A 72,089-nucleotide genomic window follows, 5' to 3' on the forward strand; every position below is an offset into this window, starting at 1 on the left:
CATCCTTCCTCATAGCTTTATTGCTATGGATAATGCTTCTGTCAAAAATTTCCTCCAAGTCTTAGTCTAGGGGGGAGGAATCCGAACTGCTAGAGTATGTTCTACCCTTCTGAAAGAGTTGGAGAGAACTCCTCTGAACGCTACTCAGTGTTCTTTGGAGGATCTTCAGGCCGAGGTGGCCACTCTTCAAGAGGCCGAGAAGGGGTTGGAAGAGGAAAAGATAAGCTTGGAAGTTGAGCTCTTCAAAGCTCGTGATCGGGAGAGGGAGTCTACGGCTTCCTGTGCTCTGGCTGAGGGTTTGTTGAAGAAGGCTAAGGAGAACTATGTTAGAGTTTTTAGGGAAAACTTGGATTTGAGGAGGCAAATGGATCGTCTTAGGGAGGATTACATCAATTTGGAGGAGTCAGTTGCTGAGGGGACGGAGGAAGTGTTTGGAGTTTTGAAGAACCAAGTTTGGGTTCTTGCCCCTGACTTGGACTTGTCTCCCCTCCATCCCGAAAAGATTGTAGTCGATGGGGAAATTGTTTTTCCACCTCACCCTCCTACTAACTCCAAGCTCAAGACTGCTTGGCATTGTTTGGTTGAGTCTCCTCCCCAAGAAGTCGTCGCTTCCAAGGAGGCGTTTCTGAGTTCTTCCTCTCAACTAGAAGCAGCTCCGACCGAGGAGAATCCTTTGACTTCCACTGCTGAACCTGGCTCCTCTCCAACTCCTGACCAGAACCCTTTAATTGGCCCTGTATGATATTTTTGCTAAGGCCCAGCCTGTGGGACCTTTATATAAACACTTTTATGTATGTTATGAACTTTTTTTGTTATGTTTGTTGCTGATTTTGATCCTTCAGGAAAGATCTTAACAACTTTTATTATTTTCTGGATATTAGTCCTTTCGTATAGGACTCCAATGACTTCTCTTTTTGCTATAAGTCCTAATTGCTTCTTTAGAGAAATGTCTCTTGAGTTATTTTTTACCATAAAATTTTTAACACGCTTGATTGCATGTCATATTATTCATCTGTTTGTTAGGCTTTTTGAGAAATCCCTGAACGAGCGTCCTTTTACTTTAGGCTTTTCTAAAGAAAGCTTATGTTTTCCATTACTTTAGTGCGAATGACCAACTTGCTTTATTATTGAATCATTTTTTAGGTTGTTCTTGCGATGCATTTTAGTCTGTTCGGAGGCTTTCCGACTTATAAATCGTTAGCCATCTTATTTTTGAGTTATTATAATCGTTATTTATAATCTTTTTACACCGACTTGCACCTCGTCGCTTTATCTTGCCGACCATATAGGTCGAACAATGGATTTTCACGATTTTTCGAGCTTAAGCCGGCACGTATCATAGAAATAATAATGGAATTTTAAAAAGGAAATATTTTCATTAACAAAACATATATTACAATGATGCTTTTGCTACTAAGGGAATAAAATTATTGCCCCTATCCCCTGCTTTGATGCCTCGTTAAAACCCCTTTCCAAAAAATTCTTCTCGGGAGAAAACCATAAAGTCAGGAAAAAGAGTACACCAGGGAACGAAGTATGATTCTAGCTGTAATATCTCTTCAAATTGCAAGCATGCCACGACCTTGAGAGCTCGGCTCCATTCATGTCGGACACTTTGTAGTAACCTTTTCCCAAGACTCCAGTTATCTTGAAAGGTCCCTTCCAATTTGCAGCAAGTTTCCCTTCGCCCGACTTGTTTACTCCGATGTCATTTCGTATCAAGACTAAGTAGTTTGTGGCGAAGCTTCTTCGAATGACTTTTTTATTGTATCTGGATGTCATCCTTTGTTTTAATGCTGCTTCTCTTATCTGGACTTGTTCTCGGACTTCTGAGAGCAGTTCGAGTTCTTCTTTTTGGGCTAGCACATTTCCAACCTCATTATAAAATCTTACTCTTAGACTTTGTTCATTGATCTCTACTGGGATCATGGCTTCTATTCCGTATGCAAGTCAGATGGGTGTTTCTCCTGTCGTGGAGTGGGGTGTTATTCTATAAGCCCATAGCACTTGTGAGAGTTCTTCTACCCAAGCTCCCTTCGCTTCTTGCAACCTTTTCTTTAGTCTTGCTAGTATAATTTTAGTGGCTGCTTCTGCTTTTCCGTTAGCTTGGGGATGTTCTACCAATGTGAATTGATGTTTTATCCTCATGCAAGATACCAAGTTCCTGAATGTAGAGTCAGTAAACTGAGTACCATTATTTGTAGTGATGGAATGTGGAACCCCAAATCGGGTAATTATATTCCTGTACAGGAATTTCTGACTACTTTGCACTGTGATAGTAGCTAGCAGTTCTGCCTCTATCCACTTAGTGAAATAATCTACTCCCACGGTGAGGTATTTGACCTGTCCAGGTGCTTGGGAAAAAGGTCTGAGTAGGGCCAATCCCCATTTCGTAAAAGGCCATGGAGAGGTTATACTAATGAGTTCATGGCTGACATTTTTTAACGAAGTTGGTGGCGTCCTTTTGTAAGGTCGGCTAGAAGAATCCAGCTCAGATCACCTTCCTAGCCAAAGACCGTGCTCCGAGGTGATTTCTGCAGATACCATTATGTACTTCCTCCAAGACTTCTTCCGTCCTAGAAGTCAGAACACACTTTAACAAAGGTGTGGATACTCCTCTTCTATAAAGGACGTTTTGTACCAGAGTGTAATTCTATGCTTTCCTCCAAATTCTTTTGGTTTCTTTTTGTTCCTTGGGAAGGAAGTCAAATTTCAAATATTCGATTAAGGGAGTCATCCATCCGAGGTTTTGGCCAGAAATGGGTAGAACATCTAATTTATGGTCCACCTTTATGATTGAGGGCTCCTTAAGAGTTTCTTGTATTAGACTTCTATTATTTTCTCCAGGCTTGGTACTTACCAATTTAGAGAGGGCATCCGCTCTGCTGTTGAGTTTTCGAGTTATGTGTCAAACCTCGGTATCAAGAAATTGTTGAAGGTGCTCAAGTGTTTTCGCCAGGTATCTCTTCATATTAGGATCCTTTGCCTGGTACTCCCTGTTGATTTGGGAAGTTATTATCTAAGAATCACTGAAGACTATCACTTTGGTTGCGCCGACCTCTTTGGCAAGTTTCAGGCCTGCAATCAGAGCTTCGTATTTGGCCTGATTGTCGGAAGCAGGAAATTCAAATTTCAGAGAGACCTCTATTTGAGTTCCCTCTTCACTTACTAGGATATGCCAGCACCGCTTCTGACTTTATTGGAAGACCCATCTACATAAAGGTTCCACGTAGAAGTTTCGCTCTTGTCGCCTGTGTACTATGCTAAGAAGTCAGTAAGGCATTGAGCTTTGATTGTTGTCCGAGTTTTGTATCTCAAATCGAACTCGGATAGCTCTATATCCCACTAAACCATTCGACCTACAATATCCATTTTCTAAAGAATTTTCTTCATAGGCTAGTTCGTTCATACTTTTATGGTGGGAGCCTGAAAGTAAGGTCGGAGCCTTCTAGATACTACAATTAAGGAATATGCAAACTTCTCAACTTTTTGATACCTTAGTTCAAGTCCTTGTAATACTTTGCTAGTGAAGTAGATGGGGGTGCTGTCTAACTTCATCTTCTCGTACTAAAGCAGACGCTAATGCTTTCTCGGCAACAGCTAGATACAGTGCGAGCTCATCTCTTATTTCTGGCCGAGTTAGGATGGGAGGTTGGATAAAAAATTTCTTGAACTCTTGAAAAGCTTCTTCACATTCAGAAGACCATTCAAATTGGCATTTTTTCTAAGTAGTGAAAAAGTGGCAAGGATCTCAAGGCTGATACTGCTAGAAATCTGGACAATACTGCAAGTCGACCATTCAACTGTTGGACTTCTTTCAAACAAGTCGGACTCTTCATTTCTAGGATTGCTCTACACATGTCGGGGTTAGCCTCAATTCCCCTTTGTGTGAGCATAAATCCCAACATTTTTCCTGCTTCTACTGCAAAGGTGCATTTGGTGGGATTTAGTCTCATCCCATGTCTTCTTATGGTATCAAAATCTTGTGAAAGATTGGTCAGGAGATTATCCTCATCCTTAGTTTTTACTAACATGTCATCCACGTATACCTCCGTTAGGTTTCCAAGGTGACGTGCAAACATCTTGTTCATCAACCTTTGATATGTGGCCCCTACATTTTTTAATCCAAATGGCATGAACACGTAGCAATAGTTCGCTCTAGACGTGATGAACGATGTTTTTTCCTGGTCCGACTTGTACATCGGGATTTGGTTGTATCCTGAGTAAGCATCCATGAATCATAGACACTGGTATCCTGAACTGGAATCTACCAAAGTATCAATGTTTGGTAGGGGATATGGGTCTTTTGGGCAAGCTTTATTGAGGTCGGTATAGTCGACGCACATCCTCCATTTCCCGTTTTTTTTTTAACTAACACTACATTTGCCAACCATGTCAGATACTTGATTTCCCTAATAAATCCAGCTTCTAGCAAGGCTTGTACTTGCTCTTCGACCACTTGAGCTCGTTCCGGTCCGAGCTTTCGTCTTCTTTGTTGAACAGGTTGGGACCCAGGGTAGACTGCCAGCTTATGTGTCATAAGCTCGGGATCTATTCCGGGCATGTCGGCGGCCTTCCAAGCGAAGAGGTCGGAGTTCTCCTGTAGGAGCTTTACGAGCTCTTTTTTCAAATCCGCCCTTATGTTAACTCCTATGTTAGTGCTCTTTCCGACTTCTTTTCCTATTTGGACTTCCTCCGTCCTTCCTTCGGACTGTGGTCGGAGTTCTTCTCTTCCTCAGACTCCTCCGAGTTCAATTGAATTAACCTCTTTGCCTTTACCTCGTAGGTTTAGGCTCTCATTGTAACATTTTCTTGCTAGCTTTTGATCTCCTCTAATGGTGGTAATTCCGTCTTCTGTAGGAAATTCATGCAAAGATGGGGAGTAGAGATGAATGCTCCTAATCGGTTTAGGGTTGTCCTACCAATCAGGGAATTATAAGCCGAAGTTACATCGACAACAATGAAATCGATCCTTAAGGTTTTGGACTTCAATCCCTTTTCAAACGTAGTGTATAGGGGGATAAAGCCCAGTGGCTTGATAGGAGCATCTCCTAACCCGAAGAGAGTATTCGGATAGGCTTTTAACTCATTTTCTTTCAATCCCAGCTTATTGAATGCCGGCTTAAATAATATGTCGGTTGAGCTTCCCTAATCTATCAGGGTTCTATGCAAGTGAGCATTGGCAAGGATCATGGTGATTACTACCGGGTCATCGGGTCCGGGCACAATGCCCTTTCCGTCTTCTTTGGTAAAATAAACCGGGTCCATCATTCCCGACTTGGTAGACTTCTTTTAAATATCTTTTCCGAGATGACTTAGTTAGCCCCCTCTAGCGAATCTTCCCGATATCATGTGAACATATCGTTTTGGAGTTTGCGGGGGCGGACCTCTTCGGTCGATATCTTTGTCGTCTCTTTTTCTTTTTCCACGATTATCCGACCTTTCCATGAGATATCTATCCAACCGACCTTCCCTAACCAGCTTTTCTATCACATTTTTTAGGTCATAACAATAATTTAACGTAACAATCATTCGTTATGTAAGAACCGCAACTAATCAACCGGTTATTAAGTGATTATATTGCCCAAAATATATTTCGAAAAGTTAGAGTGAGAATTTGAGGATTTAAAGGTGATTTTTGGACTCAGTAGATTTTTCTGAGTCAGAAAATGTGCTTTCTGCGAAAAATCGCGAACCAGTAGTTGAACCGATTCAAGTCTGCCCGGTACCACACGAGAAAAAGTGAAAACCGTCAAAAACCCTAGAAAAACATTAGAAGTTAAAAATCGGGCGTTAATTTTAAAAGTTTTGGCCCGAAGTTGGGCCAAACGGGCTAAAAATGCTAACGGGTTGGACCGGGCCCAAGTTGGCCCTAAGCCCAACATATATAAGGTTCATTTAATGAACCCAAATAGCCAAACCACACTAACAAACACACACACCCAGCTGAAAGAGAAGGGGAAGAAGAGAAACCCTTGAACACTATTCACTTCAATCTTCCCAAGCTCATATCTTGAGCTATAGAGCTCCGATCGCCGCACCGTTTGCAGCTACGTGTTCCTTGTGAAGGGCTCTACAAAACCCATACAAGAAACTGGAGAGATAACCACGAAATCTTTTCTATTTTTCTCTCCAAAATTTCGAGTTTTAGGGTTTGTGATTAAGTAAGATTTGTGATTTTTGGGTGTTTAAATTCGCTCTAATCCTTGCTTAGCATTGGGTTTTGGCTACCAAAACTATTGAACAAGGTAAGAGACTTGAACTCTTATGAGATTTTGATTTATGTTGAGCCCTAGGTTGATTTGTGGTGATTTATATGTATATTTCTTGATTATCGTGAGTTTGGAGCTTGTTGGGGCTTGTTGGAGTTGCATTGGTGGTTTGGATTTTAGTTGAAAGCTTAGTTGCCTTATATGATACTGGAACTTTGCATTCGTTTATTTTGTTTGCTAAAGTTGAAGAATTAAGCTTGAAAGTTTCAGAGTTACCATTTGATCTGCATGTACATACTCTGTATCAGACAGTTATGACTAGGTCAGGGTGTAGGCAAGTAGGTTTCAAGCTTGAGGGTAGAGACTTTGTGCATGGTTTGATCTGTTTGCCAATGATTGGATTGGAGATAATTTTGGGGTTTGATTAGTTGTCAAAAAATTGGGTTTTATTGGATTGCTTTGAGCGGTCAATTTGGTTTATGCCGGAAGGAGAAAATGAAGCAGTGGTAGCTACGGGATATTATCTGAACTCTGTAATGCTGTACTGTAGTGGGGAAGAGTGTCAGGGTTACATCTTGTTAATTGCTAATACTTCGGGCAATACCCCGAACTTAGATCAGATTCCGGTAGTTAGAGATTTTCCGGAGGTGTTCCCAGAAGATATTCCTGAATTTCCACCTCAAAGGAAAATTGAATTTGCGATTGAATTGATGCCGAGAGCCAGACCAGTGCGATTGCGCCGTATAGAATGGCTCCGATAGAGCTAGCAGAATTAAAGACTCAGTTGGAAGAGCTTCTGAATAAGAGGTTCATTCGACCGAGTGTATCACCGTGGGGAGCGCCAGTTTTATTGGTAAAGAAGAAGGATGGAGAAATGCGTTTGTGCGTGGATTATCGACAGTTGAACAAAGTAACTGTGAAGAACAAGTACCCGCTGCCAAGGATGGATGACTTGATGGATTAATTGCAAGGAGCTGGAGTATTTTCCAAGATTGATTTGAGATCTGGTTACCATCAAATAAGGGTGAAAGAGGATGATATCCCTAAGACTGCGTTTAAAACACGCTATGGACACTACGAATTTGCGGTAATGTCCTTTGGATTAATGAATGCACCTGCTGTTTTCATGGATTACATGAACAGAGTGTTTTGTCCCTTTTTGGACAAATTCGTGGTGTTTTTCATAGATGACATCTTGGTTTACTCTAAGACGACAAAGGAGCATGAAGAACACTTGAGGATTGTGTTGCAAATCTTAAAAGAACGGAAGTTGTATGCTAAGTTGTCAAAGTGCGAGTTTTGGAAGGAGGAAGTAAAGTTCCTAGGTCACATGGTAAGCAAAGGAGGGATAGATGTGGTCCTTCTAAGGTAGAAGTGGTGATGGAATGGGAAAGACCGACAACGGTGACGGAAGTCAGAAGCTTCTTGGGTTTAGCCGGATATTACCGAAGATTTATCGAAGGATTCTACCGGATTGCACTACCGATGATGAAATTGATAAGGAAGGAAGTGCCATTTGTGTGGACGTCGGAGTGTGAAGAGAGTTTTCAAACCTTGAAGCAGAAGTTAACTTTAGTGCCAATTTTGATTTTACCTAAACCGCATGAACCGTTCGAAGTGTACTGTGATGCTTCCTTGAAGGGTTTGGGTTGTGTGTTGATGCAACATCGGAATGTGGTGGCTTATGCATCGCGTCAGCTGAACTGCATGAGGTGAATTACCCCACTCATAATTTTGAATTAGCGGCGATTATGTTTGCATTGAAGATTTGGAGGCACCACTTGTACGGAGTGAGGTTTAGCGTCTTTTCTGATCATAAGAGTCTCAAGTACATCTTTGATCAGAAAGAGCTTAATATACGCCAGAGAAGGTGGATGGAGTTACTTAAAGATTATGATTTTGAGTTGAGTTATCACCCTGGAAAGGTGCATGTGGTAGCAGACGCTTTGAGTCGGAAGTCCTTGACAATATCTTGGATGAGGATTAAGGAAGAGGAGCTAGTAGATAAGTTTGTGGATCTTAAGCTGGATATTGGTGAAGTTGCCAGAAGAGCTTGTTTGAACCAGCTACAAATCTCAATCACGTTTAAATCAGAGAAACAAAGGGCTCAGCAAGATGAGCAGAAGCTTCAGCAATTATTTCAACCAGTTGGTGAGAAAAGGCGTGAAGAATTCACTAAGGATGGTGAAGGATTATGGAGATACAAGGGAAGGATTTATATACCTGATGTCGGGAGTTTGAGACAAGACTTATTGTCGGAAGCTCACAACAGTGGGTTTTCTATTTATCCCGGAAGCACGAAGATGTATTATGACCTAAAGAAGATGTTCTAGTGGCCTGGGATGAAAGGTGATGTAGCAACAGTGGTATCCAAGTGCCTAACGTGTCAGAAAGTGAAGATAGAGTATCAGAAGCCGTCGGGAATGCTACAGTCTCTCGAGATTCCTCAGTGGAAGTGGGAAGGAATCGCAATGGACTTTGTGACCGGTTTACCGAGGACTAGGTCGGGATTTGATGCGGTTTGGGTGATCCTAGATCGCTTAACCAAATCCGCTCATTTTTTTCCTATCCGAGTGAACTCTTCTATGGAGGAGTTAGCAAGGTTGTATATAAAGGAGATAGTAAGGTTGCATGGTGTGTCATCGAGCATAGTAGCGGACCGTGATCCCCGATTCACTTCAAGGTTTTGGGGTGCTTTTCAAAAAGCTTTCTGTACGAAGCTATGTCTCAGTACCGCATATCATCCACAAACTGATGGACAGTCGAAAAGGACTATTTAGACATTAGAAGATATGCTGAGAGCATATGTGTTGGATCAACGTGGAAGTTGGGATCGCTACATGCCATTGGTGGAGTTTGCGTACAACAATAGTTTTCATTCGAGCATTGGGATAGCTCCGTATGAAGCTTTGTATGGACGGAAGTGCCAGTCTCCACTTTGTTGGTATGAATCTGGTGAAGCAAGTGTTTTGGGTCCTGATTTAATAGTAGAGACTACTGAGAACATTAAGAAGATTCGTGCAAGGATTCTAATTGCTCAGAGTCAGCAGAAGAGCTATGCGGATCAGAGGAGGAAGCCGTTGGAATTTGAAGTGGGAGAACATGTATTCCTGAGGGTTACACCGACAACTGGGATTAGAAGAGCAATCAAGACCAAGAAGTTGAATCCGAGGTATATAGGATCGTTTAAGGTTTTAAGGCGATTCGGGCCGGTGGCGTATCAAGTAGCTTTGCCACCTCATCTGTCTAACTTGCATGACGTATTCAACGTGTCACAAGTCCGTAAGAACACGTCGGATACAGCTCATGTCTTGGAGCCTGAGTCGGTTGAGTTGAGAGAAAACTTAACCTTCCAAGTAACGCCAATGAGGATCGATGACACTAGTGTGAAGAAGCTGCGAGGAAAGAAAGTCTCATTGGTTAAGGTTGCTTGGGAGCGAGCAGGAGTTGAAGAGCATACTTGGGAGTTGGAGTCCGAGATGCGAAAGGATTATCCCGAGCTATTCTCAGGTAATTCAAATTTTGAGGGCAAAATTTCTTATTTGGTAGGGAGAATGTAAGAACCGCAACTAATCAACTGGTTAATTAAGTGATTATATTGCCCAAAATATATTTTGAAAAGTTAGAGTGAGAATTTGAGGATTTAAAGGTGATTTTTGGACTCAGTAGGTTTTTCTGATTCAGAAAATGTGCTTTCTGCGAAAAACCGCAAAAAACCGGGAGGCGGCAGTTGAACCGGTTCAAGTCTGCCCGGTACCGCACGAGAAAAAGTGAAAACCGTCAAAAACCTTAGAAAAACATTAGAAGTTGTAAACCGGGCATTAATTTTAAAAGGTTTGGCCCGAAGTTGGGCCAAACGAGCTAAAAATGCTAACGGGTTGGACCGGGCCCAAGTTGGCCCTAAGCCCAACATATATAAGGTTCATTTAATGAACCCAAACAGCCAAACGACACTAACAAACACACACACCCAGCTGAAAGAGAAGGGGAAGAAGAGAAACCGTTGAACACTATTCACTTCAATCTTCCCAAGCTCATATCTTGAGGTATAGAGCTCCGATCGCTGCACCGTTTGCGGCTACGCATTCCTTGTGAAGGGCTCTACAAAACCCATACAAGAAACTGGAGAGGTAACCACGAAATATTTTCTATTCTTCTCTCCAAAATTTCAAGTTTTAGGGTTTGTGATTAAGTAAGATTTGTGATTTTTGGGTGTTTAAATTCGCTCTAATCCTTGCTTAGCGTTGGGTTTTGGCTACCAAAATTGTTGAACAAGGTAAGAGACTTTGAAGTCTTATGATATTTTGATTTATGTTGAGCCCTAGGTTGATTTGTGGTTATTTATATGTATATTGCTTGATTATCGTGAGTTTGGAGCTTGTTAGTGCTTGTTGGAGTTGCATTGGTGGTTGGATTTTGGTTGAAAGCTCTTTTGGTGCTAAATTTTGAGTTTTGAACATATAGGAGATCGGCCAAGGTATAGTTTCGGTGTCGGTTTCCTCTATGTAGTATATAATATTCATTGACACTTAGGCTAGTGACCAATAGGATAGGTTTGAAATAAAATAATTGTTGGTGTGTTGAATGTTGATGAATGATGGTTCATGATGAGTTGATGAATGTTGGGTTCAATTATGATGATTTATAGTGATATTATGATGTTGAATGAGTGTATGGATTAGAAAGTTGGTTCATTGTGATATATGTGAGATTGAGGTTGGTGGAATGGTAAATTTGAATGTAGTTTGATGATAAGTGTTATACAGTTGATGTCGAGATTGAGAATAGTGAAATGTGAAGGGAAATGTGGTAATATTGGTGTATTAGGGCACAACAGGTTAATTTTAATGAAAAATGTAGTTTTGAATGGTTTGGTATAGTTTGGAATGTGTATGGTAAGAAATTGTGGAAATTGTGAAGTTTGGTAAAATTGAGTTTTTGGTAAACTTTGTTCGATCATAACTTATGCCTCAGTTTTCAAAATTTGATGAGATTTGTTTAGAATTAATGATCTTTGAAATCCCTTTATATTGATATAAAGTTTGTAAAATTTAGAATTTTGTAGAGGAAGTTATGATCATTCAAACTTGGTGTTGAAAATCTGAAATTCAGCTAAGTTGCAGAATTTTATGATTTCTGATATGTGCGCACGCACACTCCTGTGCAGACGCACAACCCTGCGAAAATTTTGATCTGTGCGGACGCACACACCTGTGCGCATGCACAGGCAGGGAAATGCGTTTTGTTTACAGCGCTAGCACAGCTTGTGCGCGCACATATCTAAGGATGAATTGCAACCTGTGCGTCCGCACACATCTGTGCGCACGCACATGTTGGGAAGGCCAGTCTGTTGGGGGCGCTGGCACAGATTGTGCGAGTGAACAGATCTTGTAAATTTTGACACCTGTGCGTACGCATACCCCTATGCGTACGCACACATTTTAAAACTCTCCGGAGCGTGCGCGCGCACACACCTCTGCGGAGGCACACGCCCTGTTTCTCAAATTTTTATTTATTTTCAACTATTCTACCTTCCCAACAAGGTTGTAAGCTTCTTTAACACCATTTTTAGACTCTTGGGCCTAGTTTTGGAAAGTTAAAACATGGGAAAGAATTTAATGGATTTAGGTGATCTTATTTGGAAAACTTAGAAAACGGAGGCCTAGGTTTCTGGTGTGCTGAGGATGGTTTGATGTCATGTGAGGGGTGATTGATATATGAGATGAGAAATTAGGAACTGTTGATGTTCGAAAACTGAAATGTGAATGGACAGTGGTTGAGGTGAGTCAAGGACTCTGAATGAGATGGTGGATTCATGGATACTGAAAATGTTTTCTGAAAACCACTGAAATATTGTTTATACTGAGATTATGAGACGCTATGCGCCCAGCAGGGATGGTGGTTAATCCCACCTATCGAGGTAGCGGCGGCGGCGTAAGGACGGTGGTTAATCCTGCTTACGTTGAGATGTGAGGTCTAAGACAAGAGTATCTCGCTCGCATCCCTTTGGATCAATAGAGCGTGCAGGCGCAAAACCCTAGACAGTGATCCGAGCACTATATCTCGGGGGTTCCCATTGATGATTCCGAAGAGCGATATCTCCATGGAGATGTGTCGGGTTGGCAGTTGAACCGACAATGTGATATCACAGCTAGTAGGACAGGCATTCATCATATGCATTTCTTATCTGTTTGTATGCTTTGACTACTTGAGATGGCTTGCCTATTTGTATAACATGCCTAATTGCTATTTGAATTATTTGCCTTATATGTTTCTACTTGTGATTTACTTGCATTGTATATTATCTGTGTTTTCTACTGGGATTGAGGAGGTTCGGAAGGTGGTGGCGATGGGATCGCATGGAGGATCGGTTTGTGAAGGCTGTGGGATAGCGGTGTTTGGTTAGAGTAGAAATCCCTTAAGATAGATTACCCGGTTTATTTATTATCATGCTTTACTATTTTAGAATGTTTTAAGTTTGAGTCTTGTGATGGATATGGAGCTTAGGATTGCCTTTGGCGTCCCGGGGTCTTATATCCTACATCCCTGGGCACTATTACCATACTGAGAACCTCCGGTTCTCATACCATATTTCTGTTGTGTTTTTCAGATGCAGGTCACAATCCACCTCGGTGAGTTATTTGGTTGGTGACAGAAGCGGAGGATCCGGACTTCTTTTGAGTCTTTCTGGTCTATTTTGTATATGTCTCTCACTTTTGTATTTTTGTTTTGCCTAGAGGCTTGTAATTGAGAGAACCAAATATGTATAAGTTGTTTTACTGTCAAGTTGTTGTATGTCTGTATATATGGCTAGCCGGCTTAAACTCCGCGAGCCGTGGCTAGTTTCTTATGATATTATATACTTATCTTTTGTTGTATCCCATCTATTTCTTATGCTTTAAGTTAGAAGCTTCGTTAGTACGTTTGCGCTTTTTCAAATTTGGTTTTTGAGCTATATCCTTCATCAGGCTTCTAGATTATACTATTCTTTCTATATATATTATACGTATGAGCTTAGAACTGTCATAATATCTGATTAACCTTTGCTTTACGATTCGAGGTAGAGTTTAGGCTAATTAGGGTGTTACAGGTTACGGCTCCCACCCTTTTTGTTTTTTATCGGGCACGCGCCGGTGGGGCTTTTCAGTGTGACATATTTTCCTGTAGATGTCCACGAGAGAAACTCGTAACAAAGTATAGTTGTAGTACCTTCTAGGCTTATCGGACCCGACTTCTTCTTTCTTCTTGGGCTCCCTCTCCTTTTCCTTTGACTGATGAGGGTACCCAAGTCGCCAATTCGGCTCTCGTAACCTGACATTTTCTTCCATGTTGATGTACTTTTCAGCTCGCTCTTGTACAACATTTAAGGAAGTTGGGTGTCTTTTTGAGATAGATTGGGAGAAAGGTCCTTCTCGGAGACCATTGACTAGTCTCATTATTACCGCCTCAGTAGGTAGCTCTTGGATTTCCAAACATGCCTTGTTGAATCTCTCCATGTAGTCTCTTAGGGGTTCTCCGATCTCTTGTTTGACTCCGAGTAGGCTGGGTGCATGCTTAACCTTATCTTTTTGAAATGAAAATCGTGTAAGGAATTTGTGCGTGAGGTCGTCGAAATTGGTAACCAACCTAGGAGGCAGGCTGTTGAACCACTCATGGCCGCTTTTGTCAAAGTTGTCGAGAAGGCTTTGCAGCGAGTAACATCCGAGGCGTCGACCAAGTACATCCGACTTTTGAAATTACTGAGGTGGTGCTTTGGGTCGGTTGTCTCGTCGTATAGATTCATGTCCCGGATTTTAAAGTTTCTAGGAACTCTATCCCTCATGATATCTTCAGTGAAAGGATCTTCTCCTCCCAACGGGGCTTCTTCCCGAGCTATGTGGGAATCCTTGTTTCGAAGGTTGGATTCTAGCTTTGAGAGCTTCTCCTCTAGCTCTCTTCGCCGTTTGATTTCCTTCCTCGGGCTTCTCTTTGCTTCGCGTTGTTGCTCTAGTTCCTGCTCCAATTGCTCAAGTCGACCATGATGCCCGTGCAGTAATCCCATGAGGTCGGCGCTATGAGGTTGTTCTTCCCCTTTTGGGAGACGAACTTTCAGATGGGATTCTCCTTTGGTGCTGGTCACCAGAAAGGCCTTCACCATATTGTTCCTCCGTTCTTGGAGGAGGTATCACTAGAGCTTGGTCGTTGTTGACCATGTCTTGGTATTCTTGATCTGATTCAGACGCTGTACGTCCGTCTTCATACTGGTCGTTCGCCGTGGAGCATTGATTCCCAAGTTCCCAGCAACGGTGCCAATATTCCGAGGGTTACCTAAAACTGGGTTGCCTTTGGGCTTGTGAGTGAGGCCCAAATCCTCAATGAAGCGGATTCCGATTTATCCCACGTCCAATGGCCGTCGTCCTAGTTGTTTGTGAGAAGGTGGGGGTGGTACCTGCAAAATACTATTATGCCTAAGTAAGCAAGGGTCTTAGCAGGTTTTAGTATATTGGAACTTAAGTATACCTGAGAGAGGTCAGTGTATTTATAGAAGATTTTCCAATAACCGCCGTTGAAGTAGTTCCACTTCTGATGGTGGATAATCATCTCTTTATCTTAGGGTTATTGAAATCTCTCTTCTAAAAGTGGGTGAGAAATATTAGGGGTCAGTTATAACTCCTCTAGGAGGGAGTCATCAAGTAGCCTTCTTATCCGACCTCTCAGGAGGTCGGTCATGCGGTAGGTGTCTTTTGGACTTTGGTAGATATTTTTTAGGCTTGACTTATGTTTTTGGACTAGGCATGAATACAAACTTTAATTTTCTATTATAAGGGTGTAGGAGAGACAAAATATTGAGAAAATTAAAATTAAAATCAAACAATCACAATTCTCTTATATACCGGTATAAATGTCCAATATGTTTCTATAATATTATGTGAATCTGCCTGTAAAAAAAAAAATATTATATACTAATAGTTTCATCTATTTTTGAAAAGCTAAGTTTGATTTTAGATAATTAACTAAGTAGTTAATGTCAAATTATTATTATTATTATTATTATTATTATTATTATTATTATTATTATTATTATTATTATTTAATTCGTTTCTTTTAATCTCAATAAATTAAATTTATATGATACAATACTTTTTATCATGGTATTATCTCATAACATAAATTTTTCTAACACATAAATAATTTTTTTTAAGTATTAGACAAACATTATTACAATGAAGACATTATATCAATACGTACACATTTTTTTATTTTTTTTTCTAAAGTTCAATGGGGCAAATATCCCCAACTCCAACATGAATGCCCCGTCCTTGCATATTATATATAATTATGTCATACAATTTTATTTTGATTATTTCTACATTTTTTTCTATAACTAATTTGATATATAAAAAGTATTGCTTAAAAAATTTAGATGAACTATTTACAAAGTTAAATTTTAAATAATAATTTATCTTAATAATTAATATAAATACATATCTTTATAAATAATTTTAGATATATTCATAATTCATATATCATGTTTATATACATAAATACTTTCATCCTAATTGTGAGCTTCATACAACATTCACAAGCCATGTGTGCATTAAGTGGATTCCCCGTATCATCCAAGGCAAAGGTGTTCCGTATTTCAATATCGGTGACATGGTATGGAACAGACAAATGATCAAAGGCATTCCGACCTCACTCCAACTTTACCCGCTTAGAATTGACTTCTCTTAACCAGTCAATGCATTCCTCAGTAGTTCTAGAAGGATCGACAAGTTGCCATGCCATTGATTTTTCTTTCTGCAAGTGAAAATGATACATTAAAACCTCAAATTTAGTCAATGTGCAGTGTGCATGACTGTGGGAACAAAAATGCAGTAAACAAAATGACTTACCCACTCCTTAACGAGTGGTCCTTCTTTAAGCTGCAAGACATTCATAATATCTTCGCCATTGATCAATGGCTTCACCTCCCAAACTTTGTCGAGGCCTGTTATCCACCAAAATATGTTAACATTTTACGTACCGTGAGCTCCCAATCACTTCATCTTACTCAAGCCATCCATGCTCCTATTTTGGTTAACTTCTTTACATAACTTCACTTAAAGTGGTGAAAATTATAACTAAAACAAAGCCAAGCATAGATGGAACAAAGAAAAGAGATATAACTTCAAATGCTCCGCTAACTAGGATTATGAATATGAAGTAGAACAGGTAGATGCTGCAGTAAATTTCCAGTAAAAGCTATACACATCTTACACATTCATTCTTCAAAGGATGCAAGCAAGAGACACAAGCATCAATGCTACAAGTTAAACACGTATCAAAGACTAATATAGCTCACCTAGTTTTATTATAGAACTCTCCACTCTATTAAACAGATCTCTTCGTTTGTGCAATTGTGAGGATTCATCCTCAGTGTCGTTAATGCCAATGGGATGTAATAATATGGATACCAATAGTGCAACTCTCCATAAATCTTTAATCTCCCTCAAGACAAAACCTAAATAAATCAAATATAAAATCTTGGTCATCTCAGATGCAATTCATAATGTAAAATAACTTAGCAGTCACACCCCAGAGAAACGGATGCAGAAGAGCTGGGTGGGCATCACATTACAAAAATACTTCCACTATCCCTTTCTTATGTTTCCTTTCATTTAATTGAGGTAATCAAGCTAAGTCGCTTAAAATAGACTTACTTAACAAGCAGAGTGTAGATTGTGGCTTGAGTGAAGTGCAAATACTATGTAGGAAACAACAATTATAAAGTGAAATGAGTGGAGTGTCCATGGCTAAGTTCCACTAGAAAACTCAATAATTTAGATGAAAATCACAACATAGTAAAGCATAATAAAATTAGCATACAGCACAACTTACAAAACTAGCAAAATGAATTGACTGAAGATTGAGGACAACATGAGCTAAGAAATAAAAAGGCATAATGCCAATACTAAGGTAGCAGACCAAGAACAATGTACCTGTTAGAACCCGGACTCTAGAGGCAATAGAGACATCATCAATCAATCCTCTCATCCAATCAACATCATCAGGTTGCAAATCCTCATTAGATGCAAGACAAGGAATCAACGACAAGAATTTGTGTGATGCTCGGTGTAAATCAAGCACCTGGATTTTGAAACACAAATACAATTATAAAAACATTAACCAATAGAAACATCAACCAGATTCTGAAAAACTGAAATGATTTATATTACAAACATTAGAACTCTGTTATTCTGGTTGTACTAAGGGTAAATGGAACTGACCATTTTTGCATCCTCGCCTTTTTGCTTGAGTGAGTCAACAATAATATAATTGACAACAGGAACCTATAATTCAAAATAACATAATTCAAAATAACATGTTATCCTCATAAACCAGCATGTCATTTGGAATACAATAAAACTGACTAAAGAAACTGCATTATATAACAACAATATTAAAATGTTCCTCATAAATAAGATTTCACGGATAAAATCAACTTGGGTTTTCAATTGAGTATCAGATAAAACTTGAGCTCAATATAAACAATCCTTGAAATGAGACAAACAGTCCCTCTCAAGATTGTCTAATAGTGTGGTTGTCATCTCTACTTGTGTTGCATGACACTAACTAAATATAGATTGTAGTTTCTACAGGTCTACTATGAAATACTCCAAAACACCAACTAAAGGGGAAAAAAAAAGAACAAAGCAACACACTAGAGTTCTAATTTAGACACTTTGCTAGATGTATCAAGTCAAAGCACAAAAAGAACATTACAAATTCAAAAATAGTATCACATAGAATGGACGAGACACATACCATCTTCGCTTTCTTAACTTGGTAAGTGGTATTTTTAAGTGGGAGGAACAATGCAGCAAAAAGTAAAAATCTCCTTTCTTTGTCCTAAGTAACACAAAGGAATCACTTATCATGACCAAATATAATCAAGCAATCCAAAAATGATAATCGAATGACAACAACTTCCTATTTTGACAACAATAAATGTGAAAATGGATTATGGTAAAAATGAAAAACACATTACTCACTTTAAAGGTTGACTCTTTGAGTAAATGGATAAGGTTCCATGCAGTGTCCAAGTAAGCAACGCAAAGCCTGGATAAAGTGAAAGAATTAACTGATCAACATTGCCAAGAAAAATAACCTTTGTATCTTGTGCAAGTGAATAATAATAAACAAAATAGAGAACCAAAAAGGAAAAAATAAGGTTTAGCCATTTAGGTAGTGAAGGCATAAAGGTGAGAAAAGTGGCTCTTCATAATTTGCTCAACTACTACTGTATTATTGCTAGTAAACCAAACAATTTCTTCTTATCCACAGGTTTCGTGGGTCTTCCCTTGGGCACTTCATGCCATCTGTCAAGTTCAACCAATGTCTGATCTTATATCAAAAGTTAATTGAATATTAGAGCCAAGAAGAGCCATATGCATTTATGTAAAAATTGATGCATCTCACATCCAACTTATGGTTTTCACCTCTATTCCTTTTCATAAGATTTGGTTTTGCAAACATCTCCATATATTTCACAAGGCTTTCATAACATGTAATGTGATGAGGGAAAAGAACAAAAAAAAAAAAAGAGAAAATGATTAGAATTGTGTTTGAGTACAATAACAACACGTCTCAAAATATTATAATGATACTTCTTTCAAATTTGAAGTTCACAACAAATATCTAAGGTTGCTAGTGGTGCACTAACTACTATTGTTTTTCCTTTTTTTTTTCCGGGTAAAAGTGGCAATAATATTCAGCTAACTCTATCTCCGTGTGCAAGATGTGGTTGAAACTAATTAAAGGATTTGCAAACTTACCTTTCACATCCATCTGAAATAGCAGGTTTAAACACAGGAGGAAGACTGAACACATTCCAAAATAATGTCAGATCACAAATATGAGTCATTGCTTTGACAGCTTGATTTCCAGATATCATAAGATCAACCTACAAAATAAAACACAAGAGCCCATAGATGACTAAATTTTCAATTTTATACATAAGCTATTTCCTTTTAAATATGCAATAGCATTCCGTAACTGAAAACCACTTCCTAAGTATCCATATTGAAGGGAATGGGAGGGTTAGCACATACCTCTTTTCCAATGCGCTCTTTGCTAACTTTAGCAGCTAGAGCATCTTTCACATCATCACATGCAGCAGCTACTTTCAGATCTTCATCTAGAGTGAATTCAAATCTAACACCTAAATATAATAAAACATCTCTCTTAAACAGAGCTGGAAACCTAGTTTAATCTTCAAATAAAAGCATACCGGGAGGGGGAAAAAAAACGTTTACAGGGTATACAAAAATGCAAATATCTTCCAAATTAAAGTATACCAAATCTAATGGCTCGAAGAACTCGTAAAGGATCATCAAGAAAGGTGGCCTTTGGAGGTAAAGGAGTCACTATCCTTCCGGACTTAAGGTCTGAGATCCCTGCAAAATGCCAAAGAGATTGTTACATGTGGAGATATAAAAAAGAAATGTGTGGAGGGAAGGGGAAGAGGGAGGGTCAAGTAATTCTTATACTTGTTTTGGCAATAGATCAATTCTAACCTCTTTTGGTATAATCTTCAACCGAGTCAGTGTGGATATTGTAGAATAAGCTGCCATGCACAACCAAACAGCTTTAGGAAACTATCATCTAAAATGTCTAAATGGGGAATCAAACCAACATTCACAGAAAAAAAGAAAAGAAAAATAGGCCATAGCCTAGGTATAAAAACACAAAGATACCTGTTAATTGTCAAATCCCTCCTACATGCATCCTCTTCAGGTGTGCCAAAGCTTTGCTGTTAGACATGAAGAAAAACTTTATTCGGTTGAACTTGACTTGGTCATGCGGAGAATACACACAAGCAGACATTGCAATGATAGATAATCAACATGTTCATGTTGCCATAAAATTAGCTTAATAAACAAGGAGAGTGCAAAACACAGGAAATTCACCTTCATCGATAACAAGACAAGACATTCACGTGAGTCCAACTAGGAGGAAATTAGCAGAACATCTTATCTTACATGACAATAAATCAAAAGAAAAGAAGTGGAATATGCATATAGCAAGAATACCATTAAGTGTGTACGGTAACATACCTTAGAAGGAATGCGGCTATTCTTAATATACTCTTCACTCCTTAAGTTAACAAAATCAATCTGCATATCCAACCAACGCATCGTTGCTGTCTCCAAATGTTTAGACCGGTCAGGGTTGCTGCCAAAAAATAAAAATGTCATTTATGTTCTACATTGCTTCAAAGAATTCAATTTTCATGACTAAACAGAGTAACACATGAGAAACATACAATAAAATTGTAAAAGAAAGCAATAAAGAAGAGAAATTGGAAGGAACATACGACTTAATCTTGCCATCACCCCGAACATCTTTACCTTCACCGATGGACACCAAGTACTCCTTCACCTTATGGGCAAACTCGGTGCCCATCATATTGTCAAGAGCGATATCGATGTCATAGCAATCCTTTGCCAGGAGCTGCAAAACCAACCAAATTCAAACCCTAAACAGAAAAATTAGGGCTACAGAGCTATCTACAGATAGAAAAAGAGGGGGGGGGGGGGGGGGGGACCTTGTCACGGACCCAGCCGCCGGCGACGCGGACCTGAGTTTGGAGGTTGAAGTGGCGGAGACTGGCGAGAAGCCTATCGAAGATCCTGCGCTCAATGTCGGAAAGTTCGATTTTGTCCCTCACCTGAAGAACGTGCTGAGTGGCAACCGACATTGATCGCAGGCGTAGCAGATTAGAAACGACGGCGTAGAGATGGTTGTTGTTATCTTGTTGGAAGGGGAGAGTTTAAGAGAAAGCCAGGTTGCAAGAACCGGACCGGTCAATAAATCAGTGAAGTCACTGGTTCAATGGTTCATTGGTTCGACCGAGATTCAACCGGGGTTCAACCGGTTTACTTAAACATAAAATAAAATTATTAAAAAACCTATATATAATTTTAAATATATAAATTCAATAATTTCCAATCAAATAAAATTCAAAATTTCACAACTTCACATAATAAATCATCCATAATTTAATATTAGAAGTTCACAAACAACTTCAAACGTCAAAGTTCGTAGCTAAAAATAACCAAAACACACAGAGTGACAAACACATAATGTTCTACTTTCAAAAGAAACATTAACAAACAAGTTTTCAACTAATCAAAAGACACAACTCATCAGATTTTTCTTATCACAGTAAAATATTACCAAGCTGGATCAGATTTTCCTAGGTTTTCTTCTAGAAGAACCAGTTTAGGATTTTTGGACAGCATTGAGAGTATTGTCTTGGTTGATCACTTTGTGATGGTTCCATCTTTAACATACAACAAAAAAAATCATGAACAAAATTAATTCTGCAAACAAATTTGACAGAATGATGAACAAAATTAACTCAACCAAACAAAATTAACTCAGCAAACAAAATTCAAAATCCAGCTAACAAAAATCAGGAAGAAAATTAAATAATTAACCAAATTAAATGATTCCTAGTCACAGAAGATAAGATATTCAAAACCAAAAATCATGAGCCAAAGTTCTGAAAACCGGACCGGTCATCAAACCGCTCGTCAATGGTTCACTGATTTACTGGTCCAACCGATTTAACCGTGGTTCAACCGGAAAAACCGTTCCATAATAAAATAATAAAAATTATAAATAAACATCATAAAATATCTTTCAAATTTAAAACCTACACAAACTATCAGTCTATCACCAACTAAATGTAATTAATTAATCATCAAAATATGCAAAATTAACATCATTATACTTCCATTAAAAATAACTGGATTGAATCGCAGTGCACAAGTTAAAGATAGACAATATTGCCTTAAAGTAATTGAGTCAAAAAGTAAAACAAAACAGGCCCTTTTAATTCTTTTATGCTTGTAGGCTTCAATACAATCATTACCATACAGAAGAACTTTCTTGAAGGAATTTATGACAACCAAAATAGGCCCTGCTTTTGTCTGAATTGTACAAGATATGATTAACAAGGTTAAATATTGTAGTTAATCAGACCAAAAAAGAACATTTCCCAGTTGTCTCACTGAGTCCAGCCAAATGGAACAAACATCACTGTGTACTAGCATAATTCTAGATCAGACTCGGTTCCAGAAGATGTTATTATCTTCACCAGCTCCCAATTCCCATTTGAAAGTTGAAGCCAACACTGAACCTTTTGAAATAAGGAACTTCAGAAGTAAGGGAAAGAAATAGAAAATTCTAAACTATCCATGTCTTACTAATAATGAGAACAGAAAAACTCAATCTCTTGAACTCAATAATTACATCAGTTATCCAACTAAATAATTGCATCACAGTTATCATAACCTGATTTCAAAGCTAGAAGCAAAGTGAAATTAAAAACTTGAAGCATATAATAAATCAAAAGATCACCAATTGCAATTTTTTAATAAGAACAGAAGTTAAGAACAATGAAAAATGAAGAAAGATTAACATTTTTCAACCCAATTTTAACAAAGCTCATCACAATGATTAACAACAACAAAAAACACTGAAGGAACAGTGAATCAGTAACATGGGCAGTGCAAATTTAAAATTTAAAAGTTATCAATTTAAAATCTATCATCAAATACAATCAGTGAGTAAAGCCAATCAACCAAGCACTGACTGAGCATTCTGTTATGATTCTGTTACTGGGAAGCAACAAATTCAAGTTACAAATTCAAGTTACAGCAACATATTAACAAATCTTAGTAAAGTCCCGATTTACAGCAACATTTAGATCAGCAACAAGGCAAATTTATTGATTGGCAATTCAGCAACATGCAAAAATACAGGGAGAAGGAAAATTTGGAAAAGAGAGAACAGGGAAGCGATGGTTCAGGGACTCACCAACGGTTGACGGCGAGTCGGCAACCACCCCACAGAAGGCGACGAAGCAAGAGACAACCCCACGAGTTGCTTCTGCCGCCGCCGGCGAGACAGACGAACCACGAGATGCCAGTGACCGATACGAGACTCGAGTGACACTGGAGCAGCAACCAACGGGCACAGCTCGAGCACTCACTGGCGGAGGGAGGCGCGAGCAGCCGAGCACAGAGGAGAGAGGGGAGATGCGAGCACACGAAGCGGAGGATCCGGCGAGAGGCCCGAGACCACGAAACGGTAGTTCTTGAGTGCGACGGACGGCGGCAGCAGTCTCTCACTCCGACAGACGGCGACAACGATTGGTGGAGGCTGCTAGGGTTTGCATTCTTTGGTGGAGGCTAGGGCATTTGCTGAAGGAAGGAGTTGGAGAAGGGGGGATAAGTGGATAACGCGTGCAATCCTCCTTTCAAGAAAGGAAACGACGTCGTTTTTGTAAACCGGCCGGTTCAGCGGTTCTCTAACGGTTTTAGATTGTGCGGTTTTACACACTGGACCGCTTTTTAGAACATTGTCATGAACAAATCAAAAATTTCAGAACCAGTAATCACAAGAATGAACAGCGCAAAACTCAGGCTAGAATACACAAATAAATACTACAAAATAATTTCAAGTAACAACAAACAAAATTCAAAATCCAGCTAACAAAAATCATGAACAAAATTAAGTAATTAACCAAAATAAATGATTCATATTTCCTAGTCACAAAAGATAAGATATTGAGAACCAAAAATCATGAACAAATTAGAAATTTCAGAACCAGTCACAAGAATGAACAGCGCAAAACTCAGGCTAGAATACACAATTAAATAAATACTACAAAATGGAGAAAAGGAGAAGACCTACCTGAAGCACGAACAGAATGAACAGAGATGTCAGTGGCGAGGGAAGTTTCCAGCTAACGGATGAAGACAGAATGAATAGAGATGTCAGGCGGTGAGGGAAGCACGAAGAAGTTCTTGACAATGACGGTTACGGTAACGGTGACGGAGGTACGGTGAACACAGAGAGAGCACTCTCGAACAGAGGAGACGACGTCAAGCTCCTGCGTGGTTGAGGTGGTTACGGGCTGCAGGCGGTGGTTGAGGTGGGTCAATGGGTGGCTAGGGCTTGAGTTGATTCTTTCTTTCATTTACAAAGAGGAATGGGGCTGCCGCTGCGATGCATTGGGGTAATGGGTAGTTTGATTTAGGGTTTTCTTTTTTTTTTTTAAATGTAAAACGCTGTCGTTTTGAAGTTTGTTGTCAAATTGGAAATTTTCTTAATAAACCGATCGGTTCAATCAGCTTATCGGTTCGACCGGTTCTCTGACCAGTTTTTCAAACAGATTTATGTGATTAACCAAACCAATTTAATAACCGATTTTCAATTAACCCGATTGAATCGGCTGATCCGGTTCGGTTTTTAGAACAATGAGAAAGAGAAATAGTCGTAACAGTTGGCGTGCGTAGGAGTGAGAATCTTTTTTTGGTTACCCAGTATCCCCGTCAGGTCGCCAACTAAGGGTGTGTTTGAGATTCATGTTGGAGAACATAGAAGTTTATTTGAGTATTTTGAACGTCTTATTTTTATGTTTGGCAATTTTGTGAAGCTCTAGACTTAAAATTGTTTTCACTTCTGAACGTTTATGTAAAGCAAAAAATTTTAGCTTTTATGTTTAAGTTGGGGAAGATTGATTATAGATGAGAAATTTATTCCTTTTCTGCTAACTCTATCCTTCATTTTCTTCTATAAAAAAGATGCAAGTAACCATATAATTTTTACAGTAATTCTTTGTGTATGTTCTTCGTTCTAAATTTTTTTTTATCAAAATCTTTTAAATTTGTTTCAATCACGCTAAGATAAATATTTTAATTTTTTTATTATATTTTTTATTTATATGATAAATATTTTTATATTATTTTTTTAGTGTTCTAATGTTATATTTTTATTGTATTTTTTATTCATATGACAACTATTGTTGATATAAATTCTTGTTTTTATTAATTTTTATGATATTTTTATTATTTTTTGTTTATATAAATTTTTTCTATCCTTTATTGTATTATATTTATGTTGTATATACATTTTTTATTTTTTTATTTGGTTTTATTCATATAAATTTTATTTACTTCTTATTATAATTTTTTTGTTCATATGATATATGTTGTTGGTTGTAATTTTTTTTGTTTTTATTATACTTCTCACTGTACTTTATTTTTATTTTTATTATATACTAATTATAAGTAACAAAAGAGCCATAAATAATAAAAATTTATAATCCAAAATGATACTAAATTAAAGAGTACTAATAGTACTAAATAAATTATAGAATATTTTCTTTTTCTTTGATATTATAAAATGTATAGTACTCTTTTTCATATTTTTATTTTTTATTGTATTTATTTTATTTATATAATAAATATTTTTTATATTTCTTTTAGTGTTTTGCTGTTTCATGTATATTATTATTTCTTATTGTTTTTTGGTTCATCTGAATTTTTTTATTATATGAAATTTTTTTATGATATTTTTTATTATTTTTTATGTATTTTATTAGTATTTTATCTTTTAATTTAATATTTATTAGTATTTTTATGTATTAAAATATATTTTATCAATTTTTATATATTATTTTAATTTAGTAAGTAAATATTAATTTATTATAAAATATTATTTAAAATAATGTCTCTTAATAATAAGATCTATTCAAATATAAAGTAAAATGATAGGATAATATAAAATATTATTTAAATTGATGTCTTTTTTAGTAACTTTTTTTTATCTAAAAGTAATTTTTAGTAGTATAATCCAAATAACATTTATTTACTATAATCAATTTTGATATAAAGATTGCAAATTATATAAGAGTCTAAGTTTATTGCTACTGCTGACTAATAAAATTGCTATGTGTATATATAGTAAAATTTAAATTTCTGATATTTATCTACTTATATACTAAACTGGGTTTTCCCTTAGCTAATGGAAGTGAGGTGTCGATTCCTCATGAATTCATTTTTCTCTTAAAAAGAATACACTATTCTCTCTTCTAAGTTTATTTATAAAAATATTTTTATTATAATTATACTATAATTAGCATTAAGTAATAATACAGAATTATATACTAATTTAGGAAAATATCTTTATTATAGTTATATAAAATCAATATTTAATGCATTATTAAACTACTTATCAATTATCAATCGGAAATATTTTTAATCATTTCAATTATATTGATAATAATAATAATATAATATGATAATTATATGATAATGACACCGGTTATTAATAACCAATTTATATTTCTCTAAATAAATTTATTTTAGAAAAATATATTTATTATAATTATATTACAATATTACAATAATATTTAATGAATAATATATAATTATACTAATTTAAGAAAATATCTTTATTATCTATTTATTCTATTCTATTGTATAAAAATCGGAGTTTTGCACTTAATGATGGAACTGATGTAGCATGCTCTTGAGGTGTTTCCTGATCTATCTATTTCATCTAATTCGTTAAAGCAAATCAATTATAATTAATTAATTATATCAATTAATTAATTTGATTAGACATTCAAATCTCACCATTTATTATAATTTATATGAATTGATTAATTATAATTAATTATATTAATTAATTAATTTAGTTAATTATATTAATTATTTGATTTGATAGGAGTAAATATCAAATTATTTAATAAATAATAAATATGATAACAAAATATATGAATTAATTCAACTAGTTTATTTTTCTCAATACCATCTATTTATATAAGATCAAATATTTTTTATTCATTGGCTCTCTTTTCTCTCTCCCTCTCTCCCTCCCTCTCTCTCTCTCTCATGTTTAAGGTACAATTTTTGTAATTTATTTAATTTTTGTTTCTTTTATCTTTATTTATACATTTTATTTTTTTATATATATTTTTTAAATTTTTGTTTATTTTAATTGCTTGTTATTATGCACATACTTTTTTTTTCTTTTAGCTTCTGATTAACAAAAAAGATGTGTCATCTTTACGTTGTTTTTAAATAATCTTACTATAATTTTATTTTGTAATATTCTATTTTGTCAAGTGTACTTCAATTTATATATAATATATATATTGTCTTTTTTTTTGTGATTCACAATTAATATATACATTGTTCGTGTATGTAATTTATATGTTAATATTTTTATTGATTCTCTTTATTATTATTTTTTTGTGTGTCTCTTTGTTGCTCTTTATTTTAGTTATATTCATTGATTTCTCTGTATTGATGTTTTTTTTATTTGAAATATCGTGACAATTTAAAGTGTATGTTGTGACCCATGTGATATTTGTTAATTTGGTGTATTTTTTTAGATGGTTTATGTTATAATGTGTTTAAGGAATTGACTTAAAATTATAATATAATATATAAATTTATATATAATATGATTTATAGTATGTTAAAATATTAGAACATTATCATATAGATATTTTTTTATTTGTCCATTAGATTCAACTATATAGGATCTTGAAAATTATGCAATTATGTAATTAGTTATTTTTTTATATAATTATTGTATTAATCATTTATATTAATGAGACTATTTTCATTATTAATATTTATAAATATGCTATATATCTCCTCTTTTAGCTCTTTCCTAAAAATATTGGCATATAATTAATGTAGATAACATATATATTGAGTAAGTATCTCTATTAAATTAATCATGAAAGTTAATAAAATATAATGGCATAAATTTCATCTAATTATAGCAAGTATCTCCATTAAAAATATTACCGTGTGTGTGTGTGTGTATATATATATATATAAGGAGTAATAGTAAATTGTTACAATTATTTATTATCTAAAAAATCCGTACCTCAAACATAGATCTTCTTCTGTTTATTATTTTTCATACCTAACGGCTACTAACTATGATTCTATCAACAGTGTTACCTATGGTAGATTATGTAATGAAACAGTTTGAAAAATAAAGGCAAGAATTATAAGGTTATGGAAAGTCCATCCAAATTTGATAAGAACAAGACGACTTACATAGAAATAGTTCTCATGGATGATAAGGTAAGTTGATTATTTTCCATAATTCTTTCAAGTGATGCTAGGTCTATTTTATAAATAATTTTTGTTTATATATATATATATATATATATATATATATATATATATATATATTGTGATTTATTGAAGAAAATAGATTATTAAAATCGATTAGTAATAATTTTAGAGTTAATCCAATTAACACTAGATTAAAAAAAATAAACAATGTATAACATGTTACTTTTTTATTAATCAAATTATTATAATTCAAATTAATTTTAAAAAAATAATTTAAAATTATAATGTCAATCTTATCACGTGTATGGCACTGGTAATTACACTTGTTTAAAAGTAAAATTCTTTCAATGCGGTCCTTATTCATTCTCTCCATGTGACCAAAAGGACTCTCTTATCGATTTTTGAGTAAAAAATAACCGAAAGAGTCTAATAGTCAGGGGGTGCTGAAAGAACATTTCGGTCATACGGAGAGAATAAATAAAGAGCGCATTGTTATTTTTTAATGGTTAGAGAACACTAAATTTTTCTCATAAATGATTAGAGACCAAAAATAATTTTACTCTTTATTTAAATAAATAAGAGAATTGGCTACTTGATTAACTTAAAATTATTATTATAATTTAAGTATATATTATATATTTTTTAGATATATTTAAAATAAGTACAATAATTATGTATACATTAGAGATAACATATTCATATAAACTATAAGATTTATTTAAGCAAAAATAAAAAATTAATATAAATAAAAAAGTAAAACGCACAACTAAACCAAATCCAACTCAATATTACGCAATTCACCCAAACTTAAAAACGTTACATGAATTTCCTAAATGCACGTTTCTATATAAATTGAATGAGTGTCGTTCGATTTGTCAATCTTCATAGTTAATCAAATTTGCCCAATTCAAATTACGAAAAAAAAATACAAATAAAAATAGCCGGAGTTGATTTATGCATACATGTCACGTCCCTTAGTTTATGCATGCATGTAACGTTCCTAATAATTCGAAATAAGCTGTTTCGATTTATCCCTAGTTTTGTTCCTATATAATTCGAATGAAAGTGATTCGAATTATACACAATGAGCGCCCATGGTATTTCGACTTGAGCTTAGTTGATTTACTTGTTTTCTTATAAAAAGTCTGAGGTACTTAAGTACAGCTAGGCTAGATATTATGTTTGGAGTTGGTTTGCTTAGCAGATTTATGGAGGAGCCTTGTACCAATCATTTGTAAGCGGAAAAAAGATTCTGCGATATATCAGAGGTACTTTAAATGATGATATTTTTTGATGAAAATACTAATGAAGTAAATCTTGTCGATTACACTGATAGTGATTGGGGTGGAGATATTGAAACAAGAAAAATACTTCATGGTTTGCGTTTCATCTTGGTTATGGTGCAATTTCATAGTTTTTAAAGAAGCAATCAGTAGTAGCACTCTCTACAGCAAAAACAGAATATATAACAACAGCAAGTTTTGCAACGCAAATAGTTTGGCTAAGAAGAATTCTTGAAAAATTGAATAAGAAATAAAGTACCCTAACAATAATATTTTGTGATAACAAGTCTGCTATTACACTTTGTAAAATATTTTAGTAGTAGAAGCAAAAATAATATACGAAAATAATAAAAAATAATACAAATAAATTTAAATATCTAAAACCAAATATATTAATTAAGCTTTTAATAATTTAATTAACAGATAAAAAAATATATTAATTTAAAAATATTTTCTTATTTTAATACTTTAGCAATGTTGCATAATAGTTAAAAAATGTATAGAGTATAACTTGAATGAACCAACTTTGATTCTCTATTATCCGGGTGTAATGGAGACAAAATATTGTAAAAAAACTAAAAGTAAAATAAAACAATCACTTACAATTTGCCTATATATATATATATATATATATATATATATATAGGCAAATTGTAAGGTCCCACATTAGTTGGGAAGGGGAACGAAGCATGCTTTATAAGGGTCCATTTCCCTAATATGACGCGTTTTGACGAGTGAGTGTAGAGACTTCGGCTATCATCCCTATCGTCAAAGACAAAACCGTGAAGCGGGTGGTCTGAGCTGTTTAAGATGGTATCAGAGCCGGAGCCCGAATCGATGTGTCAGCGAGGGCGCTGGGCTCCCTTAGGGGGTAGATTGTAAGGTCCCACATCAGTTGGAGAGGGGAACGAAGCATGTGTAAGACCCAGAACTCTTGAAAAAGGACTATCATGAGCTAATTTCAAATTCAGTATTTTTGTAGTTTTAATTTCAAAAATTTCTTTATTAAAGAAAATTAAAGCAAGTTTCGATTAATTGAATTGGAAATAAATTAAGATTATTATCCAATTTTACAATTGTTGAATTATTTTCTATATTCAAATTACAAAGTTGGTGGTTGTGAAATAATAAGGATTTTTATATGATTTGGACTAAATAATTAATATTTTAAAATATATTAATACTACTATTTTGGAAAATAAAAAAATTAATTATATTATTTCTGATTTTTGAATTTGAATATTTTATTGAAAATAATTTGTAAAATTGATGAGTAAATAATATTTTCCTACGTATAATTAGTGTTGGATTTAACTTGGATTTCAATTACTATATTATTCCCAATTCTATTTGAAATTACAAAACTACCCCTAGACCTATTTTTACTCAAAACCCTAATCCCCTCTAACCCTAATAGGCACCGCAGCCCTTCCCCCAAATCAAGCAGCAGCACACACGGTTTCCTTTCTCTTTTTCATGAAAGGAAAGAAATTGAAGCAGAAAACAAAATTGAGGGAGAAGAAAAAAAGGGTTCGCCGCGCGTGGAGAGAGAAGGAAGCTCACCGCGCTGCCGTCGTCCTCACTGCGTCGCGCTGCCACTGCAGTCCATGTGTCCTAGTCATCGCCAGGGAAAAGCCAGCGCCGCCAGTGCCACGTCGCCGAGCCTCCTCGCCGTTGATTAATTAATCGTAGAAAAATCAAAGTGACGCAGCAAAAGCTTGTAGAATGCAATGGAACATGATAGTTGGGAATAGAGGTAATAGAATGGTGACTAAACGTATCTTAGACTTGAATACTTGAAGAGTTTAGTAGATTATGGTAAGTAAGGATTTCTAAGAAATTAAGTTTAATGATGGCTATAAGATTAAATTAAATTAGAGTAGATTTCGGAGACGATTATAAGTGTAATTGAATTGAAATGCTAATGTTGTATTGAGGTTGACTGAGATAAGATAAGAGTGAGAACGACAAGTACGATATGGGCTTGAATTCAGTTAAAATATGGAGTTATAAATAAGAATAAAAGATGTAAATAAGAGTTTGCACTCACGTGGAGGGATGAAAAGGTGAATGGTGAGAGATAGGTTTAAGTTAAGGGAACATTTAATGAAGATGATAGGTAAACCAAATTTTGGGGGACAAAATTTCTTATTTGGTGGGGAGAATGTAAGAACCGCAAATTAATTAACCGATTAATTAACATAAAATAATAATAATTTAATTGTCCGGAATAGATCCAAAATTTTAGAATATTAATTAAAAAAAAATATAAATATGATATTTGGACTCAATAGATTTTTCTGAATTAAAAAATATAATTTTCTTCGAAAAATTGCATAAAAATACGTACCGGTAAATTAACCGGCAATACGGGCTTAAGTTTGTCCGGTATTATGCGAGAATAATAAAAACAGTAGAAAACCTTAGAAAAATAATTAGAATTGAAAACCGAGTACTAATTTTAAAGGTTTGGCCCAAAGTTGGGACAAACGGGCAAAAAACGCTAACGGGTTGGACTGGACCTAAGTTGGGCCCAAGCCCAACATTATAAAAGTCCACTAAGTGGCTATTTCAGCCACTTTGTCACAACACAAGCAGCAGCAACGTGCTTGAGAGAGAAGAGAGCAAAAGGGGTTTTGGTCACTGTTCACCACTAACTTCCAGTTGCCATAACTCGAGCTACGGTACTCCGATTCGCATGCCGTCAGTGGCTACATGAAGCTCTCGCTGAGCTCGTCACTTCTAGCTAGGTATTATGGTAAGCTTTTCACTCATCTCTGCCCAGTGTACTACCCTAAGAATTTCGAAAATTTGGGTTTTGGTTTTGAGTGAATTTTTGTGTTTGATTGATTAGGTGGTCTCTAAGGTTGGGCTATTGGTGGTTTGTGTCCCAAAAACCATCGAAAAAGGTAAGAAAACTCTTTACCTTATGAATTTGTGTATTTAGAAACCCTAGGTATTGATTTATGGTCATTTATATGATTTTAGTTAAGTTCTTGCACTTGTTGGAGTTGATTTGGAGCTTCGAAGGTAAGATTGGTGATTTGTTGGTGATTGGAAGCTTAAGTTGGGTTCAATTTGGTGATTTAGTACATATTGGAAATCGACCAATGTATGATTTCGGTTTCCTCTATGTAATGTATAACATTTCTGGATACTTAAGCTAGTGACCCATAGGATAGGTTGGATTGATTTGATTGTGGGATTGGATGATGCTTGATGATGTTGTTAAAATTGATAATGTGTGATGATGTTAATTCTTGTGATGGTTTTGATGTGTTGAGATGAGAATGATGATGAGGTGTGATAGATGAAGCTTATAAGTAGTTAGATTTTGGTGCTAGTGTTTAATATTGAATGTTGAGGTGCAAATTATGAAATTGTGGGGTTTTAGTGGTGGAATGGATTGATATAGGTGTTGAGTTGGTTGAATTGGGATAGAAAGGTAAAGTATAGCATTTGGTCGTGTTTTATGGTGAATTTAGTAGGCTTGGAATTGGTTTGGTTGTGAATTTTGAAGTTTTGAGAATTTAGTGAATTTTGGTAAAAATAGATTTTTGGTGAACTTTGATGGATCGTATCTTGAGCTACAGTTTTTGAAATTGAATGAATTTTATATCAAATTAAAGATAATTCAAAGAGCTTTAAAACGGTATAGCCTTTGTAAAAATTTGAATTTTGTAGCGAAAGATATGATCGTCGGAAGTTGGTGTCAAAAATCTGAATTCTGTGATGTTGCAGAATTTATGATTTCTGGTTTATGTATGGATGCACACTGCTGTGCGCATGCTCTAAACAGTGGCTATTTTTTACTTGTGCATACGCACAGCCTTGTGCGCACGCACACCTTGTGAAAATTTTGAAAACGTGCGTACGCATACTTTGGTGTGCACGCACAGACAAGGGGATGCCTACTGTTGGGAGCGCTAGCACGCTCTGTGCGCACACACTGGGAATGACAGTTTGTTCAGGGCGATCCCACGTATCTGTGCACGTGTTTAAAATGAAAACTTTTACTTTCTGTGTGTACACACACTACTATGCATACGCACACTTCTTGAAAATCCTTTTGTGCGTGCGTACGCACAATCCTATGCGTACGCACACTGTCCTGTTCTTCAATAAAAATCTTGTTTTTAACTGTTTTACCTTCCTGGCAAGCTTGTAAACTTTCGTGACACTTATCTAAGATCCTTTAGCTTATTTTTAGGTGTCAAAACATGGGGGATGCCTTAGGTAAGTTTAATTAGATTCTTGTAAAAAGTTTAGAAAATAGAGATTTAGGTTTCTGGAGTACTGAGGACGGATTTGGTTGAGTGAGAAGGCGGAGTATTATGTTGATGATCACTGACAATGAATTATGGAATTTTGAATTGATGGTGGTTGAGATGAGTTTGGGACTCGGAATGGAATGATGGATCACTGATATACTGAATGAAATGATTTTGAAAATCACTGATGTAATGTTTTTATACTGAAATTGTTGAGACGCTATACGCCTGGCAGGGACGGCGGTTGGATCCCACCTATCGAGGTCATGGCGGCGGCGTAAGGGCGGTGGTTAGTCCCGCTTACGTTGAGATGTGAGGTCCGTGGCAAGAGTATCCCGCTCACATCCCTTCGGAATCACTATATTGTGCAGGCACTAACATCTTGGACCGTGATTCGGGCACGATATCTCGGGGGTTCTCATTATGAGACCGAAGGGCGAATCTCCATGGAGGTGTGTTGGGTTGGCAGTTGAACCGACAATGTGATATCACCGCCAATAGGACAGGCATTCATCATGTGCATCTTCTATCTGTTTGTTTGCTTTGTTGATTTGAAATTGTTTGCCTAATTGTATAACATGCCTAATTGTCTATTTGTATTACTTGATATACATGATTATACTTGTGCTTTCCTTGCATTGTTATTACTTGTGTATTCTACTTGGATTGAGGAGGTTCGGAAGGCGGTGGCGATGGGATCGCATGGCGGTTAAGCTGACGAAGGCTTTGGGACAGCGGAGAATTGTTAGATTAGAAAATTCACTAAGTTAGATTACCCGTGATTATTATGGTTTTAAAGTTGTGTTTTATAAGTTATAGTTATGCTTTAAGTTGAATCTCATGATGGATATAAAAGCTCTAGGATTGCCTCTGGCATCCAGGAGTTTTATATCTTACTTCACTGGGCACTGTTACCATACTGAGAACCTCCGGTTCTCATTCTATACTTTGTTGTTATTTTTCAGATGCAGGTCGTAACCCACCTTGGTGAGTTGCGAGATGGTGACAGAGCGAAGGACCTTGATTATCTTTTGGAGTCTTTTGAACTCTTTTGTTTAGATTCTCTCACTTTTGTATTTACTTTTGCCTTAGAGGCTTACTTTGAGAGATATATTTTGTATATTCTGCTTTAACTATCAAAACTCTGTATCTCAGTATTTAACTAGTCAACCTAAACTCCGCAGGCTTAGACTAGTATCTTATGATCATTATACTCTTATATATTTACATATATCTTGTTATCTTACATAGTGGATCTTGTCTTTTATGCTTGTAGCTTCGTGTGAACGTTCGCGCTTTGTAATTTCCTATTTAAGCTTATTTTCTTCATCAGGCTTCTAGAATTATTAGTCCTTCTATATATATTTATGAATGAGCCTTAGGATTGTCGTGGCCTCTGATTAACCTTTGCTTTAAGGCATGAGGTAAGGCTTAGGGTAATTAGGGTGTTACACAAAGTTTGGGAGGTAAACCCTATGGTTTGGTAGTGGTTGATGACTTTTCGAGATATGGTTGGGTTCTTTTCTTGGCTTATAAAAATGATGCCTTTCATGCCTTTTCTTCACTTTGCAAAAAGATTCAAAATGAAAATGATTTAAAAATAGCCCACATTAGAAGTGATCATGGAAAGGAATTTGAAAATCAAAATTTTGAAAGCTTTTGTGATGATTTTGGAATAGCTCATAACTTTTCATGCCCTAAAACACCTCAACAAAATGGGGTTATTGAAAGAAGGAATAGAAGCCTTCAAGAAATGACAAGGGGAATGCTTTGTGAAAATGATGTTCAAAAATTTTTGTGGGCCGAAGCTGTAAATACAGCTTGTTATATCCTAAATAGAACAATCATTAGAAAAGTCTTGAAGAAAACCCCATATGAGCTTTGGAAAGGAACTCCTCCTAATGTCAAGTACTTTCATCTTTTTGGATGCAAATGTTTTGTGCTTAACAACAAAGAAAATCTTGGTAAATTTGATCCAAAATCATATGAAGGAATATTTGTAGGGTACTCAACCACTAGCAAAGCATTTAGAGTTTACCTTAAAGAACATAGAACTATTGAGGAGTCCATACATGTATCTTTTTGTGACACTAACTCTATACCCAGTGCTATCTTAGACGATGATGCAGGAAGTGAACCCGAAGCAAGACCTCAAGATCAAACAAATTCCAAATCTATCCCAGATGTTGAAACTGCCAGTTTAGAAACTTCTCCTCAGAACGGAAGAGACGTTTCCATTTTGTCTTCTGACCAAGACAGAGAATCTAGAACAAAGATCTCATCTGAAACTTGTCAAAGAAATCCTCCTCTCAAAAGCCTCGTGAATGGAAATTTTTGAAGGATTACCCTCATGAATTCATCACCGGTGATCTTTCACAAGACATAACCACAAGATCCTCAAGAAAGAAGCAAGTGGATGCAAACAGCGTTGCCTTTTTGTCCCAATTAGAACCTCTCAATGTGAAGCAATCTCTTGAAGACCCCTCATGGGTTAAAGCCATGGAAGAAGAGCTATCACAATTTGAAAAGAATAAGGTTTGGACCCTTGTACCGAATTCAAATGATAAAAAGGTAACCGGTACAAAATGGATATTCAAGAATAAATTGGGTGAGGATGGTAGTGTGGTGCATAACAAGGTTAGACTAGTGGCCCAAGGTTACGATCAAGAGGAAGGCATTGACTTTGATGAGTCATTTGCCCCGGTAGCAAGAATGGAAACAATTAGGTTGCTTCTGGCCTATGTTACCCATAAGGGTTTTAAAAATGTTTCAAATGGATATTAACTATACCTTTTTAAATGGATTTATTGACAGCAAAGTATTTGTGGCTCAACCCCCGATTTTGAAAGCAAAGATTTTCCAAATCATGTTTAAACTCTCTAAGGCTCTTTATGGCCTTAGGCAAGCTCCAAGAGCTTGGTATGAAATGTTTAGTGCCTTCTTGTTGGAAAATAATTTTCAAAGGGATACCACCGATACTACTTTGTTTATAAAAGAATTTAATGATGATATCTTACTTTTCCAAATTTATGTGGATGACATTGTGTTTGGATCGGCTAATGAATCCTTGTGTGAAGAGTTTGGAAAACTAATGACTAGTGAGTTTGAAATGAGTTTAATGGGAGAATTAACTTTCTTTCTTGGTCTTCAAATCAAACAAACTCCTAGTGGTATCTTTATTCACCAAGGAAAATATGCCAAAGAATTGATTAAAAAATTTGGTTTAGAAAATGCCAAACCAATGGGAACCCCTATGCATCTAAACACTAAACTTGACAAGGATGAAAATGGCAAAGATGTTGATGAAATAAAGTATAGAGGAATGATAGGATCTCTCATGTATCTTACATCCTCTAGACCGGATATTATTCAAAGTGCGGGTGTATGCTCTAGATTTTAATCTCACCCAAAAGAGTCACATCTTTCGGCCGTTAAGAGAATCATTAGATACATTAAAGGCACATGTGATCTTGGCTTATGGTATCAAAAATCTAATGAGTTTTATGCAGTAGGGTTTTGTGATGCAGATTATGCGAGAGACTGAGTGGATAGAAGAAGCACTTCCGGAATGTGTTGCTTTCTTGGAAGCTCACTAAACATGTGGTCAAGCAAGAAACAAGCCACTGTTGCCCTATCCACGGCTGAAGATGAATATATATCTGTCGCCGCATGTTGCTCACAATTAATTTGGTTAAAAACTCAATTAGAGGATTACAAATTGAAAATTAGTAGAGTATTGTTTTTGTCCCCAACGTTTGGGGTAAGTCCCAAAGTTATCCCTAACGTTTCAATCGTCCTATTTAAGTCCCTAACGATTCAAAATTGGCTCAATGTAATCTTGTCGTTAGGGATCCATTAACAGAATTGACGACGGGACAAAATTGAGACGATTTTGAAACGTTAGGGACTTAAATAGAACGAAAATGTTGGGGACAAAAATGATACATAGAAATAAATTTTAATTTTATCCTTCAATAATATCAATTTTTTACTGTATATAATATTCAATTATTTTTTAATCACATCTAAGTAAATTACACTTAATCACACTACTTTCATTCTAAATAAATTTTTTTATATTTTTATATTAACTTATAACTTTAAGTGTAAAATTATAAAAAAATAAATTTATTTGGAATGAAAGTAATGTGATTAAGTGTAATTTACTTAGATATGATTAAAAAATAATTGAATACTATGTACAGTAAAAAATTGATATTATTGAAGGATAAAACTAAAATTTATTTCTATGTATCGTTTTTGTCCCCAACGTTTTCGTCCTATTTAAGTCCCTAACTGTTCATACCATGGACCGAGCTATAAGGTCCGGGTTGGACGAGGTCAAAGCGACCGACCTCTTTGAAGTTTGGTCAACCGCCGACCTCTTCACAAAGAGCTCGGACGAGTCACCACAGAGGCTTAAAGAGGCCCAAGAAAGAAGAGTCACCGCCTACCAGAAGGCAGCTGGCCAAAAGATAGGTGATCTCACCCACAAAAGATAAGATAAGATAACAAACTTATCTCAAAGGAGGTCATTCTACACTACTATAAACACACTGGAGCACCCAGGTATAACTCATACTCTAATTCTACTAAAAACTTGCATAAAGCCCGTACTGACTTAAGCATCAGAGTCTCTTGCAGGTACCACCCCCTCCGGTGAATAAGGACCCGCTACATCTCCTGCATTAACAAGTCGGACGCGGTAGCCCAGTCCAAATCTAAAGATCTCATCCGAGATCGACTTCCCTATTTCAGGTAACCCTCGGAACATTAGTGCCGTTGCCGGGGAACCTGGAAGTCATCCCATCACCATGTCAAGCAACCCTGCCAACGACCTCAACTCGTGATTAGAAGAAGGAACGCCACTTAAAAACACTAATGCCACACCGAACTCCCCAAAGGATATACACCAATCCAAGGGAGACAAGCAGACTTAGAACATAGAAATTTTAGATGCCATTGTGAACAGCAGGATCGCCTCAAACAGCTCAAACAAGAAGCCGAGCGTCAGTGCAAAGCCGAGCGAGATCTCCGGAGGGAAACAAGACGGCATCGAGAGCTGGAAGACAAACTCTTGAAACTCGAAGCCGACCTCAAAACCAAAGCCGCTCGGTCCAACCGCAAAGATAGCCCTCACAAGGATCAAGACCCATTCACAAAAGAAATCACGAAGGCTAAAGTCCCAAAGGACTTCAAAGCCCCTGACATGACTCCGTACGATGGCACGTCCGACCCAAGTCATCACCTCAGCAACTTCAGAAGCCGGATATACCTCACGGATGCCTCAGACGCGACCCGTTGCAAAGCCTTCCCGACCACCCTGACCAAGACGGCGATAAAGTGGTTCGACAGCCTGCCACCAATGTCGATCACAAGCTTTGATGACCTCTCCAAGAAATTCTTAGCCAGGTTCTCCATCCAAAAAGACAAAACCAAGCATGCTCCAAGCTTGCTAGGGATTAAACAAGGAGATCGGGAAAGCCTCCGCAGTTATATGGAGAGATTCTATAAAGCATGCCTTGACATACAGAATCTCCCTACAGAAGCAGCAATTTTGGGACTCATCAACGGACTACGGACGGACCCTTTAGCCACTCCATATCCAAAAAATACCCAACATCTTTGAATGAGTTACAAGAACGGGCGGAAAAGTACATCAATATGGAGGAGAACTCCTGATTAGGAGAAGTCTCAAAGACCGGACTCTCCTACCCACCTCGGGACAAGGATAAAGAGTCCAAGAAAAAGAAGACCAACATACTGAGAAACCCAAGAAGTACCACAACTACACCCCTCTTCGGGTGTCCCTTGTAGATGTTTACCGAGAGATATGCAACACTGAGAAGATCCCGCCTCCTCACCCGATTAAACACAAGAGAGGAGGAAGTCGGACAGAATATTGCGAGTACCACCGAATCTATGGGCATTCTACTAACGAGTGCTACGACCTGAAGAATGTCATAGAAAATTTGGCGCGAGAAGTGAGACTAGATCGGTTCTTAGCTAATAGAGCGGACGAACCAAAAAAGAGAAGATAGGATGAAGAGGGCGAACGAGCTGAACGTCCCCCTCACACCCCTGAGAGACATATTCACATGATAAACGGAGGGTTCGCAGGAGGGGGGGGGATCTCTAAGTCATCCTGCAAAAGACACCTTAAAGAGGTGTACCATGTCGGAGGAGGGGACAGGTCGGTTGATCTCCTCACTATTACCTTCACTCAAGAAGACGCCGCAGGCATCATCCCAGGACATGATGACCCCGTGGTAGTTACCATCATATTCGCCAATGCCAATCTCCATCGAACACTGGTAGACCAAGGAAGCTCTATAGATATCCTATTTAAATCCGCCTTCGACAAGCTCGGCTTGCAAGAAAAAGAGCTCAGAGCATATCCTAATAGCCTATTCGGGCTCGGAGATACTCCAATCCAACCACTTGGGTACATCCTATTGCACACAACCTTCGAAAAAGGGACCCGATCTAGAACGCTAAGTATAGACTACATCGTAGTCGATGTGAGCTCTGCATATAACACCCTCATAGGTCGGACAACGCTAAACTAGCTCGCCGCAGTGGTTTCCACTCCACACCTGTGCATGAAGTTTCCAACACCAGAAGAGATCGCCACAGTAAGGGGAGACCAAAAACTCAAGCGACACTGTTACAATGAAAGCCTGAATCTTAAGGGTGACCCAGGAGGAAAGGAAACCAACATTATTAAACTCGGGGAAACTCGAGCTCGCGAAGAACTTCGGCCCCAATCGAAAGGCGAGACCGAAGAAGTTCAGATCGGAGATACCCAAGATAAAACAACAAACATTGGGGTGAACCTAAAAGGAGACTTAAAGGAGCTGTTGACAAAGTTCTTAAAGGCAAACTCTGACCTATTTTCCTGGAAGGCCGCCGACATACCCGGTATTGATCCCGGGCTAATGTGCCATAAATTGGCAGTATACTCTGGATCTCGGCTAGTGCAACAAAAATGTAGAAAATTTGGCCCAGAGAGATCGCAAGCTGTGGAGGAACAGGTACAGGCCTTATTAGAAGCAGGGTTCATTAGGGAGGTCAGATACCCATTATGGCTGGCCAATGTTGTACTGGTTAAAAAGTCAAATGGAAAGTGGCGGATGTGCACTGATTACACCGACTTCAACAAAGCCTGCCCAAAAGATCCCTATCCACTCCCGAATATAGACACCCTAGTCGACACATTACCAGGATACAAGTACCTCTCTTTCATGGACGCCTACTCAAGGTACAACCAAATACTGATGTATCAACCTGATTATGAAAAAACCTCGTTCATAACCCCAAAGGCAAACTACTACTATGTAGTTATGCCGTTCGGACTCAAGAACGCAGGGGCTACATACCAGAGGCTGATGAACAAAATTTTTGCCAACCACATCGGAAAACTTATGGAGGTCTACATCGACGACATGTTGATAAAGACACAAAAGGAAGAAGCACTGCTACTCGACCTTGCCGAAGTGTCTGACACTATAAGAAAGCACGGGATGAGGCTAAATCCCGCAAAGTGCACTTTCGCGGTAGAGGCTGGCAAATTCTTGGGCTTCATGCTCACCTAGAGAGGAATTGAAGCAAACCCAGATAAATTTCAGGCCATACTCAGCATGAAAAGTCTGACCTGTGTCAAGGAGGTACAACAGCTCAACGGAAGACTGGCAGCTCTGTCTAGATTCCTAGCCGGATCAGCCTTAAGATCTCTTCCTTTCTACACAACGTTAAGGAAAGAAAAGAGGTTTGAATGGACCCCAGAATGTGAACAAGTCTTCCAAGACTTCAAGATATTTCTGGGACAGCCACCTATCCTAACTCGACCTCGGCAAGGAGAGGAATTAATCCTTTATATCACCGTAGGAAACCGGACGATAGCCTCAGCTCTGGTCAGGGAGGATGAGAACGGACAACAGCCCATCTACTTTATCAGTAAGGCTTTACAAGGGGCTGAACTAAACTACCAAAAGATAGAAAAGTTCACCTACGCCCTCATACTCACCTCCCGACGACTCCGACCGTACTTTCAAGTCCACACCATCAGAATACGGACTAACCAACCCATAAAAGGTATCCTAAAAAAAACCAACTTAGCTGGAAGAATCCTACAATGGGCAGTAAAGTTATCCAAATTTGACCTTAAGTACGAAGCTCAGACAGCTATCAAGTTACAATACCTGGCCGACATCGTCGCAGAGTATACTGACACCCTAGGCACCGCCGCTAACTGGAACCTCTATATTGATGGCTCATCGAACAAAGCCAGAAGTGGAGCAGGTGTCATCCTGGAAAGTGTCCAGGGAACCCAACTCGAACTCTCTTTAAGGTTCGAGTTTCCTGCCTCAAACAACCAAGCCGAGTATGAGGCCCTACTGGATGGTTTGAAACTGGCTAGGGAAGTAGGAGCTCAAAAGCTTACCATATTCAGCGATTCACAAATAGTCACCTCACAAATAGAAGGGAGCTATCAGGCCAAGAATCCCACCATGAAGAAGTACCTAGACAAAACCAAAGAACAACTCGAAAAATTCATGGAATACGAGATCCGACATAAACCTCGGGAACAAAATGCCCGAGCTGATGCACTTTCAAAACTAGCCAGCACCAAACCAGGGGGCAATAATAGAAGCCTCATCCAAGAAACACTGCAAAATCCATCAACCTCGGAGGAAGAGAAGGTTCTAACCATTTCAGGCCAGGACCAAGGGTGGATGATCCCCATAATCAACTACCTCAAGTCCGAAACACTCCCAACAGATAAAAGAGAGGCAAAAAGACTAGTACAAGAAGCACAGTACTACACCATAGTGCACGACGTCCTATATAGGAGAGGAATCTCTACACCCCTCCTAAAATGCGTCCCGACCTCCGCCACAAGGGAAGTCCTAGAAGAAGTCCACAGTGGCATGTGTCACAATCACCTCGGGGCGCGAGCTCTTTCGAAAAGGGTACTCCAAGCTGGTTTCTACTAGCCGACCTTACAAAAAGAAGCAATAGAGTTTGTCAAAACATGCCCATCATGCCAGAAACATGCCAACTTTCATATCGCGCCACCCGAAGAGCTCATCTGTGTCACCTCACCTTGGCTGTTTGCAAAATGGGGACTTGACCTCATCAGGCCATTCCCCCAGGGGTCAGGACAAGTCAAGTTTCTCATCATAGGAATTGACTATTTTACAAAATGGATTGAGGCAGAACCATTGGCCACTACCACTACCCAAAGAAGTCGAAATTTTCTATACAGAAACATTGTCACAAGGTTTGGGGTTCCATGCTCCATTACCACAGACAATGGCACTCAATTTACCGACACAGGCTTCAGGAATCTGGTAGCTGATTTAAAAATAAAGCACCAATTCACCTCCGTGGAACATCCACAAGCCAACGGACAGGCAGAAGCCACCAACAAAATCATATTGGCCGAATTAAAACGGAGACTACAGGACGCAAAAGGAGCCTGGGCTGAAGAGCTCCCACAAGTCCTATGGACATATCGGACAACACCACACTCCACAACTGGGGAACCACCCTTCCGACTTGCTTATGGAATGGAGGCAATGATCCCCATAGAGATAGAAGAAGGATCCCCTAGAGTGATCCTCTACAATGACAACACCAACTCCCAAGCACAAAGGGAAGAGCTCGACCTACTTCCAGAAGTCCGAGAAAGAGTTCGGATTAGAGAGGAAGCGCTAAAGCGTTGAATGGCTTTAAGATATAATCGAAAGGTAATCCAGCAAAACTTTGCCACCAACGATCTCATCCTAATTCGAAATGATATTGGAGCAGGCCGATTAGGAGAAGGGAAGCTAGCAGCTAACTGGAAAGGGCCATACCGAGTTACAGAAGTACTAGGAAATGGTTACTATAGGGTTGCCGACCTCCAAGGGCGAGAGCTACCAAGGTCATGGCATGCCTGTAACCTAAGAAGGTGCTATAGTTAGAAAAAGATCTCAGGCCAAGGCGCACTATTTTTCCTAAAAAGTTTTTTTAATGAGGCACCAGGCCAAGATCTGAAAGTTGCCCGAACTAGAAGGGTAAGAACTCGCATGTACACATTTTTATGTATGCTTTTATCTTGTCACTTGAATAAAATTTTAGATTCCTTAAAAATTTTTCTATTAAGATGCATTAATTTACGCTCAAACGCGAAATTCATTGCCTGCCAGAAGAGGTCGGTAAGGTGAAGCGACAAATGTAAACCTCGATTAATTAGTAGATAATTAGTCAGTAAATTAGTTTTTAATAAGGAAGACTAGAAATGTGAATATTATATCAAATTAGGATAGAGCTCATCAAAACGAGAATTTTGACACCAATTTCGAAGAAAATGGTCCAAGATTGGGCCGAACGGGCCGAACGGGTTGAACCAGACCTAAACCGGGCCGTCGGACCAACCGGACCAACATATTAAATGAACTCAAAGCCCATTTCCTTCATAAAACGCAACAGAGGCAGCAGCGCTCCAGGGGAGGAAAAGAAGGGAAAACATTCCCGAAACCCTTACGGTGAGTTCCCGCTCCCGTAACTTCTCCATCCGAGCTCCGATCACCGCACCGTTTGCGACCACGCGTTCACCGTGTCGAGCTCTACGTTTCTACTGGAACAATTTCTTTGCTAAGCCATTAATCACTTCCAGCCACTCTTTACCCCTAATTTTCAAATAATTGGAAGAGATGTTGAGTTTCTTTGATTTCTGATATTTTAGGATCCAATTAACTTGAGGGAAACATTCACTCTTGCTTATGTGAAGCTTGGGTAAGGTGAGGATACGATAATTCTATTTTAATTTCATTGAATTTGTGCTTTGAGTATTAAATTGGGTATATATGTGTTATAAATGTGTATTAGGTTGTGAATAAATAATTGGAGCTTGGAATTGTGAAAATTGAAATTCGGAGGAAGCTAAGCTTAGTGTTTAATGAATTCTGGAAGGGTTGTGTTTGCTTTAATTTCCTTGATCGTTACGTGGGAATCAGCCAAGGTATGGTTTAGGTTTCTTGCATTTAATATATAATGTTCTGTGAAAACTTAGGCTAGATGACCATAAGATAAGTTGGAATGCAGATGTATGATTAATGTTTAGTAATTTGTTATTGAGTATATTTGGTTGGTGTTTGTGGATAATTAGTAATTGATTGTGGATGGTGGTTGTTATGTTGATTTGGAAATAACCATGATTAAATGTGTTGGATGTTGTTGTTGATGAATATATTTGGTTGAGTGTTGTTGTTGGGTGTTGTGTTGGAATTGATATGTTGAAAGTGAATGGAATGAAAATTGTGGATGAGAATGAGGTTTAAAGGGTTTGAAAATTTTGGTTTTGGGTTGAACTTTGGTGGGCTATAACTTGGTTTCTAGACCCCCAAATTGATTACAACTTGTTTCAAATGAAAATTGGACTCGTGAAGTTTATGTCGTTCGAAGAACGGAAGAAAAACAATTTAAAATGACTGAGTTATTCCCTTTGGAAGATTGAGTTTATAAAATGTGTTTGAAACCAATTCTGCAACTTTGTTTGTTTTCAATTCTGTTACTACTGCATTGCTATGCATCTGCCTTATTTATTTTAAAGGACATACGCCCACGCGTATGCGTGGAGTGGATTTTTGGCGATGCGTATGCGACGAGTCCCATGCGTGCGCGTAAGGAGTAAACAAGCATGTTCACGCGTACGCGTGACCCACGCGCACGCGTGACATGAGGTTTACACCCACGTGTACGCATGATAGAGGGACGCGCGCGCGAGCTGCAGTTTTACATTTCCACGCGCACGCGTGTGCTACGCGAACGCGTGGACTCTATTTCAGCAAACTTGATTTTTAATGTTTTAAACGGTGTTTCAAACTTCTAAACCTCTATTATTATTCCATTGGTCATAAATAATAGTGTTAAACCTGATAATCAGATGAAGATAGGAAAAGAGGAAAGCTTGAAGGTGAAGTAAAGTTGAAAAGTGTTGAACTAATTATGAGATGTTACTGATAAGTCATATATGATCTATGAAGCACGGACACTTTGCTGAGTTACCGTGTCTGCGTGTCGAACACATTTCAGACACGACACTCACCGACACTCATTCGACACGCGTGTCTGCTGTGTCCAAACTGTGTCTCAATAAAAAATAAAAAATTCTTCTCCGGACACACTTGGACACACCTAAATACCATCACGTGTCAGCGTGTCCGGTCTTATTCTTAATATATATTCTTAAAATAAATTTAGATATAGTATATATTATTATTTATTAAAACAAAAATATTTTAAATACTTGATATAATTAAAATAAGACATTAAAAATAATTTAAAAATTAATTTATATTTTATTATCAATAAAATATTAAAATATCATTACAGTTTATCTAAAAAATACTTTATATTTTATATATATGCGTGTCCCCGTGTCATGTAAGATTTTAAAATTTGTGTGTCGGCGTGTCCCGTGTCGTGTCATGTCTCGTGTCCGTGTCAGTGTCCGTGCATCATAGTATATGATACTTGACTGGATACTCTGATAAAAGATTATGTATGAAACTTGGCTTGAATGATTAAATGATCTGAGATACGAGGTTCCCTAGATAAAGTGCCGTGGCTTGCCATCACGTGTACCAGGTTGAAAACTCGATACTCTGTTGACCCTACGACGTAAGTGTGACCGGGCACTATATAAATTCCCGAGAATGTTACCCCCATTGAGCAATATTGATTATTTGAGAAAAAGCTATGCATAGACTCTTGGGGATGCACGTTGGGGGACAGTTTAAGTTCAATTCAGACTTGTTGGATTGGCTGGATAACCGACAGATGAGCCTCATCAGCCATAGGACAGGCATGCATCATGTTCATATTACTTGAATTACTTGCTTGTGCTTTAATTGGGTGTGCCTATATGTACTTGCCATGTTAAATGTGTATTTGTTACCTGCAGTATTTGTAACATTCTTGTGCTTGCCTTTATTTGTCTATTTATCTGTGAAAATACATGATGGAGTTGGAGGTATGGAGGAATGACAGTGTGGGACTTAGATTTAAGGTTAAGTTAAGTTAGGTTTAAATATTCTTAGAAAACCACATTTTATGGCTTCAGTTTAATACTTTAAGCTCTAGAATCTAAGTGTCGGCGTTCTAGGATTGCCTCTGGCATTCCTAGGACCTTATATATTATGTGTGTGGCACCTTTACCATACTGAGAACCTCTGGTTCTCATTCCATACTATGTTGTTATTTTTTTCAGATACAGGTCGAGAGGCGTCTTGTCAGGCGTCTGAGCTCCTGAAGCGAAGTGGTTACCGGGTTATTTTATTGCACAATGATGTATATGTATGTACTTAGCTTTCTCTTCGCATAACTTATTCTTTTTTATCCTCTTAGAGGTTTATGGAGAGGCAGGGTTTTGCTTATGTACATTTGGGTTTTTCATATATATATATATATATATATGTAAATATTCTCCGGCCAGCCTTGACTTCGCAGACTGAGTTAGGAGCTTGTTATTTTATATCTTTGGCTCTCTATTCCTACTTTTATTATTTTATGTTTGATAATTATAGTTTTCTTCACACGCAAGTCATTCCGTTTTCAGAGCGTTGCACTTTTTATTTTGCGATTTTTTTTACCCATTTTTCAAGGCTCCTAGTTTATTATATTCTTTCTGCTATTATATGTACACATTTTATTTTAGAGGTCGTAGCGCCTCACCACCTCTGTATTACATCCTAGGTGTAATGCTCTGTGTGGTAGGGTGTTATATTATGGTATCAGAGCAGTTCGTTCCTGTAGAGCATGAGAAACAGACTGATTATGCTTCTGAGCCACTACAAGAAAAATGTATTTTAGCGACAAGCTTTTAGTGGCAATAACATAATGGCCACTAATTCTTTAATTTAAGTTATGTTTTTGCGGTAATTATATATTTGCCATTATTATAATATGTTATAGTGACCATTATTACTATTGCCAGAAAATTATTATCTTTTATTACTTATAATTTTAATTTTTTTAAATTATTACAGTGGGCATTATCATTATTGCCACTAAACTTTATTATTACTTTCTTTTTATTATCCTTAAATGAAATTGAAAACTGGAGAGAGAAAGAGAAACTGAAAAAGGAAGAGAAGTATCGACACTGGGTTAATTCGCGTGCTTTCCTCCATCGCCGATCACCACCGCCGTAACCGTTACCATCGCCGACAGTCGCCGTCCATCATCCTACTCCTTGGACCTCATTTCCATCCGATCCACCTCAGATCCGCATCACTGTCATCATTTGTTCATCTCAGATTTTAGTCGCCAAGGTCTTCTAGCCACCGTTACTGTTCTTGTTACAACACCACACCTCCACTGCTTGTACCGCCGCCTGTACCACCGTCGTTCTTACATGTAGACGCACAAGATTGCCGCTGTCGGTAGGTCTTCTCCATTTATTTTTCGATTTAGGTTTCAATATTTAGAAGCTGTGATTCTCTCTCTGTATTACTACTTTTGCTCTGTTTGCTTGCTTGATCCTAATGAATCTGGCAGATCAAGCTAAAATTGAAGTGTTTAAGTGTTTCAGATCCTAATATTTTGTTTGCTCTGTCTTCTCCGTTCTTGCTTGCTTAATCTGCCATTCTTGCTTTCTTGCTCCGTTTATATTTGGATTTCAGATCCTAATTTTAAGTGTTTGAAATACTTTCTGTAGTGTTTCATTAAGATTTTGTTTGCATTATTGCTCAGAATATAAAAATGTTTCTAATTCTGTGGTTTTTCTAATTGTATGATTTTTAGAATATCATCCCTATACTTGGATGCAAGTTTAGAAAATGGATAACAATTCTGAGCTGGTTAAAAATTAGATGGACTGGTTCTGAACTAATTTAGAGCTTATTGAAAACTAGAGAAGTAGTCCATAATCAATATTGAAATTGCAGGTTTTTCTTTCACTTAAAAGTGTCTTATACTCCATCAAGAAATAGAAAAAGGATTGAGTTATCCATAATCAATATTGAAAACATGAAATCCACTTCAGGTTTTTCTTTCACTTAAAAGTATCTTATGTCCAAAGAGTTGGTATCACATATCAACTCAGTTCCTAATATCTTTACTTTTAATTTTTTTTATTTCAGGTTCAAGTAGAGGCCTCCTCTACCTTGGAAAGCAATCAATTACTCAGTCAGCATATTTCTCATCATTTTGCTTATTGGTTATATATAGCCATAAAACGAGTTAGCTTGATTCTATCAATACCGATAAGTGCATCAGTATAATGGGGGATATGTTTTTAAGGTTATCTAAAATTCTAAATTGTTTTATGTTTTTGTTATAATGGTATCTAAAATTTTGAATTACTTTTTGTTTTGTTATAATGGTATCTGAAATGCTGCTGCAAGTCAAGCTGCAAAGATGCCCTCTTCTTTTGGTGGCCCTGCTTATGATGAAAAGGTGCGTGTCTTTTTTTTCTTTTTCTTTTTTTTTTACAATCTAAATTTTATGAAAGCAATATTAAAATGACATAATAAATTTGGATGATGATGATGAGAGATTACAGAAAGACCTCATTGTGTGGGAATAACAACAGCAGCATTACCAAACACTTCCTACAGGTTCATTCTGTTGACAACATCATTGTACATTCTCATGACAACCTAATACCTCGTAATCTTCCATTCACAGATTTCACCCAACAAAGTTGTTTTCCAAGCCTCTGATACCCACTTCTCATGCCTCTTGTGCCCAAATATTGGAACCCCATTTGCACCATTATTCACACTACTCTGCTTTTGATCTAAAGTTCATTCTTTGTGGTGCATTATATAATATATGGATGCCACCGTGTTTCAAAGAACTTAGTCAATTTTGATGCAGATAAAGACAAGATTACCTCTTTATTTAGTTCTTTTCAAATTCTAACACATGGCTACAAGTCACTTACGTTGCCAATACTAGTTGTCGTTTTTGCTAGCAATCCAAATTAGTAGGGTGGTTAAAAGGAATATTGATTGCATGTGCAATAATTGATGAACCTTTCTGAAACCATAAAGTTAATTGAAACCAATCATTAGCTTAACTAGGGCCTAAAATGTATATGGCTAGCTTGATCTAATTTTGTTATATGTATACATTGTTTCTGGTAGAAATTAAATGGCAACTAAATCAAGCTATCAACTGTTTGTGTAATTTGTCATTTTATAGAAGAAATTAAAGATAGTACCTATTATTGATTGTTTAGTCTAACTCTTTAACTAATCTTTCATATCGTATTCTTTGACTGACTTATTAAGTCTTAACAACTAACCAGCCTTTTCTTTTCCAAATTAATATTAATATTAACACTCTGGTGATTGAATAATAAAATTAGATCTATTATTTTATTAATATAACTACATCTTAGAAATTTTTCAACTAGTTTGGTGGAAAATTTTAGAATTGCTGTCTTGTTCTTCTGTTAAAGAAACCTGAATTGAATTTAATTTTTGCAGGTGTCATTTAATTCTTGCAAGTTACATGGTATACGAGGTTGAATGCTCAGATCATTTGAAACAAAAGCTGGTAAAATGTCTTGTTTTATGATTAACAAATAACATGTCCTGCTTTGATGGAAAATTCTCCAAATCTTTATGTGTGTTCACTTCACATTATGGTTTAAGAAATAGTACTTCCTAATACTAGTATTGTATTATGTGGCTTTGAATCTACCATTCATTCTGCATTTTCTCATTCCTAAGATTTGCCATTCAAATATAATCATGCTCTTATGAAATGGGCAGGCTGAAAACATGATTGCTCATAAGGAAGAGATCTTTCTCTGCCCTAAAAGAACCTGGTTTATAGCAGAGACAGAAAAAAAGGTTGCTGCAAAACAACAAAGGTAAAATTTCTTGTTTCATTGTTGTGATATTCCTCAAATTACAAGCAATTAGTTTTTTCTTTTTTGTGAGGTCATTATAATGCATTTTGATATGGTTGACTCTTTCTCTTCTATTAAAGGCATCTATTAATAACGACAAGAGTTTTGGAAAGGTAATTAGTGCTCAGGAAGCCGAAGACCTCAAAATGAAGGAAAAAGGGAAGCGGGAGCGAGAGGTAAGGAGGTGACCCCCTATTTTGCATGCAGCTTTTTTATTATTGTACCTATTAGGATATATATTCAAACTTGTTTCCATGCATTATTCGGTAATTGCATGATGGATTTTTAACCAATGCAGAAAAATTTGTCGAGAAAGAAGCGTAGAAAATTGGAAGCGGCTAGAGAGATGTTGGAAGATGAAGGAGATGATGACAAACTAGAAGTATGCACTTCCTGTTTGCATTTACGGTTTAATCCGTATTCCTTAACCTCTGTTGAACTTTAATACATGAACTGCAGGTTAAGGGGGCAAATAAGAAAGAAAAGGGTGGACTTTCGCTTGTTGATGTCACTTATCGACGAGCAAAAGCAGTGAAGGCTGTCAAGAAGGCAATGGATTCAGGTAAGATCGTGAAGAAAAACAAAAAGAATACTGCTCGGAATAAATCCGTGGCGTGTTTAAGTCATTCGGAACTTCCAAGGTCAGAAAGATGCTTATTAACAAGGTTGCAGAACTCCATCCTACACAAGTTTGCATTTATTGCAAGGCGAAGTTGTGGAACATGCGGCAGGCCAGAATGATCCCTCAAAGTGCTAGTTCCTGGTTGGGTTCCTATGAAGATGGTGTTGAGTATTATGTGTGCCTCAATGGCCACATGCTTGGGACATGCACCTTGTTACCATTGTCTGATTCAGAAGAGGTATCCTCATCAGAGGAGGAATAGTTAACTGATTCTTAGGTACTTTCTCTCTACTTATTTATGTTTAAATATTTATATCCATAAGAGGTCTTCATGATAGAAGTATAAAAGGATACTGTGGAAGATTTAAATGGGAAGTGGCATCCTCATTTCAACATATAATCCCTAAATCCAATGCTATAACCTGGCCTCACTTTAGGCTCAATTATCATGCTATTTGGTGCTTTAGAAGTGTGCCTGTTTGTTAAATTTTATTTTTATTTTAGATCATTATCATGTTTAGTGCTAGCTTTAATGATTGAATTTGAAGGATTTCTGATGAGCGGATAATTTATACGCTTTTTGGCAGTGTTTTTACATAGTTTTTAGTATGATTTAGTTAGTTTTTAGTATATTTTTATTAGTTTTTAAATAAAAATCACATTTCTAGACTTTACTATGAGTTTGTGTATTTTTCTGTGATATCAGGTATTTTCTGGCTGAAATTGAGGGACCTGAGCAAAAATCTGATTCAGAGGCTGAAGAAGGACTGCAGATGTTGTTGGATTTTGACCTCCCTGTACTCAAAGTGGATTTTCTGGAGCTACAGAAGTCCAAATGGTGCGCTCTCAATTGCGTTGAAAATTAGACATCCAGGGCTTTCCATCAATATGTAATAGTCCATACTTTGCCCGAGTTTAGATGACGCAAACTGGCGTTCAACGCCAGCTCTCTGCCCTATTCTGGAGTTAAACGCCAGAAACAGGTTACAAACTGGCGTTTAACTCCAAGGAAGACCTCTACACGTGAAAGCTTTAATGCTCAGCCCAAGCACACACCAAGTGGGTCCGGAAGTGGATTTCTGCATCATTTACTTATTTCTGTAACCCTAGTAACTAGTTTAGTATAAATAGAACTTTTTACTATTGTATTTATATCTTGGAACCTTTTGATAATCTTTGGAACGTTTTTCCTTAGACTTGGGGGCTGGCCTCACGGCCATGCCTGGACCTTGTTCTTATGTATTTTCAACGGTAGAGTTTCTACACACCATAGATTAAGGTGTGGAGCTCTGCTATTCCTCATGAATTAATGCAAAGTATTATTGTTTTTCTATTCAACTCAAGCCTATCTCTTCTCTAAGATATTCATTCGCACACAAGAACATGATGAATGTGATGATTATGTGACGCTCATCACCATTCTCACTTATGAACGCGTGCCTAACAAACACTTCCGTTCTACATGAAAACAAGCTTGAATGCATATCTCTTAGCCTCCTGATCGTGAGATCAGAGTCTTCGTGGTATAGGCTAGAATTATTGGCGGCCATTCTTGAGATCCGAAAAGTCTAAACCTTGTCTGTGGTATTCCGAGTAGGATCTGGGAAGGGATGGCTGTGACGAGCTTCAGACTCGCGAGTGCTGGGCGTAGTGACAGATGCAAAAGGATTACTGAATCCTATTCCAGTATGATCGAGAACTGACAGATGATTAGCCGTGTGGTGACAGTGCATTTTGGACCATTTTCACTGGGAGGACGGGATGTAGCCATTGACAATGGTGATACCCTACATAAAGCTTGCCATAGAAAGGAGTATGAAGGATTGGATGAAAGCAGTAGGAAAGCAGAGATTCAGAAGGAACTAAGCATCTCCATACGCTTATCTGAAATTCTCACCATTGAATTACATAAGTATCTCTATCTTTATTTTATATTTTATTTATCTTTTAATTATCAAATCTCCATAACCAATTGAATCTGCCTGACTGAGATTTACAAGGTGACCATAGCTTGCTTCAAGCCGACAATCTCCATGGGATCGACCCTTACTCACGTAAGGTTTATTACTTGGACGACCCAGTGCACTTGCTGGTTAATTGTGCAAAGTTGTGACAAAGAACTAAGATTATGAACGTGCGTATTAAGTTTTTAGCGCCGTTACCAAGGAATGAACGATCACGATTTTGCCACACCAAGTTTTTGGCACCGTTGCTGGGGATTGTTCGAGTTTGGACAACTGACGGTTCATCTTGTTGCTCAGATTAGGTAATTTTATTTTAATTTTAAGCTTTTTGTTTTTATTATTTTTTATTTTCGAAAAATTTTCAAAAAAAAATTTAATAAATTATTCTATGTTCTTCAAAATTTTAAAGAAGGAATTCTAGAGTTTCTTCATGATCTGTTGAAGCCTGGTTGGCTGTCAAGTCATGTCTAATTTTTTTGGACTGAGGCTTCCACTTATCATGGCAAGAGTCCTTGGACTTTCATCTAATCATCTGTTATATGCCTGATTTGTATCTGCTGAAGCTTGGTTGGCCATTGGCCATGTCTAGTGTTTTGGACCGGAGCTTTCACTGAAAGCTTGGCTGGCTAGTAAGCCATGTCTAATTCCTGGACCGGAGCTTTAGACTAACATTGCATGATTCCTGGAATTCTTATTAAAAATTTTGAAATCCTCATTTTTCTTCTTCCAATTAATTTTTGAAAAAATAAAAAAAAATTTATAAAATCAAAAATAATTTGATGTTCCTTGTTTGAGTCTAGTGTCAAATTGTAAGTTTGGTGTCAATTGCATGCTTTTAATTTTTCTTTAAAATTTCGAAAACTCATGCATGTGTTCTTCATGATCTTCAAGTTGTTCTTGATGATCTTCTTTGTTTGATCTTTGCAATTTTATGTTTTATGTCTTTTCTTGTTTTTCATATGCATTTTCAATTTGTTAGTGTCTTAACATTAAAAATTTCTAAGTTTGGTGTCTTGCATATTTTTCTTTTCTTAAATATTTTCAAAAATAAGTTCTTGGTGTTCATCTTGACATTCAAAGTGTTCTTGGTGTTCATCTTGACATTCAAAGTGTTCTTGCATGCATCATGTGTTTTGATTCATAATTTTCATGTTTTGAGTCTTTTGGTTGTTTTTCGCTTTCATCATTAAAAATTCAAAAATAAAAAAATATCTTTCCCTTTTTCTTCTCATAAAATTCGAAAATTTGAGTTGACATTTTCAAAAATTTTTAAAATCTAGTTGTTTCTTATGAGTCAAATCAAATTTTCAATTTAAAAATTCTATCTTTTTCAAATCTTTTTCAAAAATCAAATCTTTTTTCATTTTTTCTTTCATATTTTCGAAAACTTTAAATTTTGATCTTCAAAATCTTTTTTTTATTTCCATTCCATATTTTCAAAATTAATGCTAACAATTAATGTGATTGATTAAAAAATTTTAAAGTTTGTTACTTGCCTAGTAAGAAAGGTTCAATCTTTAAATTTTTAAATCATATATTTTTGTTTCTTGTTAGTCAAGTAATCAACTTTAATTTTCAAAATCAAATCTTTTTAAATTTCTTTTTCAAATCTTTTTTTCAAAATAAATTTCAATCACATCTTTTTCAAAATCAATTTCAAAATCTTTTCTAACTTCTTATCTTTTCAAAATTAATTTTCAAATCTTTTTCAAATTAATCTTATCTTGTTTGATTCTTATCTTTTTCAAAATCACCTAACTAATTTTCCCTCTTTAATTTTCGAAAACTCTTTCCCACTTTTTCAAAGTTCCTTTTTAATTAACTTTTGTTTTAAAATTCTAATTTAATTTAATTTCATTTTTTTAAAAAACTTTCGAATTTTAATTTTAATTTTAAATTAAAAACAAAAATATTTTTCTTTTCTTTTCAATTATTTTCGAAAATTCTTCCCTCTCACCTCCTCCTAATTATTTATTTATCTACTAACGCTTCTCTTCTTCTTAAAAATTCGAACCCTCTCCCTCTTTTTGTGTTTGAATTCTTTTTCTTCTCTTCTACTCACATAAAGGAACCTCTCTACTGTGGCAAAGAGGATCCCTATTATTTTCTGTTCCCTTCTTTTTCATATGAGCAGGAGCAAGGACAAGAACATTCTTGTTGAAGCTGATCCTGAACCTGGAAGGACTCTGAAGAGGAAGCTAAGGGAAGCTAAAGCACAACTCTCTGGAGAAAATCTGACAGAAATTTTCGAAAAAGAAGGAGACATGGCCGAAAATAATAACAATGCAAGGAAGATGCTTGGTGACTTTACTGCACCAAATTCCAATTTACATGGAAGAAGCATCTCAATCCCTGCCATTGAAGCAAACAATTTTGAGCTAAAGCCTCAATTAGTTTCTCTGATGCAACAGAACTGCAAGTTTCATGGACTTCCATCAGAAGATCCTTTTCAGTTCTTAACTGAATTCTTGCAGATCTGTGATACTGTTAAGACCAATGGGGTTGACTCCGAGGTCTACAGGCTTATGCTTTTCCAGTTTGCTGTAAGAGACAGAGCTAGAATATGGTTGGACTCTCAACCTAAGGATAGCCTGAACTCTTGGGATAAGCTGGTCACGGCTTTCTTAGCCAAGTTCTTTCCTCTTCAAAAGCTTAGCAGGCTTAGAGTGGATGTTCAAACCTTCAAACAGAATGAAGGTGAATCCCTCTATGAAGCTTGGGAGATATACAAGCAACTGACCAAAAAGTATCCTTCTGACATGCTTTCAGAATGGACCATCCTGGATATATTCTATGATGGTCTGTCTGAATTATCTAAGATGTCATTGGACCATTCTACAGGTGGATCCATTCACCTAAAGAAAACACCTGCAGAAGCTCAAGAACTCATTGACATGGTTACAAATAACTAGTTCATGTACACTTCTGAAAGGAATCCTGTGAGTAATGGAACGCCTCAGAGGAAGGGAGTTCTTGAAATTGATACTCTGAATGCCATATTGGCTCAGAATAAAATATTGACTCAGCAAGTCAATATAATTTCTCAGAGTCTGAATGAATTGCAAGCTGCATCCAACAGTACTCAAGAGGCATCTTCTGAAGAAAAAGCTTATGATCCTGAGAACCCTGCAATAGCAGAGGTGAATTACATGGCGAAACCCTATGGAAATACCTATAATCCCTCATGGAGAAATCATCCAAATTTCTCATGGAAGGATCAACAAAAGCCTCAACAAGGCTTTAATAATGGTGGAAGAAATAGGTTTAGCAATAGCAAGCCTTTTCCATCATCTACTCAGCAACAAATAGAGAATTCTAAGCAGAATCCATCTAGCTTAGCAAATTTAGTCTCTGATCTATCTAAGGCCACTCTAAGTTTCATGAATGAAACAAGGTCCTCCATTAGAAATTTGGAGGCACAAGTGGGCCATCTAAGTAAAAGAGTCACTGAAACTCCTCCTAGTACTCTCCCAAGCAATACAGAAGAGAATCCAAAAAGAGAGTGCAAGGCCATTGATGAGCGGATAATTTATACGCTTTTTGGCATTGTTTTTAGTATGTTTTTAGTACATTTTAGTTATTTTTTATTATATTTTTATTAGTTTTTAAATAAAAATCACTTTTCTGGGCTTTACTATGAGTTTTTGTGTTTTTCTGTGATTTCAGGTATTTTCTGGCTGAAATTGAGGGACCTGAGCAAAAATCTAATTCAGAGGCTGAAAAAAGACTGCAGATGCTGTTGGATTCTGACCTCCCTACACTCGAAGTAGATTTTCTGGAGTTACAGAAACCCAATTGGTGCGCTCTCAATTGTGTTGGAAAGTAGACATCTTGAGCTTTCCAGCAATATATAATAGTCCATACTTTGCTCGAGATTTGATGGCCCAAACAGGCGTTCCAAGTCAGCCAAGAATTCTGGCGTTTAACTCCAGAACTGGCACAAAAGCTGGAGTTAAACGCCCAAACTGGCATAAAAGCTGGCGTTTAACTCCAAGAAATGTCTCTACACATGAAAGCTTCAATGCTCAGCCCAAGCACACACCAAGTGGGCCCCGGAAGTGGAATTTTACAATAAACACCCTAGCTTACTCATTTTCTGTAACCCTAGGTCACTAGTTTACTATAAATACTACTTTCAGTGATTCATATTGTACCTCATGACACTTTACACGTTTCTTATTGTATTCTCTATGGCATGAGTCTCTAAACCCCATTGTTGGGGGTGAGGAGCTCTGCTGTTCTTTATGAATTAATGCAATTACTACTGTTTTCCATTCTATCACGCTTGCTTCTATTCTAAGATATTCATTCGTACTTCAACCTGATGAATGTGATGATCCGTGACACTCATCATCATTCTCACCTATGAACGCGTGCCTGACAACCAGCTCCGTTCTACCTTAGATTGAATGCATATCTCTTAGCCTCATGATTCAGATCAGAGTCTTCGTGGTATAAGCTAGAATTATTGGCGGCCATTCCTGAGATCCGGAACGTCTAAACCTTGTCTGTGGTATTCTGAGTAGGATCAGGGAAGGGATGGCTGTGACGAGCTTCAAACTCGCGATTGTTAGGCGTGTGACAGACGCAAAAGGATCAATGGATCCTATTCCAGCATGATCGAGAACCGACAGATGATTAGCCGTGCGGTGACAGCACATTTGGAACATTTTCACTGAGAGGACGGGAAGTAGCCATTGACAACGGTGATGCCCAACATAAAGCTTGCCATGGAAGGAGCCTTGCGTGCATGAAGAAGAAGATAGTAGGAAAGCAGAGATTCAGAAGACAAAGCATCTCCAAAGCCTCAACCTGTTCTTCATTACTGCATAACAAGTATTTATTTCATGTTCTTTTACTTTTTACAATTAAATATGAGAATTATTGATATCCTGACTAAGAGTTACAAGATAACCATAGCTTGCTTCAAGCCGACAATCTCCGTGGGATCGACCCTTACTCACGTAAGGTATTACTTGGACGACCCAGTGCACTTGCTGGTTAGTTGTGCGGAGTTGCAAAAGTGTGATTGTAATTTTGTGCACCAAGTTTTTGGCGCCGTTGCCGGGGATTGTTCGAGTTTGGACAACTGACCGTTTATCTTGTTGCTTAGATTAGGAATATTTTATTTTTATTGGTTTAGAGTCTTTTATTTGAGTTTAGTTTTATATTTTAAGTTTGGTGTCAATTGCATGCTTTTATTTTCTTTTAATTTTTCGAAATTGCATGTCCTCAGTTCTTTCTTGATTTTTAAAAATTCTAAGTTTGGTGTCTTCTTTGTGTTTTCCTTTAATTTTTCGAAAATTTTTGTTTGATTCTCTAAAAATTTTAAGTTTGGTGTGTTTTTGTGCTTTTATTTACTTAAAAATTTTTCAAAAATTTGTTCTTGGTGTTCATCTTGATCTTCAAAGTGTTTTTGGTATTCATCTTGACATTCAAAGTTTTCTTGTTTGTTCTCTGTGTTTTGATCTAAAATTTCTAAGTTTAGTGTCATTTTGTTGTTTTTCTCTTTCCGCATTAAAATTCAAAAATAAAAAAAATCCTTTCCTTATTTTACTCATAAATTTCGAATTTTGCATTAATTTAGTCAAAGATTTTCAAAATCATATCTTTTTTTAGTCAAGTTAATATTCTAATTTCAAAAATTGATATTTTCAAATCTTTTTCAAAAATAAAATCTTTTTAATTTCTTCAATCATATCTTTTTTTTTTAATTTGCAATCATAGCTTTTAAATCATATCTTTTTAATTGCTAATTTCAAAATCTTTTTTTAATTAATTAATTAATTTAGTTTTCAATTTGCTTTTATTTTATTTTATTTTATTTTTGTTTTCAAAATTTTATTTTATTTTCCATTTATTTTACTTATTATTTTCGGTTACTTTTAAACAAAAAAAAATATAATTCATATCAATTCCCTTTTCTCCATCATGGACATAAGTGGAAGTGAACAGTCTAGAAGGACTCTGGGGTCATATGCTAACCCCATTACAGCTGCATATGGGAGTAGCATCTGTATACCTCGCATCAAAGCAAGCAGCTTTGAGCTAAATCCTCAGCTCATTATCATGGTGCAGCAAAATTGCCAGTATTCCGGTCTTCCACAGGAAGAACCTATTGAGTTTCTGGCACAGTTCTTACAAATTGCTAACACAGTACGTGATAAAGAAGTGGATCAGGATGTCTACAGATTATTATTGTTTTCATTTGCTGTAAAAGATCAAGCTAAGAGATGGTTAAATAACCAACCCACATCAAGCATAAAAACATGGAGACAATTAACAGACAAATTTCTGAATCAATTTTACCCTCCAAGAAGGATGACACAGCTAAGGCTGGACATCCAAGGCTTTAAACAAGAGGATCATGAATCCCTTTATAATGCTTGGGAGAGGTACAAATGGATGCTGAGAAAATGCCCCTCTGAAATGTTTTCAGAGTGGGTACAGTTAGACATCTTCTACTATGGACTTACAGAAAAAGCTCAGATGTCCCTAGACCACTCAACTGGTGGATCTATACACATGAGAAAAACAATTGAAGAAGCTCAAGAGCTCATAGATATAGTTGCTAGAAATCAACATCTGTACTCAAATAGTGAGTCCTCCATAAAAGAAAAGGCTATGGCAGTAACTACTAATCCTAATCCTCAAGAACAGATTGTTGAACTTAATCAGCAATTACTCCTTATGACAAAATAATTAGCAGAATTCAAAGAGATGCTCCAAGATACTAAAAATGCTAACAAGAATATAGAAGCACAATTGAATCAGACAAGACAGCAGCTATCTAAACAGATAACAGAAGGTTGCCAAGCTGTCCAACTAAAGAGCGGGAAGACATTGAATAACTCAGCTCAAAGTAGCAAAAAAGTCAAGAAAGGAACAAATGACAGAGGATGACCAAACCACTGCCCAAAATCCCTCTGAGGACATTAAGAGCCCAGAGAGGAATAACTCTGGCATTCAAACGCCGGAAAGGGGGGGAAAAACTGGTGTTAAACGCCAAATAGATGCCCAAATCTGGTGTTCAAACGCCAGAAAAGGGTGGGAACCTGGTGTTAAACGCCCATTCAGCCCCCATTCCTGGCGTTTAAATGCCAATGAGGGATCAGACACCTGCAAGTGCTGATAGTAACCCCTCTAAGAAGGCTTCTCCAACCACTTCTGTAGGGAATAAACCTGCAGTAACTAAGGTTGAAGAATATAAAGCCAAGATGCCTTATCCTCAGAAGCTCCGCCAAGCAGAACAGGATAAACAATTTGCCCGCTTTGCAGACTATCTCAGGACTCTTGAAATAAAGATCCCGTTTGCAGAGGTACTTGAGCAAATACCCTCTTATGCTAAGTTCATGAAAGAGATCTTAAGTCATAAGAAGGATTGGAGAGAAACTGAAAAAGTGTTTCTCACTGAAGAATGCAGTGCAGTCATTCTGAAAAGCTTACCAGAGAAGCTTCAAGATCCAGGAAACTTTATGATACCATGCACATTAGAGGGTGCTTGTACCAAGACAGCCCTATGTGACCTTGGAGCAAGTATTAACCTAATACCTGCATCTACTATTAGAAAGCTTGGCTTGACTGAAGAAGTCAAACCAACCCGGATATGTCTTCAAATTGCTGATGGCTCCATTAAATATCCATCAGGCATCATTGAGGATATGATTGTCAAGGTTGGGCCATTTGCCTTTTCCACTGATTTTGTAGTGCTGGAAATAGAGGAGCACAAGAGTGCTACTCTCATTCTAGGAAGACCTTTCCTAGTAACTGGACGAACTCTTATTGATGTATAAAAAGGGGAAGTGACCCTGAGAGTCAATGAGGATGAGTTCAAGTTAAATGCTGTCAAAGCTATGCAGCATCCAGACACATCAAATGACTGCATGAGCACTGATATTATTGACTCTTTGGTGGAAGAGATCAATATGACTGAAAGTCTTGAATCAGAGTTAGAGGACATCTTTAAAGATGTTCAGCCTGATCTGGAGGAATCAGAGGAAATAAAAGAACCTCTGAAAATCCCTCAGGAAGAGGAGAAACCTCCTAAACCCGAGCTCAAACCACTACCACCATCCCTGAAATATGCATTTCTGGGAGAGGGTGACACTTTTCCAGTGATCATAAGCTCTGCTTTAAATTCACAGAAAGAGAAAGCACTAATTCAAGTGCTAAAGACACACAAGACAGCTCTTGGGTGGTCCATAAGTGATCTTAAGGGCATTAGCCCAGCAAGATGTATGCACAAGATCCTATTGGAGGATGATGCTAAGCCAGTGGTTCAACCACAGAGGCGGCTAAATCCAGCCATGAAGGAAGTGGTGCAGAAAGAGGTCACTAAGTTACTAGAGGTTGGGATTATTTATCCTATTTCTGATAGCCCCTGGGTGAGCCCTGTCCAAGTTATCCCCAAGAAGGGAGGCATGACAGTGGTTCATAATGAAAAGAATGAACTGGTTCCCACAAGAACAGTTACAGGGTGGCATATGTGTATTGATTACAGAAAGCTCAATACAGCCACCAGAAAGGATCATTTTCCTTTACCATTCATAGACCAAATGCTAGAAAGACTAGCAGGTCATGAATACTACTGCTTTTTGGATGGCTATTCATGCTACAACCAAATTGCAGTGGATCCTCAAGACCAAGAGAAAACAGTATTCACATGTCCATCTGGAGTATTTGCTTACAGAAGAATGTCTTTTGGTCTCTGCAATGCACCTGCAACCTTTCAGAGGTGCATGCTCTCTATTTTCTCTGATATGGTAGAGAAGTTCCTGGAAGTCTTCATGGATGACTTCTCAGTATTTGGAGACTCATTCAGCTCCTGTCTTGATCATCTAGCACTTGTCCTGAAAAGGTGCCAAGAAACTAACTTGGTCTTAACTGGGAAAAATGTCACTTTATGGTGACTGAAGGAATTGTCCTTGGGCACAAAATTTCAAGCAAGGGAATAGAGGTAGATCAAGCCAAGGTAGAGGTAATTGAAAAATTACCGCCACCTGCCAATGTAAAGGCAATCAGAAGCTTTCTGGGGCATGCAGGATTCTATAGGAGGTTCATAAAGGATTTTTCAAAAATTGCAAAACCTCTGAGCAACCTGCTAGCTGCTAACACACCATTTGTGTTTGACACAGAGTGTCCGCAGGCGTTTAAAACCCTGAAAGCCAAGCTGGTCACAGCACCAGTCATCTCTGCATCTGACTGGACATTACCATTCGAATTAATGTGTGATGCTAGTGACCATGCCATTGGTGCAGTGTTGGGACAAAGGCATTACAAGCTTCTGCACGTTATTTACTATGCCAGTCGTGTTCTAAATGACGCACAGAAGAATTACACAACCACAGAAAAAGAGCTGCTTGCAGTGGTTTATGCCATTGACAAGTTTAGATCCTATTTAGTAGGATCAAAAGTGATTGTGTACACTGACCATGCTGCTCTTAAATATCTACTCACAAAGCAGGATTCAAAACCCAGTCTCATAAGATGGGTGTTGCTTCTGCAAGAGTTTGATATAGAAATAAGATACAGAAAAGGGACAGAGAACCAGGTAGCTGATCACCTGTCCCGGTTAGAACTAGTGGCTGGGACGTCCCTCCCTTCCACTGAGATCTCTGAGACCTTTCTGGATGAGCAACTCTTTGCCATTCAGGAGGCACCATGGTTTGCAGACATTGCAAATTATAAAGCTGTGAGGTTCATACCCCAGGAGTACAGCAGGATGCAAAAGAAAAAACTAATTTCTGATGCAAAGTACTACTTATGGGATGAACCATATCTCTTTAAGAGATGCACTGACGGAATGATCCGCAGATGCGTCCCTAGAGAGGAGGCACAGAAGATCCTGTGGCATTTCCATGGATCACAGTATGGAGGACATTTCGGAAGTGAGCGAACAGCCACTAAAGTCCTCCAATGTGGCTTCTATTGGCCTACTCTCTATAGAGATGCCCGAGAGTTTGTGCGTAACTGTGACAGTTGCCAAAGAGCTGGTAACTTGCCTCATGGTTATGCCATGCCTCAACAAGGGATCTTAGAGATTGAGTTGTTTGATGTATGGGGTATTGACTTCATGGGTCCTTTCCCACCATCATACTCAAACACTTACATTCTGGTGGCAGTAGGCTACGTATCTAAATGGGTGGAAGCAATTGCCACACCCACTAATGATACCAAGACTGTGCTGAAGTTCCTCTAGAAACATATTTTCAACATATTTGGTGTTCCCAGAGTACTAATCAGTGATGGGGGAACCCATTTCTGCAATAAACAGCTTTATTCTGCTATGGTTCGATATGGAATTAGCCACAAAGTAGCAACTCCGTATCATCCACAGACAAATGGGCAGGCTGAAGTCTCTAATAGAGAACTAAAAAGAATCCTGGAACGGACTGTAATTGCCCGTAGAAAGGATTGGGCAAAGAGCTTGGATGATGCTCTGTGGGCATACAGAACAGCATTCAAGACTCCTATAGGAACCTCTCCATACTAGCTTGTGTATGGTAAGGCTTGTCATCTGCCCGTGGAACTGGAACATAAAGCCTACTGGGCAACCAGATTCCTAAACATGGATGCTAAGTTAGCTGGCGAGAAAAAATTACTCCAGCTAAATGAGCTGGAAGAGTTCAGACTCAATGCTTTTGAAAATGCAAAAAATTATAAAGAAAAAGCAAAAAAGTGGCATGACAAGAAATTGTCATCCAGAGTCTTTGAGCTAGGACAAAAAGTTCTACTATTTAACTCTAGGCTCAGATTATTCCCTGGGAAATTAAAATCCCGGTGGAGGGGACCATATGTGATTACAGGAGTGTCACCATATGGATATGTTGAGCTTCAAGATATTGATTCTGACAAAAAGTTCATTGTCAATGGACAGAGAATCAAACATTATCTTGAAAGCAATTTTAAGCAAGAATGCTCAAAACTGAGGCTTGAATGAAGCTCAGTAAAGGTCCAGCTAAAGACAATAAAGAAGTGCTTGCTGGGAGGCAACCCAGCCATTAGCAAGTTATTTATTTTAAATTAATACTTGTAGAGGCTTGATATACATTTTCATCAAAGGTTAATCATCAAAAATGAAGGAATTTATAGAGTTACAGAAGGATTCAGTGCAAAAAGCAGAGAAAAGGAGCTTGCTGGCAAGAAAACGCCAGTAAGGGGCATTTTGGGTGTTAAACGCCAGAATGGGTATCATTCTGGGCGTTCAGCAAAACACCGAGTGATAAAGGAGTTTCTGGTGTTTAACGCCAGCCACGGTACCTGGCTGGGGGTTAAACGCTCATAATGGCCAACAACTGGGCGTTAAACGCCAGAATGGATACCATTCTGGGCGTTTAACACCAAAAAGGCAGGGGGAGGAGATTTTGTTTCCAACTTGAAATTTTTTCAAATTTTCATGTTTTGACTCATAATTTTCTGCATAAACATGTTTCAAACTTTCATCATTCACCCTCAATTTTCATCATTCAATAATTTTCTAAATTATTTTTCAAATTTCTTTCAAATCCTTTCCAAATCTTCTTCAAAAACTCAAATATCTTCTCAAATTCTTTCCATATCTTTTCATATCTCTCTCAAATTTTTTGAAAGCCATCCCCTCCTCCTATAAAAATAATTTTGGCCATCCCCTCCTCTACACCATTTGAATTTACCTCTTCTCCTCTCTCTCCCCTTTCCCTTCTTTTGCTTGAGGACAAGCAAACCTCTAAGTTTGGTGTGCTTTTCCATGATCACTGAGCTAAGACTCATCAAGATCATGGCACCTAAGGGAAAACAAACCAAATCAAGAGGCAAGAAAGAGAATACTTCAAAGAGTCTTTAGAATCAAGAGAGGTTCCTAACCAAAGAACATGCAGACTATTACTACAAAATAATGGGTCTGAGGTCAGTGATCCCGAAAGTTAAATTCAATCTGAAAGAAGATGAATATCCGGAGATCCAAGAGCAAATTTGAAACAGAGGATGGAAAATTCTAGCCAATCCTAACACAAAGGTTGGAAGAAACATGGTTCAGAAATTCTACTCAAATCTGTGGCTGACAGATAAGCAGAGAATGACTGGAACCGCTTTTTATACCTACAGAACCATGGTCAGAGGAAGAATTATTTGCTTCCATCTGGACAAAATAAGAGAGGTCTTCAAACTACCTCAACTACAAGATGATCCTGAATCCTTTAATAGGAGAATGGTGAGAGTAGATAAGGGGTTGGATTAAGTGCCTCCCTAGAACTAAGTGGATAACCAATTCCAAAGGTGTCCCAAACCAACTCAAGAGAGGAGATCTCAAACCAGTTGCAAGAGGCTGGCTGGACTTCATTGGGCGTTCTATATTGCCTACTAGCAACCGCTCTGAGGTCACTGTCAAAAGAGCAGTGATGATTCATTGTATTATGCTTGGAAAAGAAGTGGAGATTCATCATCTGATTTCTTGTGAGATTTACACAATTGCAAACAAGAACTCCACTGAAGCCAAACTGGCCTACCCAAGCTTAATTTCTCTGCTATGTAAAGATGCTGGGGTGAGGATGGGAGTAGATGAATTCATCCCAATTGAACACCCAATCACCAAGAAGTCAATGGAAGGACAAGTGCAAGACAACTCCATCAAAAAGAGGGCGCAGGAGTTCCTCCCAGAAATTCCTGAAATTGACTACTGGACCCGCTTAGAAGCATCTGTTACCAAGCTGCAGGAAGCTATAGAACAACTTAAGGAAGAACAGCAGAATCAAAACTGCATGCTCTGCAAGCTGCTGAAGGAACAGGAGAAGCAGGGGCGTGAGCTACAGGAGCTGAAGTGCCAGAAGCTCTCCCTTGAAGGACCAAGCACCCCACAAAAAGAGGGAGCATCCACTTCTCAAAATCAAGGTTGTTGAGTCCTAACTCTGTGATAACCTTTATTATTAAGAGTCTATTTTAAGAGTCATTTATTTTTCTGCTTTTAATTTTCTGTCTTCTATTATTATGGGTCTGCCTTTATATTTATTTTTGAGTCTTATTTTTATTCCATAATTAATAAAATTAAAGTTTATGTCTTAAAGCTATGAATGTCCTATGAATCCATCACCTTTCTTAAAAGGAAAATGTTCTTAATTGAAAAAGAAAAAGAAATACATGAATTTTGAATTTTAAAACAGTTTAATTATTTTGATGTGGTGGCAATACTATTGTCTTTCTGAATGAATGCTTGAACAGTGCATATTTTTGAATTTGATTGTTTATGAATGTTAAAATTGTTGGCTCTTGAAAGAATGAAAGAAAAAGGAGAAATGTTATTTGATAATTTGAAAAATCATAAAATTGATTCTTGAAGCAAGAAAAAGCAGTGAATAGAAAGCTTGCAAAAAAAAAAGAAAGAGAAAAGCAAGCAGAAAAAGCCAATACCCCTTTAAACCAAAAGGCAAGGGTGATAAAAAGGATCCAAGGCTTTGAGCATCAGTGGATAGGAGGGCCCACAGGAATAAAATCCTGGCCTAAGCGGCTAAACCAAGCTGTCCCTAACCATGTGCTTGTGGCGTGAAGGTGTCAAGTGAAAACTTGAGACTGAGCGGTTAAAGTCGTGGTCCAAAGCAAAAAGAGTGTGCTTAAGAACTCTGGACACCTCTAATTGGGGACTCTAGCAAAGCTGAGTCACAATCTGAAAAGGTTCACCCAGTTATGTGTCTGTGGCATTTATGTATCCGGTGGTAATACTGGAAAACAAAGTGCTTAGGGTCACGGCCAAGACTCATAAAGTAGCTGTGTTCAAGAATCAACATACTTAACTAGGAGAATCAATAACACTATCTGGATTCTGAGTTCCTATAGAAGCCAATCATTCTGAACTTCAAAGGATAAAGTGAGATGCCAAAACTGTTCAGAGGCAAAAAGCTAAAAGCCCCGCTCATCTAATTAATACTGATCTTCATAGATGTTTTTGGAGTTTATTGTATATTATCTTCTTTTTATCCTATTTGATTTTTAGTTGCTTGGGGACAAGCAACAATTTAAGTTTGGTGTTGTGATGAGCGGATAATTTATACGCTTTTTGGCATTATTTTTAGTATGTTTTTAGTACATTTTAGTTAGTTTTTATTATGTTTTTATTATTTTTTAAATAAAAATTACTTTTCTGGGTTTTACTATGAGTTTGTATGTTTTTCTGTGATTTCAGGTATTTTCTAGCTGAAATTGAGGGACCTGAGCAAAAATCTGATTTAGAGGCTGAAAAAAGACTGTAGATGCTGTTGGATTCTGACCTCCCTGCACTCGAAGTGGATTTTCTGGAGCTACAGAAGCCCAATTGGCACGCTCTCAATTGCGTTGGAAAGTAGACATTCTGGGCTTTCCAGCAATATATAATAGTCTATACTTTGCCCGATATTTGATGGTCCAAACAGGCGTTCCAAGTCAGCTCAAGAATTCTGGCATTTAACTCCAGAACTGGTACAAAAGCTGGAGTTAAACGCCCAAACTGGCATAAAAGCTGGCGTTTAACTCCAAGAAATGTCTCTACACATGAAAGCTTTAATGTTCAGCCCAAGCACACACCAAGTGGGCCCCAGAAGTGGAATTTTACAATAAACACCCTAGCTTACTCATTTTCTGTAACCCTAGGTCACTAGTTTACTATAAATACTACTTTCAGTGATTCATATTGTACGTCATGACACTTTACACATTTCTTATTGTATTCTCTACGGCATGATTCTCTAAACCCCATTGTTGGGGGTGAGGAGCTCTGCTTTTCTTCATGAATTAATGCAATTACTACTGTTTTCCATTCTATCACGCAAAAGTGTGATTGTACGACCTAGTGCAAAAACTTGGACGACCTAGTGCACTTGCTGGTTAGTTGTGCGGAGTTGCAAAAGTGTGATTGTAATTTTATGCACCAGCCATAACCTTACATGGTGTGGCCGAACCCAGAGAGGAGGAGAAGGACGTGAATCCTAGTGAGGAAGACCTCCTGGGACATTCACTGACCAATAAGGAGTATCCCTTTGAGGAACCAAAGGAATCTGAGGCTCATCTAGAGACCATAGAGATTCCATTAAACCTCCTTTTACCATTCATGAGCTCTGATGACTATTCTTCCTCTGAAGAGGATGAAGACATCAGTGAAGAGCAGGTTGCTAAATATCTAGGAGCCATCATGAAGTTGAATGCTAGTTTATTTGGTAATGATACTTGGGAGGATGAACCTCCCTTGCTCACCAACGAACTGAATGCATTGGATAAGCATCAGTTACCTCAAAAGAAATAGGATCCTGGTAAATTCCTAATTCCCTGTAACATAGGCACCATGACCTTTGAGAAGGCTCTGTGTGACCTGGGATCAGGAATAAACTTAATGCCACTCTCTGTAATGGAGAAACTTGGGATCTTTGAGGTGCAAGCTACCAGAATCTCATTAGAGATGGCAGACAACTCAAGAAAACAGGCTTATGGACAAGTAGAGGACGTGTTAGTAAAGGTTGAAGGCCTTTACATCCCTGCTGATTTCATAATCCTAGACACTGGGAAGGATGAGGATGAATCCATCATCCTTGAAAGACCCTTCCTAGCCACAGCAAAAGTTGTGATTGATATGGATAGAGGAGAGTTGGTCCTGCAACCAAATAAGGACAACCTTGTGTTTAAAACTCAAGGATCTCCTTCTGTAACCATGGAGAGTAAGCATGAAAAGCTTCTCTCTGCAGAGTCAACCAAAGCCCCCACAGTCAAACTTTAAGTTTGGTGTTGGGAGGCCACAACCAAACTCTAAGTTTGGTGTTGAACCCCCACATTCAAACTCTAAGTTTGGTGTTGGGAGGTTCCAACACTGCTTTGAACATCTGTGAGGCTCCATGAGAGCTCACTATCAAGCTATTGACATTAAAGAAGCGCTTGTTGGGAGGCAACCCAATGTTATTTAATTATATCCATTTATTTTCTATTGTTATTTTATGTTTTTCTAGGTTGATGATAATGTGGAGTCACAAAAACTACTGAAAAATCAAAAAACAAAATGAAAAATAGCTTTAAAAACAGCTCACCCTGGAGGAAGAACTTACTGGCGTTTAAACGCCAGTAAGAAGCATCAAACTGGCGTTTAACGCCAGAAAGAAGCATCAAGCTGGCGTTAAACGCCAGAAACAAGCACCAGACTGGTGTTTAACGCCAGAACAGAGCATGGAAATGGCGTTAAACGCCATAAATAAGCAGCAAGCTGGCGTTTAACGCCAGACATGCATACTAAGGGCGTTTTACACGCCTAATTGGAGCAGGGATGTTAAGTCCTTGATCCCACTGGATCTGTGGACCCCACAGGATCTCCACCTTTTCTTCTCTCCTCTTCATACCTTTTCATAACTCTCTTCCACAAATACCCTTCACCAATCACCTCAATCACTCTTCCCCATCACCTCTTCACCATTCACATCCATCCTCTCTTCCCCAAAAACCCCACCTACCTCCAAATTTCAAACTCTTTTCCCTCCCAAACCCAACCCTAATGGCCGAACCCTAAACCTTCCCCCACTCCTATATAAACCCCTCATTCCTTCTTTATTTTCACACAACACAACCCTTTCTTCTTTCCCTTGGCCGAATACACACCTCTCTCCCTCTCCTCCATTTTTCTTCTTCTTCTCCTTCTTTCTTTCTTCTTTTGTTCGGGGACGAGCAAACATTTTAAGTTTGGTGTGGTAAAAGCATTACTTTTTGTTTATCCATAACCATTAATGGCATCTAAGGCCAGAGAAACCTCAAGAAAGAGGAAAGGGAAGGCAATTGCTTCCACCTCTGAGTCATGGGAGATGGAGAGATTCATCTCAAAGATCCATCAAGACCACTTCTATGAAGTTGTGGCCAAGAAGAAAGTGATCCTTGATGTTCCTTTCACGCTAAAAAAGAATGAGTATCCGGAGATCCGACATGAGATCCGAAGAAGAGGTTGGAAAGTTCTCACCAACCCCATTCAACAAGTCGGGATCTTAATGGTTCAAGAGTTTTATGCAAACGCATGGATCACTAGGAACCATGATCAAAGTGTGAACCCGAATCCAAAGAATTGGCTTACAATGGTTCGGGGGAATTACTTAGATTTTAGTTCGGAAAATGTAAGGTTGGCGTTCAACTTGCCAATGATGCAAGAAAACGCACGCCCCTACACTAGAAGGGTCAACTTTGATCAAAGGTTGGACCAAGTTCTCATGGACATATGTGTGGAAGGTGCTCAATGGAAAGTTGACTCAAGAGGCAAGTCGGTTCAATTGAGAAGACTGGACCTTAAGCTTGTAGCTAGAGGATGGTTGGAGTTTATTCAATGCTCAATCATTCCTACTAGCAACCGGTCTGAAGTTACTATAGACCGGGCCATCATGATCCATAGTATCATGATTGGGGAGGAAGTAGAAGTTCATGAGATTATACCTCAAGAACTCTATAAGGTGGCTGACAAGTCTTCCACTTTGGCAAGGTTAGCATTTCCTCACCTCATTTGCCACCTCTGCAATTCGGCTAGAATTGACATAGAGGGAGACATCCTCATTGATGAGGACAAGCCCATCACTAAGAAAAGGATGGAACAAACAAGAGATCATGGACCTCAATAAGAGCATGAGGAAATTCCTCACTATAAAATCCCTGAGATGCCTCAAGGGATGCACTTCCCTCCATAAAACTATTGGGAACAAATCAATACTTTCCTAGGAGAATTAAGTTCCAACATGGAACAACTAAGGATGGAGCACCAAGAGCACTCCATCATCCTCCATGAGATTAGAGAAGATCAAAAAGCTATGAGGGAGGAGCAACAAAGACAAGGAAGAGACATAGAGGAGCTCAAGAGCACCACTGGTTCTTCAAGAAGAGGAAGACGCCACCCTCACTAAGGTGGACCCGTTCCTTAATCTCCTTGTTCTTATTTTCCTGTTTTTCGTTTACTATGCTTTATGTTTTATTTATGTTTGTGTCTTTACTATATGATCGTTAGTGTTTAAGTGTCTATGTCTTAAAGCTATGAATGTCCTATGAATCCATCACCTCTCTTAAATGAAAACTGTTCTAAAAATAAAAAAACAAGAAGTACATGGTTTCGAATTCATCCTTGAAACTAGTTTAATTATTTTGATGTGGTGACAATACTTTTTATTTTCTGAATGAATGCTTGAATAATGCATATGTCTTTTGATATTGTGGTTTATGAATGTTAAATATGTTGGCTCTTGAAAGAATGATGAAAAAGGAGAAATGTTATTGATAATCTGAAAAATCATAAAATTGATTCTTGAAGCAAGAAAAAGCAGTGAATACAAAAGCTTGTGAAAAAAAAGAGAAGAGAAAAGAAAAAAAAGAAAGAAAAAAAAGAAAAAGCAAGCAGAAAAAGCCAAGAGCTCTTTAAACCAAAAGGCAAGAGCAAAAAGCCAATAGCCCTTAAAACCAAAAGGCAAGGGTAATAAAAAGGATCCAAGGCTTTGAGCATCAGTGGATAGGAGGGCCTAAAGGAATAAAATCCTGGCCTAAGCGGCTAAACCAAGCTGTCCCTAACCATGTGCTTGTGGCGTGAAGGTGTCAAGTGAAAACTTGAGACTGAGCGGTTAAAGTCAAGGTCTAAAGCAAAAAAAGAGTGTGCTTAAGAACCCTGGACACCTCTAATTGGGGACTTTAGCAAAGCTGAGTCACAATCTGAAAAGGTTCACCCAGTTATGTGTCTGTGGCATGTATGTATCCGGTGGTAATACTGGAAAACAAAGTGCTTAGGGCCACGGCCAAGACTCATAAAGTAGCTGTGTTCAAGAATCAACATACTGAACTAGGAGAATCAATAACACTATCTGAAATCTAAGTTCCTATAGATGCCAATCATTCTGAACTTCAATGGATAAAGTGAGATGCCAAAACTATTCAAGAGGCAAAAAGCTACTAGTCCCGCTCATTTGATTGGA

At 37.5% G+C, this 72,089-nt stretch overlaps 2 protein-coding genes across 22 annotated transcripts; one reads left to right on the forward strand and one right to left on the reverse strand.

Annotated features, from left to right (window-relative positions):
• Window positions 1-15,637: 15,637 nt before the first annotated feature.
• On the reverse strand, window positions 15,638-23,500 carry LOC112782841 (tRNA nucleotidyltransferase cca2). 18 transcript variants are annotated; one of them, XM_029296219.2, is made up of 18 exons: window positions 23,061-23,449; window positions 22,114-22,380; window positions 21,414-21,519; window positions 20,782-21,115; window positions 20,551-20,687; window positions 20,291-20,408; window positions 19,931-19,986; window positions 19,751-19,800; window positions 19,532-19,630; window positions 19,286-19,395; window positions 19,010-19,137; window positions 18,227-18,293; window positions 18,000-18,083; window positions 17,462-17,524; window positions 17,174-17,321; window positions 16,537-16,695; window positions 16,088-16,182; window positions 15,638-15,992 (listed from the first exon to the last, which is right to left on the reverse strand). In XM_029296219.2, exons 4-18 carry the CDS (start codon window positions 20,932-20,934, stop codon window positions 15,888-15,890), a joined length of 1,572 nt encoding a protein of 523 aa, XP_029152052.1. In that variant the 5' UTR covers window positions 20,935-21,115; window positions 21,414-21,519; window positions 22,114-22,380; window positions 23,061-23,449; the 3' UTR covers window positions 15,638-15,887. The 18 variants fall into 18 exon arrangements, with proteins under 18 accessions (XP_029152052.1, XP_029152053.1, XP_029152054.1 ...); XM_029296220.2 differs by lacking the exon at window positions 22,114-22,380 and having other exon boundaries at window positions 23,061-23,450; XM_029296221.2 differs by lacking the exon at window positions 18,000-18,083.
• A 24,125-nt stretch (window positions 23,501-47,625) lies between these two features.
• On the forward strand, window positions 47,626-52,558 carry LOC140182871 (EID1-like F-box protein 2). 4 transcript variants are annotated; one of them, XM_072230527.1, is made up of 10 exons: window positions 47,773-48,118; window positions 48,623-48,720; window positions 48,818-49,133; window positions 50,171-50,240; window positions 50,459-50,559; window positions 50,679-50,774; window positions 50,897-50,980; window positions 51,058-51,160; window positions 51,271-51,497; window positions 51,927-52,558. In XM_072230527.1, the coding sequence occupies exons 6-9, from the start codon at window positions 50,745-50,747 to the stop codon at window positions 51,480-51,482; spliced, it is 429 nt and encodes a 142-aa protein (XP_072086628.1). In that variant the 5' UTR covers window positions 47,773-48,118; window positions 48,623-48,720; window positions 48,818-49,133; window positions 50,171-50,240; window positions 50,459-50,559; window positions 50,679-50,744; the 3' UTR covers window positions 51,483-51,497; window positions 51,927-52,558. The 4 variants fall into 4 exon arrangements, 3 of the variants coding, with proteins under 3 accessions (XP_072086629.1, XP_072086627.1, XP_072086628.1); XM_072230528.1 differs by lacking the exon at window positions 48,623-48,720 and having other exon boundaries at window positions 47,724-48,118; window positions 50,679-50,782; XM_072230526.1 differs by lacking the exon at window positions 48,623-48,720 and having other exon boundaries at window positions 47,724-48,118.
• Window positions 52,559-72,089: the final 19,531 nt, after the last annotated feature.

Source organism: Arachis hypogaea, chromosome 20 (genome assembly GCF_003086295.3).
Source record: "Arachis hypogaea cultivar Tifrunner chromosome 20, arahy.Tifrunner.gnm2.J5K5, whole genome shotgun sequence".
Lineage (NCBI taxonomy): Eukaryota > Viridiplantae > Streptophyta > Magnoliopsida > Fabales > Fabaceae > Arachis > Arachis hypogaea.

Excerpts from the sequence above, each read along its gene's own strand:
- LOC140182871 (XM_072230526.1), top strand. The coding sequence starts at position 50,745 with ATGAAGGAAAAAGGGAAGCGGGAGCGAGAG. Across the intron at positions 50,775-50,896 it reads AAGGGAAGCGGGAGCGAGAG|AAAAATTTGTCGAGAAAGAA; the intron begins GTAAGGAGGTGA and ends TAACCAATGCAG. Across the intron at positions 50,981-51,057 it reads GAGATGATGACAAACTAGAA|GTTAAGGGGGCAAATAAGAA; the intron begins GTATGCACTTCC and ends CATGAACTGCAG.
- LOC112782841 (XM_025825467.3), bottom strand. The coding sequence starts at position 20,934 with ATGTCGGTTGCCACTCAGCACGTTCTTCAGGTGAGGGACAAAATCGAA. Across the intron at positions 19,396-19,531 it reads TCTTCGAGCCATTAGATTTG|GTGTTAGATTTGAATTCACT; the intron begins GTATACTTTAAT and ends TATTATATTTAG. Across the intron at positions 18,084-18,226 it reads TCAAAGAGTCAACCTTTAAA|GACAAAGAAAGGAGATTTTT; the intron begins GTGAGTAATGTG and ends TGTGTTACTTAG.